The following is a 61,465-nucleotide window of genomic DNA, read 5'->3' as shown; positions in this document are numbered from 1 at the left end:
ATAGAATAATATAATAATAATAAAAACAAATATAGGTTAGAGTAAGCATGATCAGAGGTAAATTGTGGTCTAAAGTGTTGATCACTCTGGGTTCTGGTATGTGAGGTCATGCAGGGTCAGATCAGTAAGAAGGAGGCCAGATGCGGAGATGTAAACATGGAGATCCATCTTCCCTGATGATGGACATAGATTAGTAAGGTTTGGCAGAGGAAAGCACCTCTCAGTTAAACAATTCTTAAAATACGATCTTGTTTGAGTTAGGAAAGATATGGGTGGAGTTAGACAAAACGTCATGCTATATATTGTGTTGTCTGTGTGTTAAGGGCAGAGTCTTCTGATCTGACCCTGAAGCTCTCTCAGATGGCCGGCATCTGATCTGATACTGCTTGTTGATAAAGGTCTCTTCAACTCAAGCTTGTATCAGCGGAGTTCTTCCTAAATCATCATCATCATCACACCACTGCTCAGCAGGACCTGATAAACATCAGTAACTTCCAGTATACCGGATGGAGTCTAATCCAGGAGTGTCGCTGGTCAGGACGAAAACTGATGTGTTTGTTGTGTTCATGTTTAAGTGATGGAGGAGGCTTGCTGTTGCTCAAGATGAACCTTTATTGCTAACTGCTCGTAGCCATACTAAACAGAGTTCACATGTATCACACAGAGCATCTCCTTCTGCTGCTGCCTCAATGAAAATTTCATTGACATGTGCAATGACAATAAAGACTCTTGAATCTTGAATTCAAACAGTACCAGTCCAGACAGCAGCGACACCTAGTGATAGCTACTGATCATAACAGAGTTGTTGCTTTTTTACCAGAAATAGTTGTTTGACAAATGTGTCACATTGTCTTACATCTCGTATTGTACTTTTTATGTACTCATTCTAGTAAATTCCTGTCTGTTCAAAAAATAAGAATGTAAATACATACCGTGGTACATGCTAACACTTTACCTCTGTTACGTTACATCCTCACAACAGGTACTTCCTACGTCACTGGGGTCTGTAGGCCATGTCTCACAAATATACATGTAAAGACAAGTGTAAAACAGTATGTTTTGAGAGTTGAATGAATGAATATTAACTTAACATTATGTGACAGACATATAAATACGTTCCTCTACCTGTACTTGAGGAAAACGGCAGCAGAATCCTCACAACATGGCGGCGTAAACAAAATGATGACGGCAGTTACCCCAACTTCAAAACGGCGTGATGCCAGCGCCATCTTCCATATAGACTACATTTCATTTTTTAAAATGTTTTTTATTTGCTTTATGAATCCATGCGCACAGACTTAATTAATACCCAATGTGCGCACATTGTGGTATTTAGTGCGAACAGATTTCTCATGTGTATTTACAACATGTGGCGATCATGTGGACAGATGACAGGAAGTTGACTTGTATGAGCCAATAAGCGGTGAGCTGCTGTATATGACATTGCCATTGGCTGATTCAAAAGTGGGCTATTTGAACGCCAAACGGTCTACAGTTTTCGTCTGTGTCACTTTGGAAACGGACGGCTGCGGTAAGCTTTTCAACAAAATCGTACATAGTTTGGACTACCCTTACAACAGTGACTGTTACCATGTTTTCAAGGTTCCAGTTTACTAAACGGTGTAGCCGCGTTAATGTAGCAAACTTAATATGTGTTAGAATTAACAGAGTTTGATTCGTGTGATGATATCGAGTGTACGCTAGCCAGTTGTTTTCCCTCGCTAAACGTTTAGATACCTGGGTGCATAGTTTATGTAAGTAAAATCTGACTTCCAGACGCGATTCAGTATTTTGACGTTGCACTACGACAGCAAGTAACGTTTTCTTGTTCTGTTCCAGCTTGTTAACTTTCATTCAGCCGGTCTTTTTCCATCAAAACACAGCAGATGCAACACTAACCAAGCCTTAGCTGAAGTTATGCTAGCTGAAATCGCTAGCCCGGCCGGTTAAATCAGCACAGACTTTACTGAAAGAGCCGTTTGAATTAGAGATTCGTCGTGTTTAACGTTGCTGTTTTTCTTTTTCTTTTTTTTTCTTTCTTTTTTTTTTCTTTTTTCTTTTTTTTTTTTTTTTTGTTTAGGTGAGTTGTCGAACAACAGCTTGAGATCATGGCCGAACACTACTCCGGCGGTACCTCTGAACTGTACGAATATGATGCCCCGTCCCAAGTAGTCGACCTTAAAGAACTGCAGAATGCAGACAACGACGATAAATGGTTTGGTAAGTCTCCATTTAAGATGTTGATCTGACTGCTGGTGTTAAGTTGACGTTAACGCTGACCTGTTTAGACAATGGCGTTCGTGTTTGTCTGGATACACTGGTCATAAGTTGTTGCTGGTGGTCAAAATAACATAACAACGGTCTTTTCACACACCGAGTTTTACAGTAAACGCTGTTTTGGTGAAATATCTCATTTGTTGCAATTGTCACCATAAACGACACACAATGTCACCCCCATGCTGTCTTGTAGTGCTGCCATCTGTGATTGCTTGGTGTTTTTGTCCAGCCCCCTAAAACTCTGGAAATATACAGGAAGTGATGCCCCCAGCCCCTCATCCTCCTCTAACTTTCCTCCTGAAATATAAATGTAAATAGCCATGCACATATGTGATATTATATAAAGGGTTCAAAAGTCTGGAAAAAATGTGGCAGATCACTAAAGCAAACAGTGCTTGTGGAGCGAACATATTATTAAAATGTTGTTGCTGAGACTTTTCTGCTAACATTAGTATTGTAAACAGCTAATTATTTGTATACAAGACAATCAAGATAATGACTGGATTCAACACAGGTATACAGCAGTTTCTGTCTCTGTCTCACTGTTTCTGTCTGTGCCGCTGTGCACGTTGCTTAAACGTTTGCATCATTGAATCATTTCCGATGATGGTAACATCAGTTCATCACAGCCTCTGACCCACATCCACACCTGCTCAGGAGGATGGTCAGCTGATATATGTTGAGTCATTCAGATGGAACTCAAAATGGGGACATGAAGGGTTATTTTGAAATATTTTGAGTTGTAACAAAGCAAAGGTGGTATTCCTACAGACGTAAATGCTGTTTAAAATTAAAAAAAAAAAAAACTGACTATGACCCTCTGTGCAAAAGGAGTCACATCATATTGATCTTTGACTGTCTGTCACACGCAGAACAACAGGCCAGTGCAGCCGATGGTCACCTTAAGACACCTTCGAGACATGACCGTACAAGAGGTGATCTGCAGAACCTGCCGAGAGCCATCGTAAACCCACAAGTCAAAACAGACGTGGACTCTGGTTAGTTTTCTTTGCATTGCTAAGGGTGCACTCATAATTTTCTGTTAAGATGCAGTAGTCTTGAATAGTGAGGAAATGTAGCTTGCGCCTTTTACGGTCAGCAGTGACCCAGAGTCACATCAATTATTAGGTCAGTACTGTGAGTTTGAATATGGAAATGTTAAAGAGGTTGTCAAAGATTTAATGAAAACAAGAGACTGACGTGTATGTTTGTTTCGGAAAGATTGAACTGGAGCCTTTATATATACATGATGACTATTTAACGCTAAACTCTAAGGCTGTATTCTGTAATTTAGTGAATAATCCTCATGACTTGGTTAATGTGAACCTATGTGGACTGACTGATATTCCAGGTCCTAGCACGGCCACAGCTCCACCCCCAAACATCGTCACGTCCTGGGGTTCTGGAACTCCAACTCGGACTGGTACGCGACCAAAAAGTAGGACTGCTAATCAACCCCCTGCCCAACCATGCAGGTATGGCCCTTGGGATGTTTTTTTCTCAGATGCTTCTAGACTGTCGTATGCTACAATGGGGCTACACAATATATCAAATTAAACTGATTCATAATGCTACACAATCTGGTACTTGCCTGATGATTATGGTGAGTAATCGGTTGCATCAAACCAACCAACCGACTAAGATGCACAAGCAGAGGGTAAAATGTATTTTTCTGTTCCACTTTAAGTCAAGCAGCTGGAAATAAGCTGTCTTTGTGTGTGCATACCCTTGTGTTCAAAGTTGAGTTAATGGTCTCGTAGCGTCATTATCGTAGTGTTTGTGTGCATGTGTGGATTTTTGTTAGAAAATTGTTCTAAAGGTGGCACCAGTTTACACATGAAGTTGAGTTTACTTATTGCAGGGAGTTTTATTCATCCTGTAAAAACAGTTCTATAATGTTGTACATGATTTAGGGTTCTCAGAATTGGGTCTTGAAGACTTGAAACCGAGGGAGTGTGAAAGATCAGGATTATGGGGAGGGTCTAGCAAAAGGTGGTGCTGCTTTGCATCATACGAAATGCAGGATCAAGTCTTTTGGGGAGCTTGACCTATAACTTATCGTATCCGTGGTGTAATACAATGTTTGATTCAATTTCAGTCTGATTCTAATTTTCTCATTGCTTTATTGATTTTAGGGTTTCTAAACGTAAAGAACTAACCAGCGGGCCTGCTGCACCACCATCAAAGAAATACAAAAAGTAAGTGTGACTGTCCTGTTGTATGTTCCTTAATATGTTCTACTGTAATTTACAGCAGCAAGTCTGCTGGACCTAAACAACCACTGAATAGACCGTGTAGGTCCAACAGACTTTTTTTTTTTTTTTTTTAAACACTTACAGAACACTCTTGCACAAAAGTCCCCAATTTGTATTCCCTTTTTTGTTTTTCAAGCTTTAACTGCAGCTGTTTTGTTTTAGGAGCCCTGTTGTCCAACCAGCCAAAAGAAGCAGCCGTGTCCTCCGTAGGACAGGACAGCGTAATTCCACGACTGCACCCACGACCCAGGCAGCAGCTCCCACTACTGCAAACACTGAGTGAGTCTACAACTTCCAGTGACACTGGTGTTTCTCAGCTTCCTCCTCCTGGAATCGGGGTGGGTGGGGAAGGCAGGGGACTTCTAGGAAAGCTGAGTATTCGAGAACACAGCTTCATTATCTCAATGCTGTTAATTGAACATGGAGATGTAGATTGATTGCCTGGCATATTTCCTCTTTAAATGAAACTGAGGTGGATGAGCAGGTTAAAGCTGTAATTTTTGCTCATGGTTATGTCCAAACAGGCCGTGTAGTTCTGAAGAACAGGAGCTGGAGCGCATCAGGAACCTCCAGAAGGAAGTGGCTCTGCATCGTAAGAAGAACGAGGCCAGCTACAAAGCTGCTCTGGCTGGCAGTGAGGAGATTTTACTGACTTCATGTGACACTGCAAACAGCATATTCACATGGCGGCCATGTTTCCTCTTACGTCACGCTCAGAGTGAGAAGCTCAAACGCTTCTGTTAAAGGGATAATGTCGTACTGCTGTGTTCCACGTTACAAGCTGTTTAATATTATATATACATTCACCATTTCCCAATTGCTCAGCAACTCAAAAGATAATGGATGGTGACAATCTGGAGGGACACTGGGCCATATTTCGAGGTAAAACCACATATTTGATAACCCAATAGATGACAGCTAATGTTAGCACTCAACCGCCTCCTAGCTAACATTTCCATTCGATAGTGTTCCACGATACGATAGAAACGATTTAAATTCATTCTTTAATATCAGTGCACATCTATTTAAGGCTGAAAGTAAAATGCAGTGGATGTAATCAAGCTTTAAATGTATTGAAGCGTGTCCTGCCAGCCTCTTCGTGCCACACAAAACACTCACTGCTAAAGTGACTGGAGCACACGAACATCTCTGAGGCAGCAAGACAGTGAACGTTACATTTCAAGCTTGATCACATCCACTTTGTTTTACTTCCAGGCTTCATTAAATATGTTCAAGATGTGCATTCATATTTCAGATTGAATGTACACCTTTTGGACCATTATCAAATAGAAATGTTAGCTAGGAAGTGACTGAATGCAAATATTAGCTGTTGTCCAACAGTAGCTAATGGGTTATCAAATCAGGCCGTATTCAAATGAAATATGGCCTGATGTCAGATTTTCACTCTCCATTGTCTTTTCAGATGCTAATCAATGACGAAACTGTGAAAATGAAAGTTTGTCAGATTCCCCACATTTATAGACTTGTGGACCTGGAACACAGCAGTACAACAGTAGCCTTTGACAACAACATTTGAACTTCCCACCCTGAGTGTGACATCAGACGAAAATGGCCGCCTTGTGAATATGATCTATTGGTAAATGTTCGTGATTGTTTTCAAAGTTGGGCTTAAGGTTGACTTTCTATTTGACTGAGTCTTGTTCACTGTTATTTCAGATCCACCACCAAAGAAGATGGTCCTTTCGGCGACTGTGCCTAAGGAGTTCCATTTCAACACAAACACCCGTCTTAAGGCAACCACTTCATCTAACACAGCCCGCAAGGAAGTGGACTTTATCGCTCAGCTCCGCAAACCGTGCTCACCAGTAAGTCTTTCATGCATGTGATCACCTTCAAGGTATACTGGGGCCTGTGGAGGTGAAGTGTTACACCCAGACCTCTAATGATCCTCCTATTACGTATCAACAATGTCAGTACTCTGTACACAGCAGGATCCAAAAGCCACTACAGTTACACTGCCTTTCCTCAGGCAGCCTCTCCAGCAAAATCACAATGCACTTAGCACACTACAGAAGTGTCCATAAGTGATATTTAAGTTATCGATATTAGCCAGAAGTAATAGGAAAAGCAAAGTTTAATGCATCAGTGTCTATGACAGGGATTTGATGGTACACAATGTTGATTTTATACAGTGGAAACTATAAAAGGCTTGGCTTCAGGACACATTCATTGGTGTAAACCTGACAGGAAAAATGTACATCCTGATGTTGTATGGCCTGTGATGTCCTGTAGCTCACTGTTTAAAACTTTAAACCACAGGGTTGTGAAACCTTTTTTTTTTTTTTTTTTTTTTTTTTTTTTATGCAAAGGCTGTGAAAGGTGCCACCGTGCCCAAACCCTTCAACCTGTCAAGAGGCAACAAAAGAAAGGTGGAGGAGCCGTCTCCCTACGTCCCCATGGCTCAGCAGATACAGCAGTTCCAGAAACGAACCCCTGACCGCTACCATCTGCGCAGTCGCAGGAGTCAAGAGAGAGGTGTGCATGTTGGGAGTTTGCTTTCTTTCTCCGATGTTCAGTGACAGATTTGGGATGGTCTGTGTATAACTGAGGAACATGTGTTCTGTTTGTTTGTCAGGGCCATCCCCAGTGAAGGGTGACCACCTGAAGCTCACCCAGCCTCACACGCCACACCTGATTACCCAGCAGAGGAGCCGGCCTCCCACTGTTAAGAGCAGTGCTGACTTGGAGGCTGAAGAGGTGGAGAAACTTCACAAGTAAGAACTTTTCCTTTACCCCTCATCTGTCCCCAGACTGACTGGAAATGTATAATATGTTCATAAAAATTTGCCATCAGAGCTCAAAGACTGAAATGTCTGGACTGACCTAACTTAAGCTTGGCACCCTGGATTGGTCAGTAGTTGTGCATTTGTCCCTGCCAGGAATTTGCATTCTAACTTATAGTTCCTTCCTGTCAGACCATCACATACTGAAATTCTGCTGGCCTTTAACCAATGTTGTGTTTTAATCACAGGTTTAAATTCAAGGCCCTGGAGCTGAACAGAAAGATATTGGAAGGTGCAGAGGGCATAAAGAGGCCTACAGTGAAGGAACCCACAGTACCTGAAGGCTTTGAGCTGCAGATTGAGAAAAGGCTGCAGGAGAGACAGGCCTCCAAGCCTCAGGAAGATGAAGAGAAGCCGCACACCTTTAAATCCCAGCCCCTACCCAAAAAGATCCTGGAAGGGGTCGTGGTGAGTTGAGTTCAGTTTCAAATGTTGTTTGAATGTTGTAGAGAATAAGAAGCTTTTGAAGTTACTTCTATATAAAAGGAGTTCCTCCTCAACAGGGATTGCCAGAGAGGAGAGTTCTGCCCGCAACTGTGCCAGAATCTCCTGCTTTTGCCCTCAAGAAGAGGATTCAGAGAGAGTCCAGGGTTGAGGAAGTAAGGACATTCTTGGTTGTCTTGAATTCGAAGCTGCTCACGTTTTTTTTTTGTCCCTTCACTCCTCCAACGGACATACTGACTCCTCCACCCCAGCCGCCGCCATGTAAATAAACTTGAGCCTGGTGGCTTTTTCTTTTGTCAGGTTAAACAGCCGTCACCAATCAAGCCCCCGCCAGTGCCTCACTTTGGCCTGCCCTTCCAGCCCCGGCTACCAGAGAACCACCACGTCGAGGTCTGTCCTTTCTCCTTTGAGGAGAGGGAACGAGAGAGGAGGGCACTGAAAGAAAAGAGGCTGGAGGGGAAGCGAAATGAAGAGGTGAGGTCACACTTCAAGAACCTGTGTCCTTAGACCGCCACAATAAAGACGACGGTCAGGTAACCATCTCTTGTTTACTCTTCCAGGTTCCACAGTTCAAGGCCCAGCCGTTGCCAGACTTCGACACCGTGGTCCTCCCCGAGAAGAAGAAGCTGGAGCTCACAAAGCCCGAGCCGTTTAGACTGCTCATAGATGAGCGGGGAGCTGTGAGGAACAGTCGCTGGGAACAGATGGTGAGAGAGTTTGCACAGGAGCCGTTTTATTCTCAACGATCACAGTCTTTACCTTTCAATTCACACCTGACCTCTGTGCCTTGTAGGTGAAGGAAGAGCAGAAGCAGCTGGAGGAAGCGGCAACATTCAAAGCGAGGCCCAACACGGTCACCCATAAAGAGCCTTTCCAGCCCAGAAAGGAGAGCCGGGTTACAGTCGGTAAGACTACTGATGCACAGCTGTTCTGTACCTATCGATGTCCTGCTGCCCTCTTTCTTTTAGTTTGTTGCATGAAGTAATGCACACATTTTATTTGATGCAACCTCGGCAGTTAGGAGTATTTTATATAATGCAAACACAGAATTATCGTCCCGTTTAAGACTACAAAAACTGAGGCCTAAATCGAGATCGTGATCATTTTTCCAACAATTTACAACAATAAAACTTAATCTTTATGTATATGATAGAATTCAATACTGTAGATAACCAGATGTACACGCTTTGATAACTGTCAATTTACATACCACTGTAAACTGTGAAACTGGTCTATATAACTGCTGCAGCTCTAATTGAATGCTGTCTTTGACACTAGTCAACTTCTTGAAGAATGTCTCTCAGCTTTGCACTGAGGCTGAAACATTCTTCAGGGTTGTGTAACTCACTGTGTTCTCGTTTTCACCACCATCTGTCGCGGCACCCTTCAGAAGGCATTCACTCTTCCACAGGTGTGGAGGCCTTTGAGCTGTCGACGGAGCGGCGGGCCCGGGAGCGGCAGGAGTACGAGCGGCTGGCCAGCGAGAAGGAGGCTCTCAGGATGTTAATGGAGGAGGAGCAGAGACAAGAGGAGGAGAGGCGAGAGAAAGAGGAGATCGCCAGGCTGCGGCAAGAACAGGTCACTGCAAAAACCTTGTTTGCTTGGAAAGGAGAGGGAGAATACTCTCACCGATGTGGTGCCATTTATCTCTTCATACAGTATTCTATCATCTGGTTGTCGTTCATTCACATCAACTGGGGCACTTTTCTGAGCATTAGTGGGATTGTGATTTAAGTTGTGAGTATTTCACGTAAACCAGTCACTAAATCTGTGTGAGGCATGTTCTCATGGCTGCACATAGTGTGATGATAGGACAGTGACCACAGCTCGTGTGTGAGCTCGTCTCTCTGCAGGCCTCTCTGGTAGCCCTTGTACTGAGCCAGGCTGAATTGGCTCTCCTGACACAGTTCAGAGCTGCGGTTCTGACAGAGTAACAATGCAGGCCCCTCTCAACACCAATAAATAATAAACCTGTTGTTAAAACTGTAGGCTGCCCTGCTCTAACTCTGATCCATGTGAGTGTGACGATAAGATAATCTCACAAAGTCTTTAGCATTAGTCATGGCTTCTTAATTTGCTGTTCTACTGACTGAGCAGTTCTCATTTTCCTCGACTGCCTCTGTGCCAGCTGTGGTCTTTTCCTAAATGCCTTATCCCAGAAATGGCTTGAGGGAACTTTTGGTAGTCTGAGATCGAAGGTCACTGACCTCAGATGGTGACTTGACTGATTGCTGCACACAAACAGCCATGGGGCAGTAATTCTAGTTTCCTCTGGCTCTCACAAGCTCTTTAAACACAGCCATCTTCAGACAAACAGCTTCTGCTCGTTTTATCCTTTAGGTGGCATAAATGCATCTGCAGGCATCCACTATTGTGCTGTTATGTGAGACAAGTGATCAGACTGTGTAAAAACTGCATGCCTCTGTATGCAACTCACCTGATGCGGTGCAATCTGTCTGATGTAGTTTTCACCTCATCTCCTCTGCAGGTTCACAAGGCCCAACCCATCAGGCACTACAAACCTGTGGCACTGAAGAAGAGTGAAGTTCCTCTCACTGTGCCCCACTCACCAAACTTCTCTGACCGCTTCCGCTTGTGATCAGCTTGCTTTACTCCTCCCTGAAGTTGAGAAATGAGCAGGGTTTTTTTGTTTTTGTTACTTTTTTTTGTTGTTGTTGTTGCCCCCCCCAGATGCCCTTGAAATGTTGCATCTACCAGATTAAGTCAGAAAACCGGCTGTAAAGTTGTGAAGAGTTGCATTTGACATGATGTCGTTTTTTTCTGTCCATTCAGTGTTGAATTTTAGATTTTAACCATTGTAACCATTTGTTGTATATTCTCTCTCCCTCTTCTTGCCATATTAACACCTTTCAAATAAACGCTATAAAATATTGCCATGATTATGAACATCTTAAATTGAAATTCGGACAGGACTAACCTGGTGGTAAATAAGTACATCACCTAACCAACATCTATAAACTTGGAAAACTCAATGACGTGGCGCTGTGCTAAATCCTGACTGCTGGTTTGTGTACAGAGACATTCAAAGACAAGTCAAACAGCTCATCAGTTTCTGGTGAATTTGCCTTCTCTAGAATCCAACCTTGCATATTCTCAAGCAATTGCCCAGAGGTCCCATACTCAGAGCAGAGAACGGTAGAAGTTTTTGATTTTTTTTTAGTTAATGAATTTTTTTTTTTAATATTGTATGCAACACTTAAGTGCAAACTCTTGTAAACACGTATGGGCCTTAAATAAACTGCTTGACGATTGTATAATCTTGAGGCACTGTTTTGTGAAGGGAACCAGAGTTTAAGTCCAGCTTCCCGTATGTGTGTGTATTGTGCTCCCGTGGTGCACTGAACATAAATTCAGATTTGTGCTTGAACAAGTTACTGTTTCACATGCAGAGTGGGGAAAAATGGAGTCAGTCCCACAGTATTCATTTGAAATATGTAGTAACACATTTACATTTACATTTACAAATGTAACTCCAAGCAGTGTAGGATGTATAAAACACAACACTGAAATATTTTACTATCTGAATTCATGGGGTCTAAATTCTGCTCTGTAATTTTCACATTATGTTTTTTGAGTTCACTAATTCAGAGAGAAAATTCAAGCCCCCAAAATAAAACGACTATCATGTTGAAATCCAATGAGCTCAATTCTGATCTACAAATTAAAATCAAGAAAAAAATCTGCTTTGTGAAATTCATACACTAAAACTCATGATGTAAAATGTGGAACTTTTGGATTAGTAATGGAGCCCCACTGAATCCTCTTTACTCTGCTCTCATTCAAACGTTCCTCCTAACACCTCTGGGAAAAGGCTTGCATCATGTGTTCTGACACTCTGAATTTAAAATCTGAAGAATGCTTTTTTTCTTTTTTTTTTTACTTTTTAAGCTTTAGTTTTGGTTGAGAATACAGATTTTGAATTTTGCAACTTGAGGTTTACAACTGATAACTGAAGAATTCAGACCACATAAATTCAGGTTTTCAGAGTCAAATGTTACTTATAACTATAACTAAACATGAATACAGTATTGACTAAAAATCCACAATGAAGTACTCACTTATCAGATTTGAATCTTTCTGCCATATTTTGCTTCCATACCTGTGAGGTTTATTCCAGGTAGAGATTGTAATTCATGAGTTTGGGTGTGATGCTTCTGCTACAGAGCAGAGACTAGATTAATCACAGTTCAGACACTTCAGTTGGGTTCACTCTTTTATTCAAGTTGTGTTCAAAACACAGTGATGGCTTGTAACAGTAAGAAATGACAACTGTACGAGTATGCTACACTTTGTTAACTCAGCTGACCAACATCAGCTCTGATTCCAATATGAAATCCCACATAAAGCTGTTATATTGCAAATGCTAAATAAAATCAGTAAGTGTGGATTTGATCAGATAAAATATACAAAAAATAAATAAGAGTCTTAAGAGGCACTGGAGAGCCTCGGTTCAAGATGGAATTAGAAAATAATGCTTTGGATCGAGAAAAATGTTAAGTCAGATTCAACAACAAACATTTCTAAAAAAAAAAATCAAAGCTGAACTTCTGGTGACTTCCTGAGAGAAGTCCAGCTCAAGGCACAACTGGATCAACTGGATCACCGATCCACCCCACACACTCCAGACCAAACAGGAGCCCTCAGACTGACCCAGCAGCTGCACCAAAGTGGCTCTACATGTGATGATGACATAACTGATGAGAGGTTGGACCAATCATCCAGTAAATAAAATAAAATATAAATGAAGCCCTGTCTTAAAGTGTCTTTTAACACAGGGCCTAAAGATGAGAAAACAGAGCTTTAATGGTGCGTATTCCTGAACATGTTAAATTAGCACACAGTACGACTGGAGCTTTCACGAGTCCCTGGTGCAGCTGGTGATACGACGTTAGTCAAAACTGATCAGCAGACACTGAGATCTTTAATCCCCAACATGAGTTCTGCTACAAAAACACTGGCTCAAACACTTCCCATGATGCAACTGCATAGCCGCTTTTGTTACTGCCCGGTGCATTCCACACTCCCAGTTTATAAGACAGGCTTTCTGTTAAACATGGTGACACCGTCAGGGGTTGTTTTCACAGGTGGAGTAGGACTGTAAGATAGCAGAACAGTAAGACTGACGGCTGAACACTGTTGCATCGAGGACACCCGTGCATGTGAGCGACGCGTTGCAGCACGTTCATGTCAGGAAGACTTCACACTGAGTTCTTCAGAAACTAAATGTCAACATTGTTGCGGTCGATATTTTAGAACTGGGACTAAACGAACGTGTCCATTGTCTCAGAGAACAAGGAGAAGGCACATGTGCCTCCTGTTGTACAGCCTTGTGTTGTCGAATGATAAATATATGAATCTTGAATGTTGATGATGTGAGCGTGTCAAGTGTGGCTCTGCTCCCAGGTAACAAGCTCAGTAGGTGGACTCCTGTGTGATCGAGTTAGGTCAGTAGCCCATTTAGCCCTTGAGCTGAGCCAGGCAGGAGTCAGGCTGAACTAAGAGCGGGCTGAAGGAGGAACATCTTTTACACTGTCTGATGGATCCCATTTACATCACTAAGAACTGATGGTTACTATTCATGTTATACTCATCATGCTTAGCAGGTCTGTAAACAGGCCTGTATTTGACACCACGTGCAGGCTGCTGTTCACAAACTCTTGTTTCTATGTGAAAGAATCTCATCTAGGAAGGTTTGAATCAAGTGTTACTTTGGACCCAGTTCTCTTCCAGCTTGATGGTAACATGTTCATGACATGAGCAGGGTGCTCATCACAGAGCACTGATTTTCTACTGGTGATAAAGGCTGATCAGAGTCACACATTGCATGTAATTCTTTAAATGAGACAGAAACAATTTCATTAAAGGAGGCAAATGAAGTAATGGGTAGAGAGGTGGTCACCACAGAGCAGCTGTGGTGCTGCGGGATGTGGCCAGTGTGTGTCCTGTTTGGTCTGGACTAGCCGGTGATGTGTGCCGTCTTTGGGAGTTCAGGGATCCACAAAGGACACTGCGATGTACCTGACGCCAGCAGTGGTCGGCAGGCCTTCGTGGTAGTGGGTGAGGCGGCCCGGGTGCATGAGGGCCCAGCCTTTACGAGGAGCCTGAATGGAGCAGTCGTAGCGGAGGAACCTGCATCCACCGCCCTGCAGTCACAACACAACGCGCGTTATCATCAGACCCCTAAAGGACCACGTGGTGGTTTTGCTTGTTTTATCCACGTTTAAATCACCCCAATTTTTAAAGTGTGGTTGAAACGAATTAAAGGGCACGAGAACCTCGCAGGAAACGTCTGTTCCACTGCAGGAACTCTAAACATGCTGTAGATCATCACTGGTTCTACTCGCATTGCTCTGCTGTCCGTGAATCACTGGTGTAAAGAAAGGTCTGTTCCTACGGTTACCTGCAGCTGAATATACTGTATGCTGTGCAGTGAAGCAGAGTAATAGTCCTTTTTCACAGCTGTCAGTTTAAAATGTCACAGCAGGAGAAGCACAGGTGTAAATAATCAAACGAATGATGGCTGAATTCCATTTCACGTTGGCTCACTGGCACTAACTGTCCCTGTCGTGACTTAGTGGGCCACTTGAATGGAACTGAGCCATCATTAATGTTACTAACACCTGTGCTTTCCTGCTGTGAGACGTCCTAATATCTGCAGTGATAAAAGACTGTGGTCATCAATCACAGCAGACATCTTTTTAATGTGAGACACAACATTCGATTTTCCTCTAACGCCACCTGTCAACCTTGATCTTTTCAGTATAATGTTCATTTCCACAGCAACAAGTCCATCAGTACAACAGGACTCTTTCTCTTTTTCACACCGATGCTGCTCTCAGTCACCAGTGAGCTCCATTTGTTATTGACTGCTGTTAAGCTGCTGTCAGTGAAACGTTAAACCACTTCAAGCGGATCGACACCTTCCTTTCCTCGTGTGCTTTTATTGAGAAAAACTGTGTTGACTTTCATCAACTGTAGCTAAACAGAGAGTGAAAAACAGCAACGTGGAAGAAACAACAAAGAATTAGCACATGGAGACAATACTTTGTTTAAATCGTGACTGTTGTTACACTGATGGAAATGGACATTATACTGACTTTACTCTGCCTTTATTGAGTCCTGCCTGCCTTTATAGCAACACTGGATTTTCTTTGAGAATTTAGGGTACACGTGATTTGTTAACGGCCTATAACAAGCAAAACCACTGTTGTTGTTACATGTATTGTACTTTGCAGGACTTCCAACACACTACATGATATTTCATTACAACAGCTTCACAAATGCTAGAAATTGTATTTAGCAGTTGTTCGTAGCATAAACCTGTAATACTGTGGACTAAATGCTGAGTACACCAGTTTGTTGGAGATGCAGGGAAACAACATGGATGCAACAATAAAAACAAGGCTCCTAGCTTCAGCTTCATTTGTCATGCAAAGAAGACAGACCCACAAACACGGAGATGACATGAATGGAAAGTCTGAAACAAATGTGGATGTCCATGCCGGAAACATGATAGCATTCCATGTTCAATGATATGATTCTGATTTCAGCACCATGCTCGGTCAAACCTTTGTGCTACACTGAGCTACTCAATGTTCATGTGAAAATCACTATTTTCCAACTGTAAACAGGGCAAAAATATGCTTTTTTGCTATTGGACCCCCCTGCCCCTAAATCTCCCACCGTGTGCATTGAGGATGTATTACTTGGTAGTTAGTGGATATTTTGTGGTAACTTGATTAAGAGGTGTTGTATAATTAAAACAATTCTTATAACAGGGTGCTTATTTTACTATACTGACACGAGGAGTTGCCAATGGCAGAAAAGTTCTGTTTCACCACATGGTGGCTTCAAACTGTCTCCTTTCACACTGAGGCTTCATGAGGTCACGATTAGATGATACATGTAGCATTCTGGGAACAATGATCGCTCAGAGCAGGATAGTTTTCTGTGTTTCTTGACAATCGGCTCTGTTCTAAGCTCTGAAAATGTTTGTAGAAAAATTACTCCAGGTGTATGCTTCACACTACTGCTACAGAGTCATCATTCAGTGAACAACAGGTCAGCTGGACACACAACAGCTACATTTTTGAATAAAGTTGTGGATAGCTGATTAATAGTAAATTATTATTCACTTGGGTTGATTTTCCGAAAGATAAGTTACAAATTACATTATTCTTTCTAGGAAATGAGTAGGATATTACTGACCCATAAAAAAAATGTCTCCACCCAGAGATATCTATATTTCTATATTGTCGTCCATGTTTTATTTTTCATTTTGGAGCTGTAATTTGTAAATGAACTAACTAACTGTTTCTCTCTGTAGTAACCACTACCTACCTGTTGGAAATGCCAGATTTCTGCCAACCTCTAAACACACTCACCTGGTAATCAAGGCCCACTTGATTGAGTGCAATGTTTATAGTGAATGTGGAGGCGTCATGGTGCGGTCTCAAAGAGGGCTGCTCATCTGGCTTATATCTAACTACAAAGGCCAAGTCAAACTGAGCCTGCAAACACACAGACAGAAAGGAGTCATGCAAGCATTCGCAGAGAAACTGCTCATCTGGCCTCTGACGCAGAGTGTGTGAACGCCCCCCTCATAGCTCCTGCTCAACAAAGAAAAGCGTCAGCTCGGTTCCTGGTCCGGCATTCAGTTCCAGAGATGGAGCAGAGAAGCAGAGAGAGAAGTGCAGATCACCTGCATCATCATGTCCGGTAGCTTCTGTTACCTGCCAGCTGTTAGCTATTTACCTGGTAGTCAATGTCTTTGCTGTTGAGAGCTATGTTAATAGTGAATGTGGAGGCGTCATGGTGAGGGACGAGCAGCGGCTGCTCATCAGGTTTGTACCTCACCACAAAGTTCAAGGGGGTGGAACACTGATAAGAGAAGACATGTTGGTCAGCAGCAGAGCACACAGGCAGCAGCAGCTGCAGCACAGGAAGTCACGAGAGTGCTGCAACTGATGGTTACCGGTCTACACATCCAATTACACATTATTCAGTTAGTCTGAGAAATGCCATATACAATATATACATAAAATAATGCATCATATGTTTCACAGTGCCTATTTTGTCCAACAAATAGTTGGCATTTTCTACTTGATACATGTTTCATCAGCTACCAACATTTTCATCTGACAGAGATGAGATCAGCTCTCTCGTCTCATCTCTGCACCATGATGTCAAGACGTTTTGCTTATGTAACATAAATTATATGACACAGTAGTTACCAAAGTCATAAAGGCTGGTAGCATTGCTATTCTTGAAGAATCAGTCTGGCAATATTATTTATGTTTCTTACTGATGACAAATCTCATGTGCAGAGTGCGGATCCAAACCATCAATGAATTAATCCTACTAACAACTGTATCAACCACCTGACATACCCTATTCCTCTGAGCTTCTGTACTGAACACACAGGTGTGAGATTGATATCCGTCATCTCATCTCACTCTCAGAAAAAAGCAAATACGCATATTTGCCAAAATGTTAAACTGTTCTGTTAAATGATAAGACAATTGTTCCTAAAAGACCAAAACCAGCTCAAAATGTATAAACTGACAAGTATTATCTGTGTATCCAAAGCCTGGTCGTCAAACTCATCAGTGAGCCACACTGTTGCCCTTGGTGACACATTCCTCTATTGCCATGAACACACACATTGTAGTGTATATGGCTCAATTTCACATTCACCATCCTGCAGGCACAAATACTCACAAGAGCACCACGTGTGTTAATGCGCCGCTGAAAATAGTCCCCAGTAAACACACTCTTGTTTACTGGTTTAGGAAATGACTGAATCTTTTTAAAAGAAATGAAACTATATATTTGTGAGCATTTCATCCTTCAGTTAAAGCTTTTATGACCTCGTTAACTTCTGCCACAACCCTGATTCCTAAACTGTTGAGACACCCTGTAAACATACATAAACGCAGAATACAACGATTCAAATAGTGTTTCTGAGCCCATGTAGTAATCAACCTGTTGACCTGTGGAATGATCCAAACAGGTGTTTTTGGAGCGTTCCACATCTTTCCCAGTGTTTTGTTGCTCCTGTCCCAACTTGGTTGAAACATGTTGCTGCATCAGATTCAGAATAAGCAGATGTTTACAAAAATCAATGAAGCTGATGAGGTCAGACATTAAATATATTGTCTCTGTTTTCAAAAAGGATTAGCAAGTGATCCCATTCTGTTTTATTTATGTTTACACAGCGTCCCAACTTCAGGGTTGCAGTTATTTAAAAGTGTTATTAGTTGTTTCTGTCATTAAAATGGTTTTCCTCAAACAAAAGATGCCCCTGTCCTTCCTCTGGTCTTTCACGTAAGTGTGTAAATGTTCTCTTAACAACATTTTACAAATGTCACCAGTTAGTTTATTCTCTTCTTTAATCACAGATTGGTGTCACACCATAAATCTGTCTGCTTGTCTGTGGAGAAGAAAACAAGAACAACATCTGCTAGTACCATAAATGCTCAAATAAAATCGAAAAATGTACTTAGTTTATTACATCATAATTAGTTTGCTCCTGTTTTAACTTTTTGCTGTCCGTGGCTTGAAACTTGGCCGTCCTTTGAATGTCAGCTTTTATTTGAGAATTTATGGTTAGAACATTTTCCCCCTTTCAAAACAACGTGTTAAAAACATTATCACAGTTTGACTTTATGGAGAAGCAAAGTGGGCGTGGTCACATGTTAGTGTACTGCTGTGATCATTCCTCCTGTCCTTAATGACCACCTTATATGCTAATAAGCACCCTCAGTGTTAAAGCTGAATATGTGCACCTCAGTATGAAGCGGAACTGTGTCTTGCAGGTCTTACGTAGTCATTAAAACTGTCTATGCAGAAAACCCTTCTGAAACCCTTGATACCCAAAATAACCCCTCCCACTTTGCTACTCCATTGGACTGACAGGTGCATTCTGGGAAATGCAGCACAAGCACTACAGCAATGTCCACCCTGCAACAAAGTAGGATAAATGAGGACAGTCATTTTATAGCAAAACGTCTTAATCATGTTCTGCCAAGGGGACCAATTTAAGACAAGGGATTATTTGAATTTCCTCTCAGCTCAGACTGGATTTTCATCTCATAAGAATGTGTGACGGTGAAGGTTTTAACTTCATGGTTCCAGCCTGTGTTCAGAAGTCTTACCTTGGTGTAGTAACCAGGATACATTTTCTCAGTTATCGGTGCTATGAACTCCAGTAAGAATTTGTGCCATTCCTTTTCAAAGTTGATTTGATTCATGTGGATGTCGATTGTGGGAACGTTCTCGTAGCCGCCTTGGATTCTGCTGTCCTGAAAAACAAGAAGGTGAATCATTAAAAACTCATTACACAAACAATGATAATCACTGATGAGTAAAAGTGATGTGACTCAGTATCAGCATGCTTTTTGCCGTACTTTGATCTACAGGGGGCTCAAATCACGTATTTCATTATCATTACTGATGATGAGAAATGTTTATTTACAGTCTTTAGAATCACCAAACTAACTCAAATCACAAGACAACACACCCATATGACAACATACCGTGTTGGCTCCTCCTGACCACTTCCCAAAGTGCTCCATTTCTTCAATAAGGTGCTCACAAGCAACATCAGAGAAAACCGGGAACCAGTACACATCAGGACAAGGCTGGGGGACAGAAGACAAGACACAATTTAACCTGAGTGGCATAAGATAAGAGCAATAACCACAGAGAAAGAGAGAAAGTAAAAGAAACGAAAGAGACAAACACTGAGAAGTCGATAACACTAAAATAAGAATAGAGTAGAAAACAGAAGCATTTGGAGACATAAATTACAAGGTAAAGTGACAGTGGTGTGACTAATAGCAGCAGATTCAACTGTCTATGTAAACAGTGTTAATAGATTCATATATGATATGATAAAGTACTGGTACCTCATGTTTGTATTAAAATAGAGATTAGCACAGAGTAATATAATATGGTAAATTGACTTAGTATGGGATACAATACAATATAACATAACACAGAGTATAGTACAGTAATATAAGAATAGGGTAGAATACAATAGAATATCAACTACAACTCACGGTTTCAATCAGCTTGTCCTTCATGATGTAAGTGTAGTTCTCATGAATGTAGCGCTCCTGCCAGTCCTGAAAGAAACACACACCAGTCAGACTGTTCACAGCAAACACACAGCATGTCCAACAGTTCTTTCAGTTATTATGTTGCATGTAAGATGTTCATATGTTCAAATTATACTGACAGACAATGCTATACTACTGCTACTCACAGGACTGCCACTGTTACTGCGACCTCAGTTATGACAATTCCTGCGACTGTTGCTCTGCCACGAGTTACTGCATGTTATTGTTGCACCTAATGCTGATGATCCTGCCACTACAACTGCAACTACTATTGAAAATGTTATTGAGATGATGATGTGAGATGATGCAGCTGCCCTGCAAAACCTCGCGCCTTGTGTGGCCTCGCCAAGATCCTGGTCGGCCTCGCCGCAACTCATCTACTCAAAGTCCCACCTCCAGAGCTTCACGGCCTCGGGGCAGAGCGCCCCAGGCTTCAGAGGCAGCCGTGATGCTGTCTAACAGCTGCAGTGGTAAGAGACAAGAAACAGCGAACAACCGGATGTTTCTGCCATATTACTGAACTGCCGCAGTGACCTCTAATAACATGGAAGAGGAACTTGGACATGCTCAGGTTCATGCTTGCAAAGTCAAATAGCTAGTGTGCGCACACACACACACACACTCAAAAGTTATTCCCCACTGTTTGCCATCATGCCGCTCGTCAATATGAGCACCATGACATCGACCACAATGAACCTGAAGCTCCGTGTGGATGTGGGACGTGTTCACACACGTGCTTTGTGATATATGCCGCTGCAGGCAAAGGAGGACCTGGAAATTCATCAGACGTTGCCACAGCTCTTCACAAAAGCTCTGTGTCTGCGCTGCCAGGCATAGCAGAGAGGAAGGGAGGAGCCAACACAGAACTGGATGACCCTTGTTTGTAAAGAGTGGATGTTGTAGTTACATGTTAGCTAACTCTGATTGGTTGTTTGATTCAGGCATGATCTGTTTTTTTTTTTTAATAAATAAATAGAAATAGAAGAAACCCTTCTATTAAACATTGTTAATGCATTCAATGGTCATGGTGAGATCAACCTTTCAAGGGCTGAGGGAGCGAGTCATCAGTGATGCTCGTTTTCTCACACTTTTTACTATAGAAATATTAGATTTGGCTGCTATAATCAGTAGTAGTAGTCGTAGTGGTAGCAATACAAATAAATTGTTCCTTATTAATATGATTTTGCTTCTCATCAAATTCTGCATTCACAAAATAAATTTAAACCCAAAAAAAAAAACTAAATTCTTTGTATTTATGAAGTTAATGGAGCAAGTGTCAACAATTCCTTCCTCACAAAACACAAAGTTGTACTTGGACTCCGACTTGAGTCTTTTGAGACTGTGGTGGAGGGGAGGACGCTGAATAAACTGCTATCCATCATGGACAATGATCAGCACCCTCTCCATCACACAGTGGACAGACAGCGGAGCACCTTCTCCCACAGGCTGCTACAGCTCCGCTGTCGAAGGGACAGATACAGGAAATCTTTCCTGCCACATGCCATCACACTGTACAATAACAGCTACAAAAAATGTTACTATGTTACTATTCCCCATTATTTACATTTCAAACTACCCGCATTACTAAATGATGTTGTTTTGCAGACTATTTCTCATTATGGTAATGTCAGTGGGTAGTAGTAGTATGTTATCATGGTATTTAAGGGTCAGAAAAAGAGACAGAGCTCCTCATTGAAAGGCATCGGTAGTTATTGAAGTACCTGCAAGGCACAATAAAGCGCTGCACACATACCTGGCCAACAAACCATCCTGACTATCCCGACTACAGGGGCTGCATTCCATTTAAATCCCCCACTCCTCTCATGTCCACTTTCCCTCTCCTCTCCAACTGGCCTCTGTGCAATGTATGCTGTTATGTACCAAGGGCTGGGGGGAGGTAAATGAGTTCACTAATGAAACTGTAAGTAAGGTGTGTATGGAGCTGGGTGATTGATGTGGTGCAGCTCTGACATGTCACTTGTAGAGGCAGGCTGCTGGCTGATTCAGACTCAAAGCTTTGGGCCATTTCAAAAGGTTTAATACACACCACCCCACCATTTTTCCAATGACCTAACTACTGCCATTGCAAAAACCAACCATCAACACGAGCACCACACACTGACCCCATCACCAGTACTGCAACAGCTAGTTATGTTTACAGTGCACAGTTGATCATTTCATGCAATTACTCAGAGTCTCACCAGTGGGTTTTCAAAGATCTGCCACAGATCATTATGAAGATGGCTGGTCTGATAGTTTTCTGTTGACAGGATGCGACCGAAGGTGTGCATGTTGGTGACATACAGGAAGATTCCCTGAGAGAAAGAGTCACAACAGGTCAAATATTGTCATGGACAATTTTACATTTACAGAACAAACAGTCATGTTTTATAAGACCTCACAGCAAATAGATTCATTACGAATGAATGAATGAATGAGTACATCATTTACATGCTGGTCCAGTAAGACAACATGGAATCCCTCTTTTTTCTGGTACTGACCTTGGAGCGAATGTTGTGGCAGTAAGCCATGTCAGGGTCTAAGATGTGTGAGTTAAAGAGATTATAGTCTGTGAGCTCTGATCGAAGGAGGCTGGCCTTCACCAGGTACACACTGGACAGGTATGGGACATTCCACACACCCCTAAAAAACAAGATAGTCTTAGACAATTTACATACCATCACTAGGATCTGTGTTGTGTTGAGAGAGACCAGGCCCACAGTATATTACAGACAAGACTTTAGTCCTAATTTTCACTGTTTTTTTAGGAATCTTTCATCATATCTTAGTAAGAAGCAACTCAACAACTCCTCCATCTTTACCTGCTGTTCTGATACATTCAGTATATGCATGCAGTCCAGAGCAGTGAGGAATGTACAGATTTGTATATGAGGAAACTAAACAGCCTTTAAACAAACACATGGCGCATGACGAAGGGCTAACTCCTCGGGTCAGGACTGAGCAGTTCACCTCCAGCTGAAAGAAGCGACAACGTATATGTTTGGGATAGAGAGCACAGATGGTTTGAAAGACGAGGGTCTACGTCAGCACGTATCCCCCACCTATACTGCTTGGCCTCGTGTGACAACCTTAACAACTGTCTTTTAAACTTGGCTCCAATGACTGTAATGACTGCTGTTACACAGTCAGGAGCACTGACGACCCAAGTGGTGTCAATGACCTTGATAACGACCCCACAGAGGTTAAACACCTGGAACTCCTGACCAGCTAGTTTGACCTTCTCAAGCTTCTACAACCCAGATTCAACCCTCCCTGGATAACCATGAGCTGGATGACTGAGAATCTTCACTCATGCCATTTTCTTCTACTTCCCTTTTTTCAATTGCTCCTAAGCTGCTGTTAATAAAACTAACACTTCCTGTACAGATGTTCACATTAAAAGCCTCCCTTTCCTGGTGGGCTTTTAATTTGAAACATGCATACAGAGAGTGTTCAATTTCACTGACGGCAGCTTAGTGAGCTAAAAAAGGAAAAAGGAAGCAATATTCAGTGAATAAAACAGCATGTGTGTTACAAAGAGAAAGTTAGAGTGGCAGAGTGGTCAGCACACCACGACCCTGTTGTTGTCCTGATTATGATGACTTTAACATGTGAGCTATAGGTAATTTCACCCCCTCAGCCTTTATTATTTGTGCGGTCCAGTGCTTGACCATCATTTCAACCAAGCTTTAATTTGAAAATTTATAGAAGGTTATGAGTTCAACTAAATCAATGTTTTACTAAAGCCCCAAGTAAAGAACCGTATAAAATTATTTGTGATTAAAAAAAAATTATGTTAAGGATATTTCCAACATGTATTATAAACCCACTGACCCCCACCAGTGTATGATCCTTGTAATAAGTGTTCATATTTGGTGCGCATCTCCAGTTTAGTGTGATAATAAAATATAGTGTTTTGTTACTCTGAAGTCTTTGATGAACAAAATTTAAGCAACTTACGTTCGCCGTCCTTGAACTATGTCCACATAGTCCTCAGACCTGGCGTAGTAGCCATCTGCACTGAGGGCTCCCCAGAAGTTGCTCCACAGTCGACCGGCTCGAGTTATCATTGGTGCCACAACAGGCCTATGGAACAGTTACAGGAGCATTATTATATCTAATCATCTGGCCAAGCACAGTTAGTAAAACTGTAATTCGTGCAAGTAAATAAGAGAAATCTAGAGATTTTCTATGTATGGTTCATGACTACAGCATCCAACACATTAGCTAGCACATGATTATTATTATCCTAATTCAATATTCATAAATATACTTACAGGTTTTGTTCAATGAGAATTTTGAGTGTGTTCTCATTCTTCAAGACCACTTCTATGTCCAAGCTGAAGAAATAGTCACAGTCCTTGTCCTTCCGGCACGTATCACTGAAAGGAAGGAAAGACGCCGAAAGATCAACACGTATGTTCTACACAAGCATTATGAAGGTCAGCACATGATTGGCATTGATGCCTGTAAGTTTGCATAAACTGTTTAGTCAACAGTAGACAATAGCCAGCAGTAACCTCAATGTCACCCCAACCATCCTAAACCTTGTTTTTGTTTTCATTTGTTTGCTTATTTTGTCAAGATTGTACTTACCAAAAGGAAGACACTATTTATGTGCTCTCCAGTGGGCATGACATGGAAACAAACGTAACAACTAATGTTAAACAGCTGGCATTGTGTGCACTTGTTGAAAGAGGGAAAAACATGTTGTGGCAACGTTCATAGGCTGAACAATATGATGTGCTCCAGGCTGACACCCACCAGTCAGTGAAACACTGCCATGGGAAACGGCCACACAGAGGCTTGGGGCTGACACACAGCATTCACAGATATGTCCAAAATGGTTTTATCCTCTTTTAAAAATAGGAAAACATGCTGTAGTAACATTATAATTTAAATTTCCTAACGCAAAAAAATAAATTTGAACTCACAAGGCCAGGTTGCGGGCTGCAGCTCCGTCCATAGCCTCCTCAGGCCCGATGAACTTGACTTCCTGATAAAGGCTTCCGTGAGCCTGCAGGAAAGAGTTGACCTGAGGCTCATGATGAACTTCCTGCAGAGAAAGGAGAAATAAACAGATGACACTTGGCAACAGAAAAGGCCAAGCTCTTATTGAGACGGATTTATGATCCTAACACATGTTATTATGGTGCGTGTTTGTACAAGCAGTAGATTTTTCTATAGGAGGCAATCAGCTTTGTTTGCATTTTAAAGTTGGAACAGCAAAGGCGTTTTATTTTGATGACAAGCTTGTGAGTGTTTTTAATGTGGCACTATCAAAAAACAAAGGTTATACTCATGGATCATGTCGTTCCTAAGGCTTTTATTCTCTATGGGACAAAGCTGCTCTGAGTGTTGGTAGCTCCCATCATGCTTTGTGTTGCCATGGAGTCAGTCAGTTTTTTATATTTTGGTGAATCTGCATCCTGAAGGGTCACGCTGTATGGGCTGTGAGCAAGTTAACAGTTCCTGTTTGCATTGAAATCAAATCACTGGACAAAGTGAGTTACACAGACTCCAGCAGTGTGGTTCCTGTATGTGTGTTCAGCTTTGACTGAGTGATGACTCTTTGTTTTCTCTAATCATCCTTTTTCATTCCTTTAGAAGTGAGTTTAATGAATGAAACTAAAATATGCAAACATTACTCTTTGGGACAGCTCATTTGCAGCCTTGTAAAGTATGGTTTGGTGTCTTGTTAATTGGTGAGTTTTTATTTTCTAATCGCTATGCCTTGATTTCAGTGTCTCATTAAATGTACTCCTGCCTTTTACCTTTTCAAACTATTGATTTCAGGTGAAGTTATTTCAGGGTTTAGGGAGAAAGTTGATGTATTAAATGTCTTCCTGTTACCTGGTTGTAAATGAGCAGTTTGAGCCTGTTCTTGGGATACTGGAGCTTCAGCAGGCGCTCAAAGAACACGGTGACAAAGGGGGTGAGCTGCTGAATGAAGATGCCAATCACCACCAGTGGGTATTCACTCTCCTGTTGGAAAAACACGAGCATCATATTCCAGATCAAGGACAAATGGCTTCTATCTAAAACACCCACTGAACAGTTCAAATCATTCTCAATACACGATAAATACAGTTGTGGGAAAACCTGCTCAAACACCATCTGTCAGTCGGGAGATGTCATGGCCGAACGCCTGCGAACAGACCTTAAGAGCTTTGAGATGGTGGAGTTCCTCATGACACACAGTGCATCCAGTCTCAAACGTCCACGTGTTGGGGATGTAGTTACCCAGGTAGTTGATCTGGAGCTGGAAAACAAATATTTATTTTTGCAGGTTATCACATCTCAATCTAATATCCAGCAGAAATGACTGATTTTCAATATCTCATTTCCAAGTACTCTGACGAGGCTGCCGCTTGTTTTGATGCCATGGCAATTAAATAAAACAACACTGAAGTTACACTAGAATCATAAAGATGGTGTATGTTTGACTGACGACTAAGCTTGCAGGAGCACCAGAACACAACACAACAGAGCTGGAGCTTACAAGAACAGACAGCTAGCAGTGGTGTGGAAGAATGAGGACCACAGCAGCATCTTAACTGACCGATGTTGACATATGTGGGAAAGTTTTGAAGTTGTTCAGTGTGCTATTGGTGACGCACAAATTAGATGTTAGATGCCTGTTTGGTCACTCATTCAGCAATCACCAGCAACTGGTACAGTATATGCACAGAGAGGGGGGGATGTGACACAAGACACAAAAAATACTCATTTCTCCCTCTTGAGTACTGACTTTTTCTTAAAGGGAAGCACAGGACATGCAGCAGAAAACCATGCAATTTGACTTCAGTTGTAGGGAATAAAAACTTTCATTGGACAACAGTAATAAAGTTGGGTTCACCTGCTGTTGAAACATAAAGTACTATTGTTGAGAGACCAACTAGCCATGCAGCTAGTGGTGTTATTAGGTGACTCAGGCTCTGGGTGCCAGGGGCCAAACTTGGCAAAGAAAAACCCACGTCACTACTGTATCCCTGTCATCAAACTGGCTTCCCCCAGGCTCTGAGGCTGTTTGGTGGTCCTGCCGTGTTCAGTGGAAGCTCCCAGTCAGGGCATGGTCAGCTAATAGGGCTGCTAACGTTACCTGCATGGCACGTTCAGAAGTGCACATTCAACACTACTAGCTACTGTAAACAGCAGTTTACAATGTCAAGTTCCTGAGTAGCTGCCTGTTTTCAGCAGCTTTACAGGCTGTTAATTCTGCATTCTGTCCCCTCTGGAATTTGCTATCCTCAATCTGAGAAGTACCTGATTCAGCTGCTCATTGCTGGGTGACTTTCACACACATCTGATGGTTAGCTTTATCAGGCGGCTGTGTTTAGCATGTGATTGGTCAGTACCTTGGTTGGTCCGTTCCCATGGATGATCACGGGCAGGGTATCATACAGCAAATTTCTGGCTCGCACCCGTCCATTCTCAAACTTCAGCACCACCTCGTCTGGAAATTGAACACACACACACACACACACACACACACACACACACACACACACACACACACACACCATGTTCAGCCCTCATTGAAGAGAGTGTGTGTCACCTGGATTTTGGTCACTTGATTAATCGCAGATATGAGCACAACATCAAACCAAACATTTCTATTAGCTAATCTTGTGGTCCTGTGTCGAAATCGTACTTGCTGGATATTCTTCAATACATATATGGATTCATTTCATAATGTTTTTATAATGTGTTCATATCTTTATTTATGATTGTGTGTCTGGTAAAATGTCATTTAAATAATTTTAACATGCAAATACTTCTTCATACTAATACTTCAATTCGATTTTTTGGCAACCCCATTAGTTCTGCCAATATGAATACTAAATGGTTCTACTCTTCACATCACTTATAGATCTTTCTGCATGTAAAGTAGAAAAAGAGATGAGGTGAGCAGCAGTTAATAAATGAGTTCACAGAGTGGGGATTTGTGCGAGCAGGTGGTCCTCAGGGAGTCCATTCAGGGAGTCCATTCATGCCCTCTTGATGTTGTCTATGTGAACTTTGACACATCCGTCTCACAGAGAACTCACAAATTCCTTCGTCAGCCTCGGAGGTAAAAAATGCTGCAGACTGCTGAGAGTCCAGCTCATGTCTAAACGTGCAGCCCCGCTTAAATCACAGCAACTGTAAATCCCTCAGCTCTGAAACCTTTGAGGTTTAACTTCCACTGTGATGATGCATCACAGTATTAACCAGATTACAGATCAGACTGAGGAGAAACACAGCGAGTAGCCAGAGAAGAAGTTAACCACTTATCAAGTTGTCTGAAAGAGTTGCACTGTAGCTAGTTCATTTCCTATAGCAACTGGAGGACACGACATAAGCAGCTATAATACAGACACCATACTAATAATGCTGTGTGTGTGTGTGTGTGTGTGTGTTGAAGGAATGTCTTCATAAATTCACCAGCCGGACTAACAATACTCACCGAGGGCTCCATGAAGGTTCTGGAACAGCCTGCATTTGCCATCCAGTGTGATATTTATGGATTTCTGAAACATGGAAATATAAGGTTGTAATCGTGTCTAATAGCAAAAAAATCACAAATAAAATCTATTATTGAAATAATCATAGCTACAGGCACGGCCTGCACAAACAAATCAAGGCCAATAGTAAAGGCTCGGTAGTAGAAATTAGGGTGCATGTAGTTGACATGGTACATTCAGTGTAGTGTCCATTTCCACAGCACTAACTTCACCAGTAAAACAGAGTTAGCCATACTCAACACTGCTGCTGTTTGTTTCTCACTGTTAAACTTAAAACTCAGCACTTCCTGCAGACGTTAAAAGCCAACCAGGAACACGAGCTACTGGGAGGTTTTTAATGTGAAACATCTGTAAAGAAAGTGCTGAGTCTCACTGACAGTGGGAAGTAATTAGTTCACTGTTAACATGATTTCTGTTAGAATCAGTGCTGCTAGAAATGTACATCATACTGAATTTATCAAGACAAGAGGTAAACATGGAGGAAGTTGAGTTTACATAAATGAAAACAGAGAAAAAAAATCAGAAAACAGGGAGACTTCTTACTAAAACATGCTCATACTTTTAAAAACAGGAAATTACAAATAGATGCTGACCTCTGTAGAATTGAGGCCACTATTTAGAACATTTATGGTACATAAAAAAACATCCTACAGGAATTATGTAACAATGTAAAAAGTATTTGCTTTTATTACTGTTATTATTAACTGTTACAGTATTTAAATCTAATGAAATAAATCAAAGTAGAGTTAAATGAAGTGAACGCTGCAGTGTAACAAATCTCACTCTTTTTGCTGGATCAATGTAAATCTTGGTGAAGAACAGCTGGTCACTGTCATTGTCTTCTCCTGTCCAGTCAGCAACCATCTCTTTGATGTTGGGAAGGTAGCCAATGAAACCTGAGGATAGAAGCAAACCCAGAGGAAGCAGACAGGAAGTAAGAAAAAAAGTCATCAAACACATTTTTATTTCCACATTCATGTATGTGAACTCTGTCATATCGTGACTATATTTAAACCCATCTTGGAAAAGTGAAGTCCTCTGTTCCAAACTGCCATGACGACTGCCAGGTTTTAATGGCCTCAGCCCAGCGCTGACTGCTGACTAAAGAGCTGCTGCTTCTCTGCTATAAAAAGAAATGGCCGTACTCTTTTCTTCGGACATCTAGCGTGTTATTAAAACAATACTAAAGTCTACAGCCACACTGGCGGCTTGTGAACACAACATTGGCAAGAGATGTGCGTGGCAGCAGTGTTTTTGGGTTAGAATGGTGCAGGCAGAAAGGTCATCATGTCAAACCTTGGTAGTGTTGCAAGATGTAAAACATAAGACACAGAGCTGCTTATAGAGATATAGCACTGTTTGAGAGTTGACTGCAGCTGTATGTTAAAGTTGCTTCCTGTAAAGAAAAAAGTTTTGGTTACATCGTGTGAAAAGATGAATTTCATCGCAGTGTTGCAGCAATGAGGCCTGCCCCAACTGTGTGACTGACAGGACTGCTGGACGTACCACCTGAGCCTAGGAACCGGTTCCCCTCCCTGACATGGGGGTGTTTGTCCTCCAGGTGTCTGTCGGGCCAGATCAGGCTCTCGGAGGAGAACACCACCTTGTGTTTGGCCTGCTGGAACTTCTTCAACAGCTCTTTCGGACCCGAGGCGAAAACCACATCGTAGCTGTGTCAAACAGGGAGTGGAAATAGAAAACTTTATTGTGCTGTGTGGCTCGGCGCTGTGTGAAGCCAGTGGCATAGTTAAAACAAATGAGATGCCAGCATTCTTTAATTGGAGAGTTAAGTTGCCAGTGGTTGTGTTTACTGGTATAAAAGGAACTGCTTGAAAGTAAAAAAACAAACAAACAATTCACTGTCTCTTGATTTCAGTGTGTGTGCGTGTTTGTTTCAGTGTGTTTAAGAACATTCAGTGGTTTGTGCATGTTATAGCCTTTTAACTACAAGTCCATTATACCACTATTATTACAGAGCTTTTAAGGCTGCATTAAGGATAGAGTGCAACAATTTGGGAAACACATGCATAAATATACAACAGTCGGTGCGAAATGAAATGAATGGAAACCAATGGCTGCCTCGATGACAGGATAAGACATCTGGTATGATTTGGGATGCAAAGACTCCTTTTAGCACCAGGGTGTTACTCTGGCCGTCACTTCTGACAGGTGCAGTCAAAACTGAGAATCTGCCTGCAGTCGAAACACTCTACCTGTCAATAAAAAGGACGATTTGGTCCTGATTCTTCATCTTCTCCAGGGCTGCTTTCAGGAGTCGAACTTTCTGGCCTCCTCCTGGAGCCGACATGTAGTCGCCACCCCTCCATTTCTGACCCCGACCAAGAACCTTAAAACATGCATACATCCAATTACTGCAAATTCATCCCAAAATTCTTCTCTTCTCTGCCACAAAAAAGTCAGACTTTATGTTTGACAAAAACTGTGGCTTATTTCTGTGACCCAAATGCAGTGAAAAAGTCTTGAATGTAAAATGCTTTTGCGGCTAGACAGCAGGTAAAGCGTGATCTTGCCGCAGGGGTTCCTACCTTGACAGTGTAGTTAAAGTGTTTAGCCGACCTCAAGAAACGCCTGAAGCCATCACTCTCTTTGGTTGCAACTGTCACAACTAGAAGTTTCTCTGGAAAGCACAACATTACAGAGGAATTCAGAAAGATAATACAGTAGACTTTGCTTTTTTTCTTCTGCCTTAAGCATGAAGCAACCCAGGGGTGCTGCTTTATCCGACTGAGTTTCTGTAATATATGTCTTGGCTGCGCATGACGGTAGTCTAGTCATACGGTAACTAAGCAGAACTAAAACTAAAAAGATTTTACTCACCAAAAAAATAAGCATTGGCAAAGTCCCTGCATCTATAATCATTTATCAGCCCCCCAATCATTAAAGAAGATTTTAGCACAGGCATACATGAAAAGACCCCAAGGGCCACAAGACTGAATAATAATGCTTTGCTGCATTGCATGTACCTTTGCTGATATTGTGATGCACATCACAGGTGCAAATTCCTGAATGGTTATTTAGCCTTGCCAGTGATGCATACATTAAAAATAATTTGTTGGTGAGATCATGTATTTATCAGGCTGGGGCATCAGCTGTGGATTCTCCAGTTCGGATCCGGCTTTCATCTCACTCTCGTTTCCTGTCATCTATACACTGACGCTATCGAACAAAGACACAAAATGGCCTTTGTTAGCAAAGGGCTCCTTTTGCTTTAAGCCTCAAAGGCTACTGGAGCACAAATACGGCAATTAAAAATGTTTAGTTCTCTGCCAAGTTTTTGTCTTTATTTTAGCCATTTATTGAAGTAATTATACATATATTTTTTATTGCTTTCATATTTGCACTGACATATGGAGATTTTTGTTCAGGGACTGACAGCATTTTATTTCATGTCATCATTTGCTTGTTGTAATGGGTTGTGAAGGGGTCTTAACTGCAAGGACAAACTACACTATACAATATTGTCAGTTAATGTGATAACAACTCACTTTTCACATGTGACCAACTTATTTCAGAGGAAAAATATGGTTTTAGATATATCTCTGGCGACTTTGTTTGGATCAGAAGTTATGGACAGCAGCTTGCTTAGTTTAAGGAATAGACAAAATGTGTAGATAACAGGGTGCACAGGTAGAGTGCAGACATTACGTCAGTCTGGGCTCCGAGTTCAGCCCTCAGTGAGAGTTTGTACCACACACCTTCCCTACAGTAAACTGATCATCTGTTCCTGTTGACACCGCTCACATTTCTTCATTGTTGCTTTAATGAAAGAGGTTCATTTCAAGGCTGGAAGGCCCCTGAGTCTTATCTCCATGAAATAAATCTGACAGTCTCACCAGATTTCAATAGAGAAGATCTGGTCTTCTCGTATCAAGTGTCACATTAAGAGAATCCCTGAGGGGAAACCACAGGAAACAATACCAGCATTCATTAAAACTGACTTTTTTTTTTTACGAAGATTCATCACTTACCTGCAGTTTCAGAGACTGTAAAGTTACTGTGACCCCTGATGGTTTTTTGCAGCGCTGAAACTGTATAACTCAAGTCGTTTAGACAGAAATAAAAGTCTCAGAAATCTCATTTTTGTTCTTTGCAGATCCACAACAGACTTCATTTAAACATTACCCTTGTACATGTGGATGTAGCACAGTTAAAGGCTATAGTTAATGCGTTAATAGCAGCGCTGCCAGCCCCCGCTGCGCTGATAGCAGCCCCGTCCACGTCAGCGACATGGAGGTCCTCCTCAGCACCTAACGACAACTGCGCGCAGCGGACACAATGTTTGACTCCACTCGTTTTCTTTTAACACCGTTTTTTTTTTCACAGGAAAAGGCTACATATAAGTTAACTCACAAGATGACGTAGTTGAGATTTTTTTTAGCGAGCTGTACGTGAACGGCACTGTCGGGCATGCATCACACGCCGCGAGCAGCGCGTGTATCAGCAGCATCAGTTTTCTAGCCGAGTGCCGGTTAGCCGGTAATCAAGCTAACACATCACACACCGAGGAAGGTCGCGAGCTAACGGCGACTCCCCCGACGCGTTAGCTTGTTTACTACCAACTGCTGGAATGTTCGACCAGGCACACACGGCTTTCCTTCCGCCGGGGACCACACGAGCAGGGAGTCTTCCTCAGCCGAGACCGAGCTTGAGTACCATAAACTGCAGACTGGGATGTGTCGGCTTTATCAAACGCCATTATTATCTCCAAAGTGTGCAGATAACACGGTGTATGGGCAGAGAGCAGACGTAACGTCAGTCTCGGGCAACATTCCCGACTTACCTTCGGGGAGTCGCTGCTCTTCAGAGTTTGTCAGAGGAAAAAGCACACAGGCAAAAATCCCTGGGAGCAAAAGCGAGGACCAGAGTCTCATTTTGGCTAAGTTAGCGTTACAATCCTCTCACGAGTCCCGGTGCAAACTCAACGGTGCACTTTTCCGTCCGAGGGAGCGAACTTCTCAGGACAGTTCAGCGTGCCAGCACCGCCCGCTGCCCCCCCCCTCTCTGTGTGAGCCTGCGTCTCTCTGCCCCCCCCCCCCTCCCTTTCCATTCAACAAACTAAACTTCTTCTTTGCAGCTGTGTAAACTTTGAGTTTACACAGCTGCAGAAGAATAGGAGCAACAATACAGTAGTTTGACGTGTAATGGTTTTTATAATTCAGATTTCATGCTCAGAGTTGTCTCATATTTTAAACTACATGCATCCGCAACGCCCACTTTCAAACTGGGGGAAAAAAGCGGCTTATAAATGATGATCCAGCTGTTCTGTGGACATGAGAGCTTGCACGTAGCCTGTAGTCTCTACACCAGTGTAGCTTTGTTTTTATAAAAATCATTCCGACATGTGAAAAATCACAAATTATAACTGTAGCATTGAATATCTTATTACAGCACAAAGCCTCTGGCGGCAATACTGTAAGAAGAAAAGAGAATATGGATATTTCGTCGACCCTAATTCTGATCAATGAGGGTGGACTACATATTAGAAATACTGTAAAATATATACAGTTCAGCATGAGCACAAACTCTAATCTCCGAAGTGAGGAAACCGTTGAATTAACATCTCTCCATAACAACAGCTGAACATTTGAACCCTCATGAATGATTATACTGTAATACTTTTACTTGTGTACCTAAGTATTTGTATGTGTACGCATGAAGTTTTGTTTTTCAATGTAGCAGGGAGGACTGCGTTGGTCAATGGTTATAGATCAAAAATGGTTGCTGTTTGTTAATGATCTATAATCTACTTGGACTTTGGAAGATATTCATTTAATCTGTCTTTCTTAGACTGTTAAGGACTCATAATAGAGTCAACTAAACTGGAGTATATATATATTTTTTTTTTCAGGATTTTGTCATTGCAGGTGCACTAGGATGGGATCTTTTAATGCCCAATATAAACAGTAAGAATGATTGGCCACCTGACTACTGTTTTAAGACAAACTTGAAAAATTGTGATCCTAATACTTAAAACCCGACAAGACAATAAGATAAAATAAGATAATACTGCAGGGCCTGTTTAGTTGATGTTGAACTAACCAACTTTGCCATGAATCCAGTTATCAATATATTTATCTTATGTTTGTCTTTTTATGTGGACATTTTCCTGCACCGTATGCATTTTTATTTCAATTAATACACGAATAAATAAATACGTAAAGTCTGTTACTGCTTTTTGCGACATTTCCGGTCGCTGCTGTATCGTTTTGCTTTACGGCAGTTGTGACAAACCAGAAGTGTCAACCGCTGGCTGCAGAGTTATTTGGAAAGACAGGTGATGTTGATCTAACCCTTGACCTGACGGCAATCGAAAAACGAAATGACCTGAGATACGAAAACTTGAAGATTGTCATAGGCACACCTGCTGTAGGATATGACAATAAGAATGATGCGAGAATCAACAATACATTTTCGAAAGCTTCCGTCCACAACACTAGCTACCTAGCTAAGCTAACTTAGCCAGACGCTAGCGAAGGCAGTTTGCCAGCTTTCATGCTGGGGAACATGTTTTGAGTGCGAGCAGAGTCGATGTGACTATCTTAAAATTTCAACGTAAGCACCCTGGGTGCAGTCTTCAGACGCCGACTCTTAGCAGGGCTTCCTTCATATAAACACACAATGTGGCTCCAGCAAAGACTAAAGGGGCTACCGGGCTTGTTATCAAGCAGCTGGGCGAGAAGACTTCTCATAGGACTGCTGCTCTTCCTCATTTTCTACTGGTACCTGGGAGCAGAGCGCAGATGGAGGGTGTTCGGCGGCTCGGCCATGCCCGGTGGGGCGGCAGGACAGTGCCTACTGGCTGAAATCCACAGGTGGAACTCTCATGTAGACCGAGGAGAGGGGATATACAGCACACCTCAGGAACAACTAGATACACCTTTTGTATCAGGTAACGGCCATATTCTGATTGACATTGACTCTAACAAACTGTGGGTGGCGTCGTCTTCACAGCCCGGCTCGGCTCCGGTCCACCAGACCGAATACTCACCGAGACTCGGCGTCCATCTCGAAGGGACGCGGGCTGAGGCTCAGGCGACCATGCTGTGGTTCCGGAAAGGAGCCGTGCTGTCGGTCCGATGTGCCTCACCAGCCGCCCTGCAGTCGGCCCGGGACTGTGTCACCATCAGAGAGGAGTTTATCGCACACAGAAGCAGACCTAATGTCTATCTCCAGCGAATCCACATCAACAACCCGTCTGACAGGCCCGCCTCCTTGGACGTTTCTTCTGAGAAACCCTCCTTCGGTAGCAAGTTCTCCAGCAGTGTGGACAAACTTGACGACAGAGAGATAGTGCTCTCCTCCGGCAGAGTGCCTGTGGAGAATAACCGGATGGTGCTGGTGGTGGTGGTCACCAAGAAGCTGAGCAGCAGGATCCAGGTCTCTGCTAAATCAGAGTACACAGACAACATCCTGTCAGTGGTGTGGACTTCAGAGCCTATTGAGTCCTCCAAGTTGGAGGAGACCTTCAGCACCCTCAGAGAAGGAGCCAAAAAGGAGCTGGGGGAGCTGCTGAGAGCCAGTGTGGACGAGCTGGTTGCAGATCACCAGCAGGCCTGGATGGACCTCTTCATTTCAGGTGAGCTGAGGTTGTAGCAGCCGGGGTCTGGGTTTTGAAGGAACTTGCTTTTAGCCACATCACGTACGTACATGATCATACAATAAAAGTAAGTTTTTTGTGTGTTTTTCTCAACTGATCAGAACTGAAATGATCTGGCAACTTTACTGCTCTGTTGACATTCATGACAGATGCAAACAACACTAAAATAGCTTCAGAAGACATGGATAATGGAAATATAGTCGTTGATGTTAGTTGCTGTCCTTTTGTTTACCTTTTGATTACAAATTGTGCCTTTAAACCATTTAAAAGCAGTAGTTCATGGAGACAGAGCTTTCTTGAATCAGTTTTCTTTCCATCAGCTGACTCCTGAGCTTTTTTTCCTCAGTTATCTTTTCCTTTAAATTATAAACCAGTTGGTGTTGCTGCACCTTCTTTACTTGCACCATGTTTCTCTGTCTCCAGTGGATATATAGTATTAAATACAACAATTGTGAATGAAAGACATAGTGTTTTGCTGTAGGAATGTATGAGTTATGGAGTCTGAACTCAAGCCAATTAACTATTAAGCTACCTTAAAGCAGCAATAAGTGAGATGAAGTGGGTGGTTGAAACAACAGCGATGTATCTTAATATACAACCGGTTATCGTTATCTGGATATGAAATGACCTGTATCAGAATATGAGACTTTGGTCATGTCACACAGCCCTATTTAGGGGTCTATGATTTCTAAAATCATGAAGACACGGAGGGAATCGCCCAGTTTGATTAATAAAGATGTAATCCACTGTAGAGTTTTGCAGAAATTGCCAAAGTGTGGATGCAATTTCACCACATCTAATCCAAATGAACAGGGAAACAACACTACTATCTGTCAGAAGTGCAGCTCATCAGCAGATGCAAGGCACGAGTTCCCTGAAGACTTCCTGGTTGTATCGCAGAGTCAGATATTCTGTTGGAAAAAATGAAAAAGCTATGTTGGTTTCTGCTCATGTGTTGTAAAAAAGGAGGAGGCTGCTCTCACACAAAGATGAGCCTCCGTCACACCGACTCACCCGTGTTGGAGCTGCATATGGAAAATCTGAATGATAAAAAATAGTACAATGTTGTGTTCTATAAAAACCATTGATATATTAATTTTTTAAGATTGTCTTACTGAAATAGACGCTTTCTGATGACAAAATATGCTTAAATCATAAAACGCAGAATTCAGAAAAAATACCATGGGAAACACAGAATTTGGGGAAATGTTAAAAGATTTCATAGGACTTTCAGCTTCTTAGCCAGCAACTTACTCTGTGATTTATTTGATGCAGCACGTTTTAAGTTGTCTGTCCTGGAAATGCTCCATGTCAGCCCTTCACATACTTCACTCATCACACTCATTGACTTAGTCTTTACTGACCTTTTCCACAAACTGAGTCCCAGTTGCATACTATACTAATTCTAACCTTGTTTTGACCATATACTGCATTTTCCTTGCACATGAAAAATGCCACGGGCACAGGTAAGCACAGGGGGCAAAGTCTCTGTAATTAAGTCATCATAGTCACATGTCTGGAAAAGCTTGAAAGTGGACTTTAAGTTAAGTTTTTCTGTCGAACTATTGTTAAAGCGAATAATATTTGGTTGTCAAAGTAATTGATCTTGAAATACACTCCATGCCAGTTGTGCCTCTGCTTCTTTGTGCCATTCAGGTGTTGAAATGAGGAAGATCACAGACTCCCACACACCATCGAGCCGCACGGTGAACACCACCCTCTACTACATCCTGTCCTCCTCCATGGCTCCCCTGCTGGATCGAAGGCTGAGCGGCGAGGAGCACGCTCGTCTCGAGTCCAGCCTCAACTACGCCGACCACTGCTTCAGCGGCCATGCCACCATGCATGCAGAGAACCTGTGGCCCGAGCGGGTGAGCAGCACCGCTCAGATCCTGCAGCTGTTCACGCTGTGGACTCTGACTCTGCAGAAGAGAGGCTGCAAGGTGCTGGTGGCAGCCGGAGCCCACGGAGCCATGCAAGGTATGGTGCTCAGCTTCGGAGGCCTTCAGTTCACAGAGAACCACCTTCAGTTCCAGGCCGATCCGGACGTGCTGCACAACAGCTACGCCCTGAGAGGGATCCACTACAACCAGGATCTCATTAATCTGGCGGTGCTGCTGGATGTGGAGGGGAAGCCTTTTCTTCACGTGTCGGTGAAGCCACAGGAGAAGCCGGTGAAGCTGTACGCCTGCGAGGCCGGCTGCCTCAACGAGCCAGTGGAGCTGACGTCCGAGATCAAAGGTCACACCTTCCCCGTGATGGTGACCCAGCCCATCACACCACTGCTGTACATCTCCACAGACCTGCGCCACCTGCAGGACCTCCGCCACACCCTGCACCTCAAGGCCATCCTGGCTCACGAGGAGCACATGGCCAACAGGTATCCAGGCCTGCCCTTCCTCTTCTGGTTCAGTGTGGCCTCGCTCATAACACTCTTCCACCTTTTCCTCTTCAAGCTCATATACAACGAGTACTGTGGCCCCGGCGCTAAACCCCTCTTCAGAAGCAAGGTATAAACAACTGTAATAAAACATAACTGGTCACACAAAACTGCAAACTGATCTGCTCTGCTCTGGGTTTTTTTTCCCTCGTGTGTGGTGGCAACGATTTCCTCTCTATCAACGCTCTCTCTGTGGGTTGGTTTCTCAATTTTGACTTTCACCTTCTGTGTGAGTGAAGCTCATGTGGTACATGCTTGGAGTGGGTTGGCATAATAGCCTCACACACCTCTTTCTTTCCCCTTCTCACAAAAGTTGATTTTGCAGTTTTTGTTCTGGAGTCGATAAAGTTTTTTATTGCGACTGTTTCCTTTAAGAGACCATGAGCAATGACAAATCTGATCTCAGTTAAAAGCAACATTAGAATAGTAGCCTTCATTCAAGATCGCAGACCTTGGAGTTACAATTAACCATTTGGTCGATGGCGTCATTTTAGCACACCACCTGTTGGACTGTACGTCACATCCATTGTGGAATGTAAAGCATTTGTTGATCACAGTGGAAGACAAAGAAGCACAAGAGTGATTATTCTCTATCACACTGTTCTGACTTAGCATTCAGAAGGGACCATACCAGAGGTTTTGCATTAATAATAAATCACATATACTTCAGTGAAGGAACATTTTCCAAGGGGTAGGTTTTTTGATTTTCTGATGTTTTTTTTTTTCAAAGAAGCTTTTAGTTTTCATTCATTTCATCCCAGTGTGAAGGTCACTTTACAGAGACTAGTTTGAGTTTGGTAATCCATGGCAGTGGACATCATGTCTGCTTTTATTTTTGTCAAAGTAGTGTCATCGTTAAGGAGGTAGACCTTTTGGTTCGAACCTGCATGTACAACATTTAAGGTACCCTGTGGAGTTTTTGACCACTAGTAGCTCCATGGAGCAACGGTTTTAGAGTGGCCTCCCGATGTGTTTGCATCTTGAACACACACAAAGACGTGGCTGATGCAACACATCCCTGCTTATGGTTTCTCACTGCTCCGCTAATCGACAGTTGGTGTTGTAACGCACCAACAAAGGCATGGAGAAAAAGCACTGCACACCAATGGAAATGGATGAACATGGATGTAAATCTCAAAATATAGAAAACATTCGGCTTTGCAAATGTGTTACCAGAAAGGAACTGGATGAAACATTTTGTTATATCTCAAGGATTCATACAATGTACTTTATTAAGAAACTCTGAATGTGAACAGAACTTAGTGGTTTACGTTAAACTTCCACAGGGTACCTTCAGCTTTGACAAAAATAAGAGCAGCTTTAAGGCTCACTGTGATTCATGACCTAACTCAAACACATGTCTGGTGAGCTGAGTGCTGCAACTAAAATAATGGAAACCAGTGACTTCCTTAAGGGTGGGGAAAAACACAATTCAGAAACTTTAAGCCTAAAATCCTACAGCATGCCAAGAAAAGCATGCGTCCATCACTTGTTTGCAGTAAAACCACTTCAGTGTGATTTGTAGTAAATGAGCCATAACATTGATGTTACCCTCTTAAAATGACTCTTTAAAGGAGAGCGTTATCACAGCTGAATTAAACTTTTGCAGCTCTGATCATCACAGCTATCTTGTTACAATAATGTTGTGCAGATGATCAGACAGGCTGTTAACAGACTTCCAGGCAGCCAGACTTATTTTGTGGAAAAAGCAAAGGTAATCAGTGAATGTGTCACCCTCACTGTCTGCTGTAGTTGAGCACACAGTTGCCCTGTGCAGTGAGGGACTGTTAGCTCACTTTCAGTTCGACCTTCAAATCAAATGGTTTAGATCTGTGAGATGAACTAATGGTTTACTTCCATCCTGTCTGATCGTCTGACAGCTCGTGTTGTTTGACCTCAGAGCTACGAAACATAAAAGCCAAGCTGGAATAACTCTTGCTGTTCCTTTAAGGAGAGTGGTTGCCATGGAAATGACCCCCCACATGGCAGAAGCCTAAATTACAACTCCATATAGTAAGGTGGTGCTAAAAGTCCATTATGTCTGTTGTCATGTAAAACGGCTACTTGTTTACACATGTTCTCACACAGAGATGCTGACCTGCTGGACACTTGGAAAAGGTTGTGCTGCAGGCTGTTTGTCTCTGATCAGCATGGACTGTCTGCTCACTTTGCCAGAAGTCTTTATCTGCTATTCCTTTTTTTTCCCTCCTGCGTTTTGATGATGTTTTATATTGAACTACTCAATTAAATTAACAAGAAATCTGTGGGTTGGCTGTGGCTCTTTACTAATCATCTGGCAAACCCCGCTGTGCCACAATCATCCCTCCGTCGTCCTCAGCATGTCTGTTTCCAGTTTCCCCAGCCGTTCTAATCCTCCCCTCTGAATTCACTAGGTCGCCAGCAAAAGTGAGGATCACTGCTGTGACGCCAGGAACGCTGCTTGAACACTGCAGTGACATGCACACACTCACCATGTGGTAGCGGTTCTGCTTGAGCTTTGGCAGCGTGGGAGATGTTAACATGGGTGTGCTGGTGCTGAGTGACATCTACTGTGGAAGGATGATGATGTAGAGGCATATGGGTTAGAGTTGGACGTCGATGTCACTTTATAACCAGATAGGTGTGTAACTAGCTGATCCATAAACTGTTAGAATGACCATTGCAGTCTCCCAAAGCACAACTCTGCATATTAAATGTCTGAAGATATTCAGTCTAATATCATGCAAGACCGAAAAAATCAAGCAAGTATTTACATCTGAGGAACTGAATGAGAGCATGTTCCGGCTGCATTTTTGTTTAAAAAAACATGCAACAAACAATTAATTAATAGATAATGAAAAGTTTGAACATTTTAAGGAAGCATTTGAACAGCAACACAATTTCAGCACGTGAAATTCTCTCTTGAGCAGGCTACATTTTGAATTTCTGATCTAAATGGAAAATTGTACAAAACACCTAGAACAGTGGCTGTAGAAGTTATATATATATATATGTGTGTGTGTGTGTGTGTGTGTGTATATATATATATATATATAATTTGCTTCTACAGCAAGTAAAACTGACCACGTCTTAAAAAGTAAGTTTTTAAGAGTATAAGTAAGTTTTATATAATTATATAACAGACTGTCAATGGACCTTTAAAAAAAAAAGGATCCAAATCGATGCAGCAGAACCTTTTAATTTCTTCCTTGCCGAAACCCTGTGCTTAAATTACCCACAATGCAACTCAACCAACAGTAGGCAGCAGTTTGGTTCGGCTAATGTAGCTTGAAGCCTCTAGCCTGCAGCAGAGATGAGCAGCGGGCTACAGAGGTCTGGTATGATGGTAAGATCACTTCTTTCTCACTCAACACCTCCTTTTCAAACCTGCAGTCTTCAGCCCCAGCCGACGCTGACTCAAGTGACATCACCTGAGGTCATTTGTCAGACTTCACACAGCTCCCTCTGGAGACACTAAAGGCTTTAGACAGCTGTTTTCACAACACCTGCAAACACAGACTGATGAGTTCCCCTTTAACAAACTTTGTCCAAAATGATTTAGGACACCCGCACAGCCACACAGCCTGATGTTTGATCTTCAAACAAAATGATTGAATGAACGTGTGTACAACACTTAATGGTGATCCCACCAATAGTTGGAGAGAGTCTGGACTAAGGGGTGGTTCTGACCTGTGACACTGTGTTGATACAACAATTACAATGTAAACCAAAAGTCTAAAGAAAACTGCTTAACCAGATGTTTTAATCTCAGCACCAGCACATCTTTGTAGCATCAAATCACACTTGGCTCTGCTCTTCATCTGCTAACTGGACAGGCTGTCTCAGTGAATGAGAGGGGCCACCTGCAGGGCGATCCAACTGCAACACAATAATATTTACTGTCAATTTACTTGCTCCTCTTGCTTCGCTCATTAATAACCTTTCCAAGTAAAACAGCCTTGTGACACTGTTTTCTGCTGGAGTAAACACGGCTGAGCAGTTGCTCAGTTGGCCATGTTAGGTCTATTAAAACTGGTTTTATTTCCTTACATTTGGCCATCGCTTTTATCAGTTGCAATAACATTAACAACACTTAAGTAATTTCACAGATGAGTGAACACTGCAACATCATTAAGAAGTCCAACAGGTAAAGAAACGCCAGCAGCCAGATGGTCAGACCGGTTGGAAACAAACCATTTGGAGCACAAATGTTACGGCCTGAACTGTCTGCTGTAAACATCCCTCACAGTTTACAGACCCGCTTCCTGCTTCAGCTTCGACCAGCTGAACTGACTGGATTTGTGTGCACTTGCATGTGTCCTGTGCAATGAGTTACAGTGTGATTGTGCAAACTTTTAGTTTTGCCTCCCAAAAAAAAAAGTGTGCCATTGTGTTTATGTTAAACCTGTCTGACGGCTCATGTTTCTTTCCAGCTGTGGGACTATTTGTTAGTGATGTTGCCACTTTGGTGCGTCCAGTCTCATCATAACCTTCAGAAACGATGGTCAGAGCTACTGAAATAACACCCTAGCTGTAAAAATCTTCAAATGCTAAGTCAACTCTAGATCACTACTAAAACTGTTGCACTTGTGGCCACACACCAGTTCAGAGACAGTGGGGTTTTAACACTCGACATGTTAGTGAAAAAACTACTGTGCTGTCACTGACTGGGGTGGGGGCAGGAGTGCAACCTGCTGCAAAGTTTTAACCCATACTTAACCACATGCTTATATGCGACATGTATTTTTGGATACACTTTCTGAGTAGGGACTTGGGCTCGGTGCCCAGTGTACATTTAAAACACAGCTGTCTCATAAATTTCTTGTACTAACCTGATCACTCTGTCCTCTGTCAACGTGAACTCATCTCGATTCCTGTATGAGGTAAATTTCATTGATTCAACACAGATCTAACAAACACCTCGTTAAATGTTAATGAGGTACAACTCATGAGTTTGAGGCTTTTGTCCGTGGAGATTATTCTCATGTCAACGTTTGTGATTTACATGTTTCTGATTCTGTATTTGTTCATCTTTTTTTTTTCTGTACGTGGGTTTCATCCTGACTCTTTATTTCATGTGAGCTACTGTGTGTGCCTTAATGAAGAAAGAAGTTAATTTAATTGAATTACTTGAACATGTAAAACTGAAGATTTGTTTTTGTTGAAGTTTTGCCATGATGTTGGGGAGAATAAATCACTGAATTATTCTGAGAAAATGATGTTGTCTGACAGTTTGTTCCATATATTTCTGGGTTCAGAACAGCAACATGTTTTTATCATTTATGGAGTCTGGGGCGTACCACTGGAATAATTACATACGTGATCTAAAACATGATCACTTGAAAGCAACAATGTTTCTGTATTAACGTGTATGTAATGTGAAGTGTCATTCAAAGCAACAAACCCACAGAGCGTTATCTCAGACTTCCCTTTGCTGTATGGAGCATCTCAGCCTCTCTCAGGTCAGTAAATAAAGCTCTAAAAAGCCACAGCACAAGACCTGCTCAGAGGTAAACAGCAGACTATGGTGGCCCTGAAGGTCAAAATACAACGACATTTCACAAAACTGTCGATGTCAGTGGTGCAGAGCAGCAAAACACATCGTTTTTTTCAGCATCTTATTTTGAATCAAACAGCATTGTGTCGTATATCCACTGTACTGAATGCTTTGATTGGCTTAGTTTTCACAGTTTTTTTAATCATGAGTTTTAGTCTGATATTTTTGGATCATCTGATGACTTATTTCAGTTTTGTGTTATATATTTGTTAGTTTTCTTGTAGTGTATACATGCACCTCTATAAGAAAAACACACAAAACAAACTATGAACTATTGGAGCATTTGGAGGCAGGTGGAGGCAGCTGATTTTCTAGCATGTACTGCAGCCTAGAGGGCACTTTCTCACCCTGTCTCCACTGGAAGGGCCTGACCTGATGCAGCTTCACAGTGAGCATCATATAATTGTAAAGTCGTTCACATCCTTCATATCAAGCCACAACTACAATGTACAAGTAAAACAACACATTTCTCTACAGTGTATTCTGATGATTGTGTGACACCGGATTTTCTGCTTGTGTAAATCATGTTGAACAGGAAAACAAAACAACAAAGTGAAGCTCAGTCTAAAAAACAGCCAACATACTCGGCAAAACAGTCCAAAACCTTGAGTTTCATTTGGTCTTCCATTTGTCACCTTAACTGGAAAACATGTTCTTTAGAAAATGCATAAAAAACGATTAAGTTTCTCAACACGGATGAAGCAGTAATGAAATGATTTTCATGTGAAACATTTAGGATTATTTACTTGGACAAAACCTTGAAGATCAGGGGGAAAAACCCCTTAATAAGCTTTTCAGTGCACAATTTATTTGAAATGTTGTGCACAGTCACATGAGCTGAAATAGATAATGCAGATGTATATTTAGTGCTGTGACTTGTATCTTCCTGTTGGTTTTGTGCTGATGTTTGGTTTTTCACTGGAAGATGTCCTGTTATATCTTTTGATGTTTGTGATGTATTGGTGATATATATACACGAGTGTGGCATGACATGGAAATAAAACTAAGGTATTACAAAGCTCCACCTCCTGGAGTCCTGGAAACTGTGCAGGGTTGATATCTATGACAGGGACTGAGGAAAGCTCAGCAGATCTACATGTGGCAGCAAAATAAAGGACTTCAACTTTAGCTAAATCACCGCAGTTAAAACCCCAGCTGTCCCGCAGAATGAACAGCACTGATGGCGGCCCGAAGGTTAGTGATGGTTTGTTCTTTGATTTCTAGGCTGGCAGGATAGGTTTATAAGTTTGGGTTTGGCAAAGTCAATGTGTATTATATATAGTTTTTTTTTAAGAATAGCAGAATGTAGAACTAGAATGCTGATGTTCGGTTCCATGACAACACTCTGAGCTCTGGTCTACCTGCTGGCCACAGGCTTGTGTCCTCAGATCCACTACTGGGAGAGAGAGAGGTAAGTCACTACTTCACAGCTGTGATAGAAAGACTTTTGACTTGACTTTTTCTCTTTAGTACAACCGTATTGTGTTGGGGAAGAAGTACATTTGTTTTCCAGCGAGTTCTTTTCTGCACTGGCTGCAAAGACATCTCTTCTATAGTGATTTCAATGTAACATACGAGAGACTCAACAGTCCTCATTTTGCATGAAAATGCTTTTGAGGTTGAGGAAAAACTAATGTGAAGCTTCAGAAGTCTGAGGGAGACAAATTAAGTGTGAGTCCTCTAAAGTTAAAGTGTGTTAGTGTCAGATTTCCTCTTCATTTGATTTGTGTAACAAAGTGCTGAAGTCTCAGATCAGCTGAACCTTCATCTCTTACAGTGAAGTTACTTAAAGGAGGGATTCCTTTGTGGCAATAAGAAAAGGAGAATCCGTCACGAACAATATGTGCATGTGAGCGCTGTTTTAGATATGTGAACCTATCCTTGAAGTATGGAGCTGGAGCCAAGAGTTGCTTAGCTTAGCTTAGCCCGAGGACTAAAAGCAGGGAAACGGCCTGTCTGGCTCTCTCCAAACTTTCAAAATCCACCTTCCAGCCTCTCTAAATTGTACTAACTGACAGACTGAATGAACCAAACCAAACCAAGAAGCTGTAGAAACAGTAGAAATAACATCCAAATACATTCACCTCCTGACTCCAGCTCTGTACTCTGTACAGACATGGAAGTGATATCAATGAACACATGACAGCATATAGATATCCACAAGCTGTGGCATTTAGTGGCATTATTTAATCTGATTTTTCTCATTTTGTCTTAAAAGATTTAATTCTTGCAAGGTTGCTCCTGTTATCTTAAACTGCAGAAAATCTGAATATATAACAGTGTAATAATATTGAAGAAACTACAGTATCTAAACCTCCATCTACGATCAGCATTCAGGCTGCTGCAGTTTGGTAAACCCTGTTTGTTGAAGACTTGTGTTCATCCCACAGACAGCACGTATTCCATCATTATCTCTGATCATCATCATAGAAATCAGTCATGTGGAAAAATGTCATTTTTTATTACTTGTCACTGTATTGTAGCATCTGTAGGAATAATGAGTCCATGAGTCCAGTCAGCTGACTGGTCAGTAGGTGGGCTGTTTGAACTGCAACTGCTCTGACGCATGTTAGCAGAGCAGCAAAGGTCACTGTGGTGGTCGGACTCAGTGAGACTGTTTTGTTACACCAAAAAAAAAAAAAAACCTCAGTTAGACCCAGAAATAACTGGATAACCCACTAATCTTACTAACTGACTCTGGTCCAACACGTATTCTGTAACAACATAACAAGTGCTGCAAATAGGGTCTGCTGGGATGGGGGCAGGTGTACAGCTGGACTCCAGACTTAACCTTTCTTATATTGTTAGTTTCAGGAGACACTGCTCTGGAACGAGAACAGAATGGTGCATGAAGGTGCTGCAGATGAGAGGGAGGAAGGAGAACAGGGTGTGTGTGATGGAGGGAGAGGCAGCCAGCACAGAGGGCGGCCGCAAGCTTCCCCGTAAAAAACTTTACACTGTTCCACAGCCGTGTACCCAACACAGAAGCCATCCCTGATGCAAAAGTTAAAAAATGAATAAGTAAATAAACAAAAAGAGGAAGAGGGGGAAAATAAAGAAAGAAAAGAAAAAAGTGCAAACAATTAAAAAAAGGAAAATAAATGAAGCAAAAACATGAAGATCTTGAAGAAACACTGATAACGACAGGACCTGAGACTGAACAGCATAACTGTATAAGAAATGCTGTTACAAATCATTACACATGTTTGGGATGGTTTCTCAGGTACGCGGTTGCTACATGGGACTAATTGCAAGGGCGTCTTGCCTCTGTGAACTCAGTGACCTCTGTGGGACAGATGTCCCCTGAGTCATCCAGCCCTTCTTCGTCCACAACCCTCTGTTCAAATGTTTCCTCCGCTGCCCAACTGTGTGTGCAGTCCAGCTCATCATGGACCAAGCCTGCCTCACACTCCTCTGTCAGCTGCTGGGTTGCCAGAACTTGTTCATGGCCTTCTTCAGCTCCTCCTGCACAGCTGCAGCTTTTGCAGCCACAGACGCTGCAGTCATCCTAACCTGCTAATACATGCCATACACAGACATCTCCTCAACTGTGAAAAGCCTGGTCAGAGCCCTGCCTCTCCTTCCTCCACCTTCACGCGGTTCACCAGAACTTCTTCATGACCGCCTGATCTCCTACTACACTCTACACCTCTGCAGGCACAGGAGCTACAGCTCCTCTAGTCTGCTGGTTCCTGATTCATTAGTCCTCTCAGCTCACCTGGCCTTGAAAATGGCTCGCTGTGACTTCATGTGCCCAACCTCCTTCAGCCCGTAACGTAACATGTTTTCACTGCATGTGAAAATATATTTTGAGCTGTCAAACCCTGATGATCAACTTCTTAACCCCTCCCTCGTGTTAGTATGCTAAGGCCCTCTATGCAACATGCTTACTTTTTCTCCATCACTGCGTGAGCATTTTGAGGGGTCATACTGTCGGTCCCTCCAACCCTGCTTCTAAAAACATCCTCTGATGCACTAACTTGGACACATCATCAGTGTTGTTTCCTGGAGTCACTGGGTGACACCCTCATCCAGGCGACCCTACGGAGACTGATCCTGGCCTATGTCCAAGTGGCGTTCTACTGCCCCCACTGTTCTCCCCTCCTCAACCAGAGCCATCTGGATGCTTTCTCCGCAGCTTCTGCACTGTTGTTCATGGCTCTCTTTTGGTTGGCACCTGTAATGCCCAGTGTGCCCTGACTGCCCACCTCCACTGGCATGCATCTGGTGCGTTGGTGTGTTCGGATGTGTTCCAGTGTACCTATCTCGGAACACAGGGGCCATACAGGTGTTTCTATTTTTCCCCAGGTGCACAGGTTAGATGGGCTTGGGAGGACACCTTAGACCCCTTGGACTAAGAACTTGATCCTCTGGGGGTTCCACTGCCAGAGGTCCGTTTCACAAAGCAGGTTTACTGAAAACTCCGAGTATGTTAACCCTGAAATGAGGGAAACTCTGAGTTTTCCGTTTCACATAGGAAGGTAAGTCAAACCAGAGAAAGAGGGGTAACTCAAGCCTGTTTCACAGACAGGGGTAAGTTAAACTCCGAGTCAGTTACCGCAGTAACTGACTCTATGAACCTAACCTGGTCGGGACCAGGTTTTACTCAAGGAACCTCGAGTTTCTCTGTGTCTCCGCCCTCTTTCAACCGCACACCGCATTCATTTCCTCATTCATTCATTCAGTCGGCAGACGAGTTTTGGCATAGTTCTGCCGTCTGTTATTAAAAAAAATCATTAAAAATATCAGTCAGTGAGAAGTCCATTAGGCACAGTAGGTGGTGACTTTTTTCGTTAACATGGCATGTTAACGTCTTTTGATCATGATCCCGTGGATGAAGGTGCAGCGATACTGCGCAGAAAATTAAATATTCGTCGGGAGATATTTATCAGACCACGATGTTCTTGCTTTTCCAGACAGTTATCGTCTTTAGGCCACCACCCGTTCTTCGTGCATCTGCCTTCTTTCTGTTGGCTGAGTAAAAGTCTGTGTTAGTTTAAATATAGGCTTAATTATTTAACATAACATGATATAGATGAGAACACTTTTTTCATTTTTACATTTTATTTCATTCGTTAACAAAAAACAAAACATTATATGAACACAATATAACCAATTTTACAATGAAAGGGAGCCACTTAATATTTACTTTACAATGTAAAACATGATCAAAATGAGGTAGCTACCTCCATGAGATCATGCAGAGGTCTTACCTGTTTCAACCATGTTTTTATATTTCATTTTAAGCTGCTGCCAAGTGCGCTTCTCCCCCGCGGGATTGCACCTAAATGGAATAAATTAATAGGCAACCATTCAAGCAGTTTTGCCCTGTAATATTATTGTGATTTCAAAGGACTACATTTATACTCACGCATTGACCCGAGCAGCAATGTTCTCCCACGCCGTCTCCCTCTGCTTCGCAGCTGCAGCGGTGTTGGACTTCCGTCTAAAAACGTGTTCATATTCGCTGTATGAGCGCATTAAAATGTCTAATTTCCAGTGGCGTGAAGTACGCAGCCTTCCGCTTCCCCGTTGCCATGGTGAATCCTTAAATCGGGGTTCCATTGATGCTGTCTTTTTAAAGTTGCGGTGCACGCGCTTAACTCGAGGTGAACCTACTCTGAGTTAATCAAACTAACTCAAATCTGCTGTTGTGGAATCGAAAACTCAGAGTTTCCTATCTCAGAGTAGATCAACTCAGAGTTCAGGGTTACACTCAGAGTTTGTTGAACCTGCTTTGTGAAACGGACCCCAGATGTCCTTCCAAGCGATGCACCGCTCCATTGCCTGCTCGCACTTCACCAGGCACCTTGCTGCCTCATGGCCACTACTCTGCTGGTTTGCTCTTCCTCAACTGAAGCTCACACCTCCTCCTGCACCAGCCTCTGCCTCTCCCTCCTGCTGGCAAACTCGTAAATTAAAATACTTTGTAAAATATAGTCTGAGTTCAGTACTTGAGTAAATGTACATCCTGTGGGTACTTTTAACCACTGATTAAGAGGAAGGAGAAGAAGTCACAGAAGAAGAGGAAGTCAGAGGAGAAGAAGAAATGAAGCTTCTGACACAGTGATTTCAGCCATTTCTCTAATATTCATGTTCAGCCTCCAGGACCTGCTACTTTAATTTGACAACAAGTTCCTGTGAGGCCTGAATCCTTCAGGCATCAAGTTGCCTTATTTCACCCTGACAGGCTCAAATTAGGCTCGACAACATCGTCAGACCTCGAAATGGCATTCACGAGACATCTAGGTGTTTTTTTCATCCACCATCAATTTCTGTATAACTAAAAATAAATCTCTTCACAAGAGAAACTAAAGCTTTCAAATTCTTTCCTTTAGAGGAATCTACAAAACACTGAAGGAAACTTTTGTAAGTCAAACTGCGTTCATATAAAACTGTTAAAGTCAGACTTACAAAGTGCTTCATAGTTCCAAGAGAAGAAATATTAATAAAAAAAACAAGCGAGAGTTGTTGAATAATAAGAAAAGCATGAAGCGTCAGTGATCCCAGTATTATAATCCACTTCTCTGTGGCCAATTTATACCGTCGATAAATACATCAGTCAAATTTACACAATGATACGGTGTGACTGTGTTGTCCTGCTTAAAGCTTGGATGCTCCACAGTCAGTCACTTATTGATCCATATTTTGGCAAACCTGTGTGCACACAACACCCTGAGGATCTCTGAACAGAGTGAAGACGTGGATTCTGCTGCAGGAGCTGTTTGAAAAGCTTCTGTGGAGGCGATTTTGAAACTTTTCAGTCAAAGCCAACCACAGTTCTTTGTGCCGTTGGTGAGGAAAGAAATAAACAACTACAGGAGGTGAGTGTTTAAATATGAAAATATGCATCTATAACATATCCACCACAGACTCAGCTGTGAGTCCGATCATACCAATTGTCAGATTAACAAAGTATAAATGTGCCAGGAACCCAAAATGTAAGAAAAAGGACATGGGTGTCTATCAAATGCTCAGCAATGTAGAACATATTGTTTCACTGTTTATGTACTTACCTTGATAACCTGAGATCTGCTGGTCCACCTTAAAGACAACTTTATTATTTTCATAGTGTGTAAATGCTTACTGGTGCCTCCTACTGTGTGCACGGTCAAGTCAGGTGACACAAAGGTGATGCTGCTGTTTGCAAGTACATGGTGTAATGCACCTGTTCTCAACAGGATCTGATGATCTACTCCAACTCTGATCAACAAATAGCATAGAGCTGTTTGAGAATGGTCATACACAGTCAATTTCATTAAAACTAACCATGTGTCACAGATGCTGTTCGCGATGTTTTCCATCTCTTGTGAAGATGTGTGATGTCACAGCCACGAGCCAATCACAGCTTCAACTGCCGCTAAAGAAACCAGTTTTATTCTGAGGTAAGATACTGTAAACAAACAACACTCTTGTGTCAGAGGATGAGCTGTGTTTGAATGCTGACCAGTAAATTACAGCGAGCAAACAGTCTGCGATTTTGGAATTAAACTACTCAAAAATATGCTGGGGAATCGTGAAATGGGCGTCTTGTTTTTATGATAGTGATTAATTACAGGTAACCTTAACAAAAATAGAATAAGATACTTTGGAATACAACTTTTCAAACATTTTATGGACATCTGTAGTAAAAAAAAAACCCCAAACATCATTACCTCAGCTTTTACACATTTCTGGTGACAGCAGTTCAGCAGAGACACTTTGGCAAAAGTAGAATGAAATGACATGCTAACTATTCAGAGCTTTCACACTTTTTCAAGCCTGAATTATACTTCTGCGTCAACATGTCACCATAGGCACTTATGGCACTCATTCCCTGTGTGCATAGTCTCTGCCATTTAGTGTTGCAGCAGTGATATTACAGTGATCAGGTAGTGTAGAACATGACAACGTTCATGTGTGCATTCATTTTCATTCACTGTTTCTGATACAGAGCTGTCCCAGTGCACCTGAACAGAAAGTCAGCATTAAAATTAAAAAAGCTCATTTGTCCACAATCAATGAGCTCCAGAAACATGTCAGAGGAAATACAGACAGCCTCAGCAGACGAGTGGGCAAAACAGACCGAACTGAGTCACCTTCTAATAAAATGTAGCACAACGTCCCCACAAACTGTTCAACCCCGACTGAAGTCTTGAATCAGGACATTTTCGCTGGATAACGTTACATTTTATATGGGTCCATGCTGTCATGTCCAGCTCCTGTACAGAGACACTGTGACACAGAAGTATAAATCAGCCTCGATCGGAAACAACTGTTTTCTGCTACATGAGGTTTACAAAGTCAGAGTGTTTGTAGTCATTGCTATTATGCCTGAAACCTACTAAAATAACATGTTTTCAGGCCAGTCGTTCATAAATTATTACAATTGAGCAACTGGCAATCAAGGTGTTTTCCGAAGTGGGATATTGAGGGAAATTGTGCCTGTGTGCTGCGCCAGAATGAGGGTGAATTAACCTTCTCCTGGGCTTCACCTGTGTGCCCAGCAGACCTAAGCTCAGGACACCTTTAGCAGAGCACAGGGACTGGAGGCCGAGGTAAAATTGTCTGTATCAAGTGAAAAAGTCTTCTGAGTTGCTGGATGGCTTCTTTGCCACTGCTGATGGAGCTGGCTAGCAGTGCTTCCAGTGCCGGTCTGAACACTGGATCTACTGCATCCTGCCTCTGATGCAGGATCATTGTCCTGCATCGCCATCTCCTGGAGCTTCCACACAGGCTCTCCACACACACCATGCAGTCAAAGATGGCACCTCGAGAGCTGTGTATATTGCAGTAACACTGCTGAACTAAATCATAGTCTCCTCGTATAGCTTCGCTTCTTTACATTCTTTCCTTCCCTGTTTAGCATCTTTGATTTTTCATTGTCTGTCTTGTCTTTGACTTTAATGAGACCTTTCTTGGTCAGAGAAAGACGATTTATTGTTAGCTGCCTGATGTCATTTTTCAACATTTTAATTAGCTAAAAACCATCCAGTGGCTGCTGTTTTTTAACATTGTCCCTGTAATGAATTTCATGAGTCATTCAGTGACTGAAATATCCAGAGTTCACACCAACTGAGTGCAGGACCAGAATAGGTAATATTAAAGTCCTGGATTAGGACTACGTGTAGCTCTGCACAGAGTGCACAGAGGTGAAATGATCTTCAATTCAAGCAGGTATGTATGTTTTCCAAAATGTTGGGCCGAAACAGCAAGCGCACATCTGAAATTTTCACAGGCTGTGAGAAATCCTACCGCAAACAGATGCTAACCATCTCCTGCAGGACATTATGAAAACAATGTGTTCTCAGTGAAACACTTTTCCCAACACAGCCAACCTATCACACCATTCTCGTCAAACTATGGGGTGAAGTGTTCCTGACGCGGTGCCAGAGCGGAGCTATCAGTGTAAAAGGTGAGTCGAACAGTCCCAGCTGACGTCCTCGTGTTCAGCAGGCCATGACAAAACATCCATCAAACAATTCTGGCCCAGCACCTGAACTCAGCTCAAAGTTAGTCAACAGGTGGGATCCTGAGCACACTGTGTTTGTCCAGTCAGAGCAGAGTGTGTGTGTGTGTGTGTGTGTGTGTGTGTGAGGGGTGAGATGGGCTACGAGTCTTTGAGCATGCTAATCTGAGCAAAGATCTTGAGCGCAGGGCCCAGTTTGATGTTCATGGTTCCCATGAGATGGTCCTCCTTCAGCAGCAGCAGGGCCTGGCCATCGATCTCCTGGGAACGGAACTCCTCGGCGATCTCCAGACAACCTGCAGTCACACAGCACCAACAGCCGAGTCACACTGCAGCTCAGCACAGAACACTGCAAAACTGCATTCATTTGTCAGCAGAATTTTCCTTACTATTAGAATCACCTGTATCTGTATGTAACTCCAACTAAAATAACAAGATGCAATCCTTTTTACAGGAAAAACTCTGACACTGATAATCTTATTTCTGAAATCTAAATTGTGGAAATAGATAAAGCCGTCACGCATTGTTAGTCAGTAATATCAGCGTCAGCCAGCGAGACACACTCTGCACAACGTCTGGATAAAAGTGTCACTGTGACAGTTGAGGCAGCACCCACCTGGCAGAGAGGAGATGAACTCATAGACGTCCTCAATGTTCCACTGGCCAGGGTCACTGGGCAGGAAGCTGTAGGGCAACAGGGGCAGCTCAGAGCCCTGCACTGCAGGCACCCGCTGGGGGGCCGACAGGGGGGGCGGGGGCCCTTTGTAGCCAGACAAGTCTGAGCATTGGCTGGACTCTCCCTGTGCAGGGTGGACCGAGTGACCAGCGGACAGAGCAGCAGCAGCAGCAGGCTTCTGCACAGCGGGAGCAGTCTGCAAGAAGGTTTAAATACAACATTTGTGTCAAAGACGAGCCGAGAGGAGAAAATGTGACAGAGTGCAGTTTGTTATGATACAGGCGGCGGCTATCCTTCACTTAAGCTAAGGAATCCTCGCACAAAATAACACACATCAAAAGTCTCACCTTCTTCTTAGACTCTAGAGTGCAGTTCTTGTGGTTTCCGTTCAGTGTTCTTTGTTTCTTCATGTTCTCCAGGGTGGTTTTGCGGTTTGGGAAGAGACCCATCCTCTTTGTGCATCCCACATTGTAGCTACAACAAAAGTGAGCGTGGTAAGTTTAAAGCTCGTTTTAAACCAGTCGGAGCATTGAAGGGGTCATATTTGTACAACATGTACAGGTCTGTAGCACTGTAAGGTCTCTTAGTGTTGAGACTTTGATAACTTGCCTCATTCTGTACTCCATGACTCTCCATCACATAGTCAGGTAGGCTGCTGCTTTGCAGCTCAACACAGGAATACAACACACTCTTTGTGTTTCTTCAGACACACACAAGGACAACACCACCCCAGCTACATACAGCTGCAGCTACGAATCATATATATAATATCTGTATTCTATATATTCTCTTGCTGCATGTGCTTTTTTTTTTTTTGTCATGTCAAGTTTTTCCCTTGGAGGGCCAAAACGGAAACTTAATGGTAGGCCACAAAGCACCCTTTGTATAATATTGTTAATTGTTAAATAAACTGAAGTTGGAGTCGAGGAAAAAGAACGTCCACTCTGTAGTTTCAAGAGTCACATAATCAAGTTAACCCTTCATTCATATCAAATCGATAATTTAAGATGATCTATGTTAATTTGACCAGGACATTCAGGATTTGGATTAAGTAGCTAGTGAAACATGAAGTATGTCAGATTTAGTAGTCTACAGCTGTTTTTCAATGTATTTAATCAACTTTTAGGTAAAGACTCTGCATCGGCAGATATTTAATGTCAGAGGACTTGGATCAGGGCCAAAAACACTTGATAGGGACATCTCTAATTTCCACCACAGGGTGAATTGTGGTGGAAATTAGAGAAAATGAAGAGAGAGAGTAGCGTCTTCCCTGCCTGGCCTTACCGTTTGGCACACACTGTAGAACAGAACCTCTTGGACCTTTTGAAGATGTAGGCAAAGTCCACCCTGCCACACAGCTCACAGGTCAGCATGGGCTCCTGCTGGGCCTTTAACTCTGAGGGAACACACAGTCAACACACACTCAGCTGCACACATTTCCAACACATCTGTGAAGGGAGAAGGACTGAGCAGTAGAGCTGGCTCACAGTATCCAGTCTGTCACTACGCTGCAAAACAAAGCACTTCTTCTGTGTGTGTGTGTGTGTGTGTGTGTGCGCGCCTCCTGGATGTCTCCCTGTAGAGGCATTCAAAGGGAAGAATCATTTTTTCTGTCATTTCTGCTTTAGGTTTCAGTGACGACTGGAGAGAGAGATACAGGACGACAGCAAAGGCTCTAGGACAGAATCAAAACCAGGCCACCGCCATAAGGACTCAGCCTTCATACATGGTACATGCTCTACCAGCTGAGCTACCATGGCGCCCTGGCCAAGGAACGCCTCGGGGTCCCACAGAACAAGCTGCAGCATGTAGACATCAGGGCTACTTTGCTTATGTTGCTGTCATTGTGAGCTTGATGAGTGTTGGAATAAGGATGGTTGGGTAAAACCAATGCTACACTCGCTCTGCACGGTTGCCACGATCACAGCTCACTCCACAGAGCATGAGTAGAGCGCTTATGTCAAATTTCTCCAAGAAAGATTTCTGAAACACTTCAGCATGCACGTCAATGTGAATTATGTTATTAATATCGTGCCATTCACTACGGTGAACCAACCGGATACTGTTAAACATGCTTATACTGGGAGAAGATGCAGCCTTGTGACACCATAATGTTTTGCATAGTCTCATATTCAAAAGTGGAGGTTAGATATGCCAGCTTCCCATATTCACGACACTCTGAGAAAGAAACACTGAAGCTGTGCTACTGGTCTGAGAACTGTGAGTTTTAAGATTTTACCCTTCGGGGAGAGGCCGTCCATCTTTGAGTCTGCTGTCTGTCTCCTTAGGCTCTCAATTGAGAAAGATGGACGTTCCACCTGCAGAGAGAAGAAAATGTACTTAATTCCTGATGACTGCAGCTCACACTGCTACAAGAAATAAAGAAACACTGAGAAGAAGGAAATAATGTCCAAATATCATCTGTCTCCTTGAGGGAATTTGATAATTAAGAACAGAAAATGGCCAGATGGTTGAGTAGTTATTTAACTTTTGACAGATGACAGTAGAAAATGGAAAGAAAGGCGGGATGGGGGTGAGGGCACCCACCCCACAGACAATGATTGCTACTGGCATAGGTGGTCCAGAAATTCTCAGGTTCTGTTTGATTCAGTTTTGCTCGTGCAAAAATGTCTCTCCACCTCAGGACAGAACCAGGTTCTGAACACCACTGATTGGTCAAACACAAAACCTCAATGACCAAGTGAAGCTGAACAAGGAAGCTAAGGGCGGGACTTTTGAAAAAAGAAAGAGATAAATGAGCGTGACACAGAGCAATCGAGTGATCTCAACAAGTTACCGCAAGTAACATTTCCAGACGTGTTTTCTACCTTGCTTGTGGTGTGACAGGTACAATAGGCTTTCTGCTCAGCTTTTATCTTTATACACTGCACATATTTTTATATTTGCCTTTCGTGTTGTACTTAAACTGCTGCAAACTCATGCAGAGGACGCATTCACTGTCTGGACCGTTCAGAGCAGCTGTTTCATGTCCCGTTCTTATCTTCATGTTTTGTTTTGTTTATAAATTTTCCCTTTTTTAAATCTCACTTGTATTTCAATGTTTGTACTCGAAGGTTACACTGACACTTTACTTCTTTTACCAGCTCTGTTTGCACTGTACTGGTACTATGAACTTCACACATATTTACTTTTGCATTGCACAAATCAATAATCTGTTGCACAGATGGAGAGATTCAGAATTGGAGTATTGTGCACAGTGCTGTGTTTTTAAACTGGATAAGATAAACAACACAGCTGCGTCTGCCCCACTACTACTACCTCTTGGTCTCTACAGCAGCTTCCTTGTCTTTGTCCTTGACTGACAAATCATTTAAAACCAGTTTAATCTAACCACTGAGTAGACTGCAGAGGGGCCCAAAAAACAGGTTTTCAACATATTTAGAGCCCAATTGCACAGTTATGATTCAGTACTGATCGAGGGTCACTCATGCTGCTCTGGAAAGGAAAACAGATTCAAAATTGAAGGGTATTTGGGTCAAAAAAGTAGTAAAGAAAAAGGATGTGCTTGTTTGTTGCCATTATATGAAAATAAAATCGATTAAAGTATGAAAACTCAAACGTTCACATTAGCTGTGTCAAGACTTCAACAGCTGCAACATTACCCACTGCAACAACGCCAAGAATGCAAAGCCTCAAAGCCATGAATGATCAAAGAGAAACCTGAGGGGGAGTCTCACTGAAATGAAGTGGAAGCAAGGTTGTTCCTGACACAAACAGAGAGCAAAAATTCAACAGGGGTTAAACGTGCCCAACCACATCAGCATCAGCATCATGACTGACTGATGGACAGATCCCTCTGGAAGAGATGGTGTATGTCAGAACCTGTGTGGCAGGTACGGTGGAGACCGCAATTACTGGGATAACAGCGGTGGAGGAAGCAAATACTGAGAACTTTATGAAAGCAATAAAGAGGAAGATGGAGGCAGTCTGTGGTAATTGGGAATTGTAGCCACAGACGGCGCAGCGGTAATGGCAGGTGCATGGAGCGGTGTTGTAAGAAGACAAATGCTGTTGGTGTCCACTGTATGGCACACTGGCCGCAGCTTAGCTCCAAGGATGCAGTCAACAGCAGCAGCCTTTTTCAACAAGTCGAGGAAGTAGTGCCAGGACAACACACCTGTCACGCCATCAACCGCTTCAAGGTGTTGGGATCACCACATCTCATGCCAACAAGGGTTGGAGGCACCAGATGGTTGCTCCACCTCTCATGTGTGATTGATCATTTCCTGCAAGGATGCCAGGTCATCATCCAACATCTAGACAAATTCATGTGGATGGTTTTGAAAAAAGTTCAGTCTCCTTACAACAATGTCTGATATTTTCTTTATTATCCTTCCCTTGATTTAAAGATTATCCTATGGGTAATTAGTAATTACATGTAATTAAAATAATTACAATATACCAGCCACCCAAGGAGGGTTGAATCCAGGTCAGCATGTCGTGTCATGGTCATTAACACCACCTGGTTCGTAGCGCTCCTGGCTGTTAAAACGACAGTCAATGGAGTTGCTGTAAACACCTGAGGCCAAGAGTTGTCCCAAGAGGCCAAATGTGAATAGCTGTTAAATCTCCTGGGAAGGGATGAAAGGACAGCACTGCAGGTGAAACAGCACAAGATCCAGGAAGATCACCACCACCGCGGTTGTTGAAGAAGAATTGCAACACTCCATACATGACACACACCCAGACGCAAGAAAAGCAATCTAGTGTATGCAGTGCAAAACAGTGAGGAATGCACAGACTTGTATTTCAGGGGAAACTAAACAACCATTAAACAAACTCATGGCTCAACACAGGAGGGCCAGCTCCTCAGGTCAACACTCAGCAGTTTATCGACACCTGAAAGGTAGATGACCCTCATCTGAGGACAACAACTATACCTGGATAACCATGCCCTGGATGACCGACCAGCTGACCAACCAGAAACTACCAGGGCAGAGTCTGCAGCACTCGGCATTGCTCACATTTTTCCTGATTGTTTCAACACACAGCCGTACTACAGAAGAAATAAAAAAGCATAATCACGCCACAGACCATCACTACTCTGGAGACAGATGTTCTTGGGTTGGTGGGTCTGATTTTTAAAGTTCTGGTCATCCATGAGCTTAGATCTGACAGCTCAGTGGTATCACTGAGAAGGAGGCAACAAACATGAGCAGCCCACTGATCAGATCTTTTGGAAATAAATCCCCAAAATATGAATAATTTGAAGTCCTCATTCCTGGTCAACATGGCCAGTGTTGTTTTTGAGTTACCTGCCATTATGGCCAGTTGACTCCCAAGTCTGATGATATTCTGTGTCTGTGTGTTAGTGACTCCACAGACAGACATTTGCAGAGCTCCAGTACTCACAGGGAAAGGCTCGGCACCCTCTTGGATGACGAAGCCTTCTATCAGATGGGTGAGGATGTGGGACTTGACTAGGGCCTGGGCTGGTTTGCTCTCTCCACTGTGTTGGCTGCTGTTAGTGTTCCCATTCCCAGAGGTCATGACTGGAGCAATGGCCGCCCCTCACCTGTCAACACAAACAGCACGGTAAACTCCACAAGCGCCGGGCACTTGGACCTGGCTGCTGTTCAAATACACAGCGAATGCAAGGCTCAAATCACTTGCGCGTGGCAGCTTAATGTGGCCAAATGTTTTGGCAGAAGTTTAGTGTGTTACTATAATTTCACTTGACAGGTGTTAGGTTCACTACTTAAGGGCCACTTTTGAATTTAGAAGATACAATTTCATTCCATTGAATGTCTACTTGAGTGATTTGTTCACTTCATTTCTTCAGCTATTTTCTTGCACTTCGTTGCATGCAGAGAGATTCATGTTTTCATTCAAGCCGATGCAAAGAGTGGCTCCCATTGTGTCACATTCCGCTTTGAGTACTATGTTGTGGCTTCTACATTTGTTGCGATAAGCAAACAACCTTAAATTGCCAGATTTCAGAATGGAGTCTGGCGCGAGTCCCTCTCCACACTGGATCACTCCGTTAGCCTAACGAGGACTTGTGTGTATATTGTTGTGGAAACGCATCGGCTTAGTATCAAGCTCTGACTACTGAAGTACAAACAACTGATTCAACACCTGCAGATACATATTTTCTGTTAACGTTATGACTGGAGGCAAAATACCTTGTAATCAAGTTGGCTGGCTTTAAACAATAATAACTTAGTGTTGCGTAATCTTACAGCTAAGTTAGCCTTATCTAATAATTTAGCCCAGCGGTCACAGAGATTTGCTGGTTCAGAATGTGAATGAATGAAAACTACACCGCGATAAACCCCGCGTTTTAAAGCGTCTTTTGAAAATCTGAAAAAGCTCAGAGTAGTTGTCTCAACTTACTTTAACAGTCCGAAACCACCTCTGAATTTGTTAGAAAACAGGCGCTCCGCTCAGTAACAATGGTAGAGGGAAGAAAAGCTCTTTGTTCAGCGGCTCCAAACAACGCTTCATTTACTCCCTCCGCCTCAGCGGCGAGGAGCCAGTCCGCCACTGGACACACGGGACCTCTTTTACAGCTAAACCAGCCGCCGACCGAGCCACCACGTTACCCGAGGACCCGCAAAGTTAGCTACTGACTCATATCCTCACTATGTCTCCACTTTCTCCCTGTTCGAGCGGCAGACACGACAATCCTGCTGCTGAGTGCGTGTGCGCTCAATGACCAAGCCTCAGAGATTCACATGGAACACTTCCGGCAACAACTATCAAAATAAAAGCAGATTAACCCTCGTATTGTCTTCCCATCTACTATATGATATACAAACACTTCAAAACGGGTCAAAATTGATCCGAAGACAGTAGGAGGGTTAAAGCGTCTCTCTCTCTCTCTCTCTCTCTCTATGTGTGTGTCTACGCAGTGTGTGTGTGTGTGTGTGTGTGTGTGTGTGTGTATACACACACACACTGGCTATATATATATATATATATATATATATATATATATATATATATATATAGTGGCTTCACAGTAACACCTGTGGTCACATTAAAGTCTATTCTTGAGCACAAAAACAGTTTAACAGTTTTACAAAAAAGACCCATGTTGCCCGCTAGCTTTTCTAACCCTAACCACTGCTTTTTCACATACACTGAATCTCATTTAATCCATTATCTGTTGCCAAGAACAAAAATACTTCAGGACATGACAAATTAAATTGCCAGACTGCCATCATCTGGGGTAATTGTATCATATATAACAATAATGATGCAATAATATGACTGCAAGAACCAAGAAAAGAAATGGGGACGGGGACGTTCAGGTAAGGTTGCCCGTTTGCTGGGTTCTCTGTCCCTTTAAAA

General features: G+C 42.6%; 4 protein-coding genes across 9 annotated transcripts; 2 read left to right on the top strand and 2 right to left on the bottom strand.

Annotated features, from left to right (window-relative positions):
• The first annotated feature begins 1,475 nt into the window (after positions 1–1,475).
• Positions 1,476–11,079, top strand: tpx2 (TPX2 microtubule nucleation factor). Of its 3 annotated transcripts, none has more exons than XM_041946114.1 (17): positions 1,476–1,531; positions 2,076–2,220; positions 3,150–3,275; positions 3,629–3,752; positions 4,413–4,475; positions 4,695–4,811; positions 5,057–5,166; positions 6,210–6,358; positions 6,857–7,028; positions 7,129–7,267; positions 7,525–7,744; positions 7,840–7,935; positions 8,081–8,254; positions 8,341–8,487; positions 8,574–8,685; positions 9,192–9,358; positions 10,269–11,079. In XM_041946114.1, exons 2-17 carry the CDS (start codon positions 2,109–2,111, stop codon positions 10,377–10,379), a joined length of 2,139 nt encoding a protein of 712 aa, XP_041802048.1. In that variant the 5' UTR covers positions 1,476–1,531; positions 2,076–2,108; the 3' UTR covers positions 10,380–11,079. The 3 variants fall into 3 exon arrangements, with proteins under 3 accessions (XP_041802048.1, XP_041802046.1, XP_041802047.1); XM_041946112.1 differs by having other exon boundaries at positions 9,171–9,358; XM_041946113.1 differs by having other exon boundaries at positions 1,494–1,531; positions 2,081–2,220; positions 9,171–9,358.
• Positions 11,080–12,003: 924 nt separating this feature from the next.
• On the bottom strand, positions 12,004–33,422 carry plod1a (procollagen-lysine, 2-oxoglutarate 5-dioxygenase 1a). 2 transcript variants are annotated; one of them, XM_041945885.1, is made up of 19 exons: positions 33,232–33,422; positions 30,977–31,068; positions 30,644–30,777; positions 29,937–30,100; positions 29,214–29,326; positions 28,373–28,436; positions 27,282–27,379; positions 26,084–26,185; positions 25,777–25,908; positions 24,858–24,979; positions 24,201–24,305; positions 23,884–24,009; positions 22,425–22,566; positions 22,125–22,238; positions 19,864–19,929; positions 19,339–19,443; positions 18,958–19,104; positions 16,556–16,681; positions 12,004–13,944 (listed from the first exon to the last, which is right to left on the bottom strand). In XM_041945885.1, the coding sequence occupies exons 1-19, from the start codon at positions 33,320–33,322 to the stop codon at positions 13,789–13,791; spliced, it is 2,199 nt and encodes a 732-aa protein (XP_041801819.1). In that variant the 5' UTR covers positions 33,323–33,422; the 3' UTR covers positions 12,004–13,788. The 2 variants fall into 2 exon arrangements, with proteins under 2 accessions (XP_041801819.1, XP_041801818.1); XM_041945884.1 differs by lacking the exon at positions 16,556–16,681 and adding an exon at positions 16,186–16,311.
• Positions 33,423–34,691: 1,269 nt separating this feature from the next.
• On the top strand, positions 34,692–43,671 carry kiaa2013 (KIAA2013 ortholog). Of its 3 annotated transcripts, XM_041946409.1 has the most exons (4): positions 34,692–36,027; positions 37,705–38,428; positions 38,505–38,558; positions 40,882–43,671. In XM_041946409.1, exons 1-4 carry the CDS (start codon positions 35,070–35,072, stop codon positions 40,967–40,969), a joined length of 1,824 nt encoding a protein of 607 aa, XP_041802343.1. In that variant the 5' UTR covers positions 34,692–35,069; the 3' UTR covers positions 40,970–43,671. The 3 variants fall into 3 exon arrangements, with proteins under 3 accessions (XP_041802343.1, XP_041802344.1, XP_041802342.1); XM_041946410.1 differs by lacking the exon at positions 38,505–38,558; XM_041946408.1 differs by having other exon boundaries at positions 37,705–38,558.
• A 7,997-nt stretch (positions 43,672–51,668) lies between these two features.
• LOC121613278 (polyhomeotic-like protein 2) lies at positions 51,669–60,775 on the bottom strand. Its single transcript, XM_041946605.1, has 7 exons — positions 60,506–60,775; positions 59,522–59,684; positions 56,388–56,466; positions 55,433–55,544; positions 54,496–54,622; positions 54,089–54,344; positions 51,669–53,768 (listed from the first exon to the last, which is right to left on the bottom strand). Exons 2-7 carry the CDS (start codon positions 59,657–59,659, stop codon positions 53,614–53,616), a joined length of 867 nt encoding a protein of 288 aa, XP_041802539.1. The 5' UTR covers positions 59,660–59,684; positions 60,506–60,775; the 3' UTR covers positions 51,669–53,613.
• Between the last annotated feature and the right edge of the window lie 690 nt (positions 60,776–61,465).

Source organism: Chelmon rostratus, chromosome 10 (assembly GCF_017976325.1).
Source record: "Chelmon rostratus isolate fCheRos1 chromosome 10, fCheRos1.pri, whole genome shotgun sequence".
NCBI lineage: Eukaryota > Metazoa > Chordata > Actinopteri > Chaetodontiformes > Chaetodontidae > Chelmon > Chelmon rostratus.
The sequence above is the reverse complement of the archived record's forward strand: the minus strand, read 5'-3'. Positions and strand labels throughout refer to the sequence as shown.

Coding starts and splice junctions, on each gene's coding strand:
- tpx2 (XM_041946112.1), top strand. CDS start 2,109: ATGGCCGAACACTACTCCGGCGGTACCTCTGAACTGTACGAATATGAT. Junction 4,812..5,056: donor CCCACTACTGCAAACACTGA/GTGAGTCTACAA, acceptor ATGTCCAAACAG/GCCGTGTAGTTCTGAAGAAC. Junction 8,686..9,170: donor GGAGAGCCGGGTTACAGTCG/GTAAGACTACTG, acceptor GGCACCCTTCAG/AAGGCATTCACTCTTCCACA.
- plod1a (XM_041945885.1), bottom strand. CDS start 33,322: ATGAGACTCTGGTCCTCGCTTTTGCTCCCAGGGATTTTTGCCTGTGTG. Junction 24,980..25,776: donor AACTGCTCATTTACAACCAG/GTAACAGGAAGA, acceptor CTTTCTCTGCAG/GAAGTTCATCATGAGCCTCA. Junction 22,567..23,883: donor ATAGTTCAAGGACGGCGAAC/GTAAGTTGCTTA, acceptor CTTGTTTTTTAG/GGGTGTGTGGAATGTCCCAT.
- kiaa2013 (XM_041946408.1), top strand. CDS start 35,070: ATGTGGCTCCAGCAAAGACTAAAGGGGCTACCGGGCTTGTTATCAAGC. Junction 36,028..37,704: donor GATGGACCTCTTCATTTCAG/GTGAGCTGAGGT, acceptor TGTGCCATTCAG/GTGTTGAAATGAGGAAGATC. Junction 38,559..40,881: donor AACCCCTCTTCAGAAGCAAG/GTATAAACAACT, acceptor TGAATTCACTAG/GTCGCCAGCAAAAGTGAGGA.
- LOC121613278 (XM_041946605.1), bottom strand. CDS start 59,659: ATGACCTCTGGGAATGGGAACACTAACAGCAGCCAACACAGTGGAGAG. Junction 54,623..55,432: donor TCTACAGTGTGTGCCAAACG/GTAAGGCCAGGC, acceptor CTTTTGTTGTAG/CTACAATGTGGGATGCACAA. Junction 53,769..54,088: donor GTTCATCTCCTCTCTGCCAG/GTGGGTGCTGCC, acceptor GTGTGACTGCAG/GTTGTCTGGAGATCGCCGAG.